This window comes from Cupressus sempervirens, chromosome 4, assembly GCF_028749045.1.
Source record: "Cupressus sempervirens isolate cs-2001-9-10 chromosome 4, ASM2874904v1, whole genome shotgun sequence".
Lineage (NCBI taxonomy): Eukaryota > Viridiplantae > Streptophyta > Pinopsida > Cupressales > Cupressaceae > Cupressus > Cupressus sempervirens.
In genome coordinates this window covers 70987495-71059583 of record NC_143121.1, presented here as the reverse complement: position 1 = coordinate 71059583, position 72089 = coordinate 70987495, and the positions used below count along the sequence as shown (strand labels likewise).

General features: G+C 34.0%; 2 protein-coding genes across 2 annotated transcripts; both read right to left on the bottom strand.

Moving 5' to 3' along the window:
* Positions 1-32718: 32718 nt before the first annotated feature.
* On the bottom strand, positions 32719-33102 carry LOC149559991 (caffeic acid 3-O-methyltransferase-like). The gene has a single exon (XM_089827538.1). It carries the CDS (start codon positions 33100-33102, stop codon positions 32719-32721), a length of 384 nt encoding a protein of 127 aa, XP_089683664.1.
* A 3703-nt stretch (positions 33103-36805) lies between these two features.
* On the bottom strand, positions 36806-39319 carry LOC149559990 ((R,S)-reticuline 7-O-methyltransferase-like). Its single transcript, XM_089823527.1, has 3 exons — positions 38575-39319; positions 37584-37648; positions 36806-37500 (listed from the first exon to the last, which is right to left on the bottom strand). The coding sequence occupies exons 1-3, from the start codon at positions 39296-39298 to the stop codon at positions 37186-37188; spliced, it is 1104 nt and encodes a 367-aa protein (XP_089679653.1). The 5' UTR covers positions 39299-39319; the 3' UTR covers positions 36806-37185.
* Between the last annotated feature and the right edge of the window lie 32770 nt (positions 39320-72089).

Here is a 72089-nt window from a genome sequence, read left to right as displayed (position 1 = left end):
CAAACATCTGAATTACTTACAATTTGTAAATTACAAATCATTCAAATACATATACAAATTACAATTATTTCAATGAATACACAATATATATTAGATAACTTGTCAAATTTCTAACCATTTCCAAATAACAATTCATTCAAACATACAAGTTTCAATGAATTCACTATATATTAAATGAAATGTCAAATTATAATCAAATTTGTCTCTATATAATAACAAAGAATATTTAAAAAGGACTGCACTAACCTTTTCTATAGAAAGAATATTCAAAAAGTCTTCAAATAGTGTATCCAATGATTGAATTTGGTGTTTGCTAGCTTCAAATAGAATGGAAGAATGTTCAAAAAGCCTTCAAATAGTGTTTGCTAACTTCCAACAGCTTGAAACCTATGTTTTCTATTAGAGTAATAGAATACACAACAGACAAAAAGTAGAATATGGATCAGTAGGGACCCAAACTTTTGTTATGACTACTTTTTGGTGTTTTCATATAATGCACATGCACTATAGTGCATATGCCCTATAAAGCACGTATGCACTATGTGAAAAATAATCTCTCCCTATCCCACCATCCCCCATCCCCTACTCTCTCTCTCCCTCTCCCTCTCTCCTCTCACATCCCCTATCTCTTTCTCCTCTCCCATCCCCTACTCTATCTGGCTACTCTCTCTCTTTAGCTTCCTCTCCCACTTCCTCTCCCACCACGTACTCTCTCTCTCTCACTCTCTCTCTCCCATACCCTACTCCCTCTCTTGCTCTCCCTCTCCCATTGCCTACTCTCTCTCTCACTCTCTCCCATCCTATACTCTCTCTCTGTCTCTCGCTCTCCCTCTCCCATCGCCTATTCTCTCTCTAACTCTCTCTCCCATCCTCTATTCTCTCTCTCATTCTCCCACCCCCTACTCTCTCAATCTCTCTCTCCCATCCCCTACTCTCTCTCACACAAACACACACTCCCATCCCCCCTTCTCTCTCTTTCTCTCCCTCTACCACTCCCTCTCCCACCTTCTACTCTCTCTCATTGTCTAGACCTCTCCCATCCCCTAATCTCACTCTCAGGCTACTCTCTCTTACTCTCTCTCTCTCTCTCTCTCTCTCTCTCTCTCTCTCTCTCTCCTCTCCCATCCCCTACTCTCTCTTTCTTTCTCTCCTCTCCCATCCCCTACTCTCTATCTCTCTCTCTCCCTCTCCCACTCCCTCTCCCACTACCTACTCTCTCTCAATCTCTCTCTCCCATCCCCTACTCTCTCTTGCTTTCCCTCTCCCACCACCTACTCTCTCTCACTCTCTCTAACATCCCCTAGTCTCTCTCTCATTCTCCCAACCCATACTCTCTCTCTCTCTCTCACATAGACACACACTCCCATCTCCTCTCCCATCCCCTAATCTCTCTCTCTTAGGATACTCTCTAACTATCTATCTCCCTCTCCCACTCCCTCTCCCACTGCCTACTCTCTCTCACTCTCTCACTCCCATCCCCTACTCTCTCTCTTTCACTCTCCCTCTCCCACTCCCTCTCCCATCGCCTAATCTCTCTCACTCTCTCTCCCATCCTCTACTCTCTCTCACTCTCCCATCACCTACTCTCTCTCACTCCCACCCTCTCCTTCTCTAATCTCTCTCTCTCTCCCATCCCCTACTCTCACTCTCTCTACCACCCCCTATTTTCTCTCCCACACACTCTCTTCCATCCCCTACTCTCTCTCTTAAACACACTCTCATCCCTCTCTCTCTCTCTCTCCCTCTCCAACTTCCTCTCCCACCACCTACTCTCTCTCTCCCACTCTCTCTATCCCATACCCTACTCTCTCTCTCTCACTCTCTCCTATCCACTACTCTCTCTCTTACACACACTCCCATCCTCCTGTCTCCCTCCCTCTCCCACTGCCTACTCTCTCTCTTAGGCTACTTTCTCTCTCCTCTCCCATCCCCTATGCTCTCTCTCATTCTCTCTCTCACTCTCCCTCTCCCACTTCCTCTCCCACCACCTACTCTCTCCCTCATTGTCTAGACCTCTCCCATCCCCTAATCTCTCTCTCTCTCTCTCTCTCTCTCTCTCCTCTCCCATCCCCTACTCTCCCTCTTACTCTCTTTCGTCTCCCATCCTATACTCTCTCTCTCTCTCTCTCTCTCTCTCTCTCTCTCTCTCTATTTTTCCATCCCCTACTCTATCTCTCTCTCTCTCTTGAGCTACTCTCTATCTATCTATCTCCCTCTCCCACCACTTACTCTCTCTCTCTCTCACTCTCTCTCCCATCATGTACTCTCTCTCTCGCTCTCCCTCTCCCACTCCCTCTCCCACCACCTACTCTTTCTCTCTCTCTCACTCTCTTTCCCCCATCCCTTACTCTCTTTCTTGCTCTCCCTCTCCCACTCCCTCTCTCACTACCTACTCTCTCTCTTACTCACTATCCCTCTCCCACACCCTCTCCCACCACCTACTCTCTCTCCCATCCCCTACTCTTTCTCTCACTCTCACTCTCTCTCCCATCCCATACTCTCTCTGCAACCCTCTACCCTCTCTCTCATACTCTCACACTCTCTCCCATCCCCTACTCTCTCTCTTACACACACTGCCATCCCCCCTCTCTCTCTCCCTCTCCCACTCCCTCTCCCACTACCTACTTGCTCTCACACACTCTCTCTCCCATCCCCTACTCTCTCTCCTCTCCCATCCTCTACTCTCTCTCTTTCACACACACACACACACACACACACTCCCATCCCCCTCTCTCTCCTCTCCCATCCCCTACTCTCTCTCTCTCTCATACACACACACTCTTATCCCACCCTCTCTCTCTCTCCCTCTCTATTCTCTCTCTCCCATCCCCTACTCTCACTCTCTCTATCTCCCATCCTCTACTCTCTCTGCCACCCCTACTCTCTCTCACACTTCCTCTCTCCCCCATCCCCTACTCTCTCTATCTCACACACAAATACACAATCCCATCCCCCCTCTCCTCTCTCTCTCATGCTCTCGCTCTCTCACTCGCTCTTCCACCACCTACTCTCTCTCTCCCTCACTCTCTCTCCCCTATCCCCTACTCTCTCTCATTCTCCCACCCCCTACTCTCTCCTATCCCCTACTCTCTCTCCCCACCCCCTACTCTCTCTCCCACACCCTACTCTCTCTCCTATCCCCTCTCTCTCTTACTATCCCTCTACCACTACCTACTCTCTCTCACATCCCCTACTTTCTCTCTCACTCACTCTCTCTCTCCCACCCCCTACTCTCTCTATCTCTATCTTTCTCTTCCCTATCCCCCCTCTCTCTTGCTCTCCCTCTCCCACTGCCTACTCTCTCTCCCTCCCTCATACCCTACTCTCTCTCTCTCCCACCCCCTACTCTCTCTCCCATCCCCTACTCTCACTCTCTCTCTTTGCCACCCCCTACTCTCTCTCTCTCTGCCATCCCCTACTCTCTCTTACACACACATACTACCATATCTCTCTCTCTCTCTCTCCCTCCTATCCCCTACTCTCTCTTTCTTTCTCTGTCCCTCTCTCCCTATCCTACCTTATTTGATCCTCTACTCTCTCTCTCTCTCTCTCTCTCTCTCTCTCTCTCTCTCTCTCTATTTCTCCCTCCCTCCCTCTCTCCCTATCCTACCTCCTACTCTCTTCCTATCTTCTAATCTCTTTCATTCTCTACCCTCTCTACCTCTCTCCTTCCCTCACTATTAAAATTTAGGTCTTAATAGTGCATGCACACTAAAGCATGTATGCAATATTAAGATACAAATTTTAAAAAGCTTTAAATATACCATGCATGCACTATAGTGTGTGTGCGCTATTCAAAGCTTTGCATTCGACCAAGCCTAAGGCTTGGTTTTTCCTTGGGGATCCAACCCAAAGGTTTGGAGTCTCTAAAATGGTCTGAGACATGTTTTGCTGCAAACATATAAAAATGATTGATTTTTCTTGTGTGCTCTCCTTCAAGTTTCCTCATGGTTGAGCATCGATAAAACTAGGTTACATGACATTATAGGCCTCTATGTTAGCTATATAACCATATAATTTATGTTTTATTTGAACTATTTCAAGCCTTTCAATTATAATTTCTTTTGAATGTATGTCCATTTTTTTGTCAAAAACCAACATGTACTAATCAAACTATAGATGTTAGCTCATTCATTAGATTTTGCAATAACTCAAAATTTTAGAAACTAGACTCCATTCTACACTCTTTAAAAAAAGAATTTTTGATTCTAGATTAGTTTTCAATCATTTCTAGGGGGAGAACACAAATATTTCACATTTTTGGGATGTGTCCAATTAAAAAATTCAAAAAATAAAAATATGCATTATAAAATTACCCAAAAAATCTAGGATAAACTACATAGTGTTAGGTAACTTTTGACTAGAGTGATTAAATAATTTCAAAAAAAAAGTTAAAATTTTAGGGGGGGCACACTTTGCACTATGTTATGTTTTTTTTGGATAAATAGTACCACTTTCTATGGGCCCCTTTTTTAGGACCTAAAACTAAACCATTTTGAAAAAATTTAGTAGTTTAGAAACTAGATTCAAAGGACTACTACTTTTTTTTTTTCATATCTTACAATTTTGAGGGTAACTATCTTCAAATTCTTGTTGAAGTTCAGAAATTGTTGATTTCATTAAAAAGAGTGTCCACTTATGCCCCCCTTTTGGCACAACAACTTGGTGCACTTACCCTATGTTCCTAGGGGTCATAGGACCCCTAGGAACATATTTTGTCATGTAATGGCTGGAAAGGGTCATAGGATACTCTGTGAACCCTTTCAACCCATTGGAACACAACATATATGTCTATAAGGGTCCTAGGACCCCTAGGAACATATGTTATCACGTATTAGGTTGAAAGGGGTCATAGGATGCTCCATAACCCCTTTCTACCCATTAAAACACAAGTTATATGTCCCTAGACATCCTTTGATTGTTAGGAAGATATGTTGTTGTATAATGGGTTACAATAGGTCATAGGTTATCCCATGACCCATTTGGACTCATTGGAACACATGTATGTCCCTAGTGAGACCTATAGGAACATATATCATCATATAGTTTATTAACTTAGGTTACAAATGTATAAAATATATAATAATAAAATATACAATATATAATTAGGGTATCCCATGACCCATTTGAACTCATTGGAAGACATGTATGTTCCTAGGGGGAACCCTAGGAACATACATCATCATATAGTTTATTAACTTAGGTTAGTAATATATATAATATATAATAATAATACATATGATATATAATTATATTTTTATATATAATAAGTAATAAATATATATAAAATAATTATATAATAAATAATATTTATTATTTACTACTATATAATAAATTTTAGTAACTATATATAATAATTGGCTCCCCCCCCCCCACAATTATGCTATAACTATATTATATCAAGACTCGATATAACTTAAACATTGGTCCCCACTCCCTCTACATGTGAATTTGGTGCCATAATTTGGGAACATAGATCAGGTACCCATTCTCAAATTGGATTCCCGATTAGGCAAGGTATTAAATTTTTGGTTTGTTACCAATATGGGTGGGAAAAAAGTCAAAGTGCATTTTGAAATGCTTTTAGGCATTTCAAAATTACATGTTTTTCACATCGCCACTTTTTAGTACACCATGATCTTGCACATACCCATAGATCAAAACTTACAAACATAAGAACCCAAAGGCAAGACCTCCAAAAAATGATGACCTACATCATTCTATATATTTTTAAACAAGTTGTACATGGGTTACAGTCTATCATTATCGTTAACATTCCCAAACATAACATTTTTACCTCAAAATGCAAAAACTTCACTGCATTGAAAAAAAAAAAAACCAAATTTAACGTCTAAAGGAAGCCAAAAGAAATCCAAACAACCACTACAGTGTCAAAATTAGAGAATGCTTTCTAAGTTTCACCTCTATCTAGTTGAGCATGTCTCCACTAAGTGCATTAACAGAATAAGGAAATCTTAGCTCCCCAATCATACTCAACAATGATAAAATATGAAAATTTCTTTATCTTGAAAGATTTACTTTGATATTATAATGAAAAATCTAGACCCAAGATCATCCCTTCCATTTCCATCAAATTTTTCGAGTCTATGTTAGCAGATCCAAATCTAATGATTTCTTCTCTATGCTTTGCAATACTACATCCTGACATAGAGATTCCTAGGTTGTTTTTTTGGAGGAAACATAAAAAAGTACAACTTCACCCATCCCCTAAGGGATTGAATTATTGTATTTCCTTCTTATCATTTACTTTAACTTTAGGGTCACTCTACTCAAACTTTTTTTTATAAGGTGAGGTTGATTCTTGTGAATTCTGAAATCACTTAAATTGTATTATTTAATCTCAATAATGAGGTTGACTAGTACTATCCAAGTGCACCTAACCATAAATCTATAGATTTTTCCTCGTTATATAATGCTTAATTATTTCTTCCAACCAAATCTTGATAGAGATCAATTTTTGAGCTAGATCTTATAGCTCCTTTAGAATCACAATAATGTGAAATAGTTCCATGCTTCCATGGACCACCTACCCCAACATTGTAGAAATAGAGATACATAAAGAGTTAAAATTAGATAAAAATCTACCCCAAATATCTCTAGTATGGTAAGAATATAGGGATATCATAACAAGGCACAATAAACATCTATTAAGCTCAAAAAATCCTATTTTACAAAATTTATGTTACCTCAAAACATTACCCCGAATAGCAAGTCAAAGGAACCTTGGCACTAGGCAAAGCTTTTCTTTGCCAAATCTTTCTACAAGGACTGGAAGAGAAATTCCTTTGGAAAACGTAGAGCTAAAACATTCATATTTTGAATCTGACCATACTAAAATGATTCATAGCTAAATGAATGCTTTGAATTTTCAATAAGCATGTTCATCAGAATGGGAAAGTGAAGAAAGGATAATCTCATCATATTTGTAGGTTTAAGTGTTGGTTACACCTAAAACAAAAATTTATGCCTAACAAAAATTTATGCCTTGGAGGAATTTCAGCTGGCTAACTTCATTGATAATGCTAATGATCAGTCCTCGTGTTCAATGATCCAATAATAAAGAGGCAAATGGTCAACAAATATTTGATTTTAGGAGATTTTTTTAACATTCAAAAGCCTTGAAAAACTTGATTGTGGCAAGATTGTCTTTTTAAGCTTCTAGAATCTAGGCAAGATAAGATGTTGTCAAAAACCATAGTGAGTTCCTTTGTGAAACTTCACCCAACCAAAAATTGTGCCCTAGTTAACTTGAAAATATAATTCTATAATTTATGAAAGAGAAGTTAAAACATGGTGGTAGAAGGGATAGTGATAAACAAGAACATGCTCAATTTATTATTTAATAGAGATTGTAGTTATTACCATCTAAAAAATAGAGTGCACCTAATGTCATTCCATAAATTTGAAATCTAAGGATTATTAACAAGAAAAAAGAGTCATATAAGTTGAGCATTTATTTCTGCCATATAGACACTCCTATTCATGGCTAAAAGTTGATATAAATGGTAGTTAGTAGCTCTTTTGTATAGCATTTCTATTGTTGCAATATGTTAGAAAGTTGCAAGGAGGGAAAATTGTTATGATTTTAATTTTTCAAACTTAATTTGAATAGAGAAATTCAGTGATTTTCAACTACAACTACACCAATTATTGCTTCAAAGCAATGAATACAACACCAACAGTTCATATAAAGGACATTGGCAACTTTTCTACATTGCCAAGGTGCAAAGAATTCTTGACTCTGTTATTTCTACATTTTACCCAGGCAGCTCAGGTTGACACTATGATTTAATCTCACTTGAAAATTTTGATAGTAAAGAGGAGATAATTCAAAAGAAGAAATGGGAGGAGCACGAGCATAGCTATGTCAAGAGACATGTCAATTCTAATTCCCCTATAAAAGAATGAGCTAGAGGTTCTATAGTTTTCCCTTCAAACATGTCGTTTTGACTTTGGGAACATAAGACAAGAAAATAATCAATAAAAGTCTTTGACTTATTACATGTTATTTTATTACCAGATGTATGTCCTATAAGTAAGGAATGAAGCAATACCAATTAAAGTTAATTTTTATGCCATATGAAATTATACAAAAAGAATTCTAGGAGTTGTCTAGCAGTCCACACAAATAGCAATAAGGAGTCAATATAAGTAAGAAAAAATCAATTGAAAGTTAGATTTCTACATATTCTCTTTGCTCAACTTTGTCTATAACCAAATGTGATTAGTTTATATTTTTAAAAGATCTTGCATATTAACCTGTTCAATTTTTTGATCTAATAAGGGGTTGAATAAGTTTTATTTTATCTTTTTCCTCACTTAATTCAATTGGGTATCAAGAAAGACATTCATACTTTTGTGTAAAGTGTTCAATATACTCATTTCGATAACAAGAGATCACCTAAAATGTAAAATTTCAATGTTCCACATCCACCCAACCATCAAATTTGGTAAGACAATGGAGGAGGGAGTTTTTTTTCATTTTTTAATTCATGTAAGGTCCAAGTACCTAGGTGGCACATGATTTTGGTTGAAAATAATGAAAAATATTATAGAGTGTACTATGATGCCAAACTATTGGTTTAGATTTATAATATTGATTTGTTTCTTGAATGATTTTAGAAGGTTGTTGCAGGCTAAGCTAAATTTCATTCCTCCAGTTTGAATTCTAGTGAATTTTATCCTTTTGGAACTTTATCAAAATTTTATGATATTTAAAATAAGATTGTTATTCATAGTAATATTATATTATTTTAAAATAATATTGGCTTATTTAGGTTTCTTTTGGTCGATAATAAATTTTTTTATTATTAAAATATCAATTTTACAATATTACATTTGGGCTTCAAATTATAGCCTTACTTTGCATATACAAGTTTCATCTCTAGAAACCCTTTAACTATACAAAAAACATATATCTTTCCCCTAAACCTTGTACCTTAATAAACTAAACCCATATACTATTGGATACAATTGGCTAATTGTGTGTTGTCTTTGATGCTACACAAATGTCATATCAATTGTCAGTTAGTGCTTACCGAGCTCACTTGGTTAGCAAAGATAGTTATCTTTGTCCACCGAGCATTCCTAGAGATTACACTACGAAGACAGTATCTATCGAACTCACTCGGGCATTGAAAGAATTATGGCAAAAAGTAGTGTTAGCCGAGTTCTCATGATTAACAAAGGAAAGTTGGTCAAAGTTAGTATTGATTGAGTTCACTTAGTTGCCAAAGGATTTTACAAGTTCGTAGTGTTAACCAAGCTTTTGATGGTTAACACAAGAAATCATTTCAGAACCAATTTTTACCAAGTTGGGTCAGCCATTGAAGGATTTTTCTGATTTGGGATATAAAGTTTAAATTATTTCAAGTATTGATCCCAGCCAACTATGGTAATGATTATTGGTCATTGTAATTTGTATTGAGACAAATTGACAATCTGAACGATATAAATATAAGGTCAAGTTGAGATTCTAGTGTGTGCACGAGTATTCAAGTGTATTGATTGATTGAAGGAAAGTGTGTGAGCAAACTTGGAGGATGGTTAGATATCCTTGTGGAGAAGCAATGTAATATTCAATTAGGAAGGATCTAGTATGAAGTAGAACAAATATTTGTAATCAACAATTCAATTGCATCTCAATCAAGTCATTTCATTGTTACTTTCTTACCATTGTAGCAATGATCCAAAATCTCTTAACAGAGTTGGTTTAAAAGCCAGTTGTAAATCCTGTAACAAAGTGACAGTTCCGTTGATTTTTTTTAAGACCTCTTACAAGGCCATTGCTTATAGGGTGATTAAATCCTCTAACAAGGTCACACCTAATAGTGTGCTTTGTAACCTTTAACCAAGTTGGCTCCTAATAGGGCCCACTTCAGAAGAGTGAAAAACATTAACTAGTTACATTGGTGGTTTTCCCCATTTTGGGTTTCCACATTAAATCCTAGTGTCTCATGTGTTCATGTTATTTCTTTTATGCTTGCAAGTTAATCATTGTGAATGTTTAAGATTAGTTAAAATTAAATCACACTCTACATTTATTGAGTTACGACATTTTTTGTGTGTTTACCAAATAACAACAGCAATCAGTTTTATTGTTAACATCCAAGGGATTTGAAATATTTTAGTGGTAACTGATTCATCCCTCCTCTCAATTACTTCTTCTATATTTCCAACATATACATCTTGGAAAATAATAATTCTCCATTGACATAAACATCAAAAAAGGACAGAGTGTCCGCCACCTATTCATTTATACTTTTTCCACTTTCCACTTTCCATTCCATTTCTTGGCCTTTGATTCTCTTCAATCTCATTTCATTCACATGCTTCTCTACTCTATTCTCCTTGGTCTACCAAAAGCTACCCTCAAAACTATCCTTTTTTTTCTTGAATTGATCTAAATCATGGCTTTATTCCACTTTCCATCCTCAAAATTTCCTTCAGTGGTCATGTTTATCCTCGTCCATCAAAATTTAGAAACCAAAAACTTAAACCAAAATGGCCAATTTTCTTTCTCCTCCTTTGTCACTCTTCCACCCTGATTGGGAATTTCACCTTGTTTTTCCTCCTTATCCTTCTTCCTCCCACACTTCTCCTCTTCCTTGGGTGAGTAATCAAAAAGCCTCTAACCCTTTGACCGCTCTCCTCCAAGAAGCTTCCAATTTTTGCCACCAACTTAGCACATGCCAGCTTTATTTTGGTTTTATAACCTTCCTTATCCACCCCTGTTGGCCACCACAAAAAACCCACCCTGCTAATTCTCATGCCTTCTTCATAATTTTCATAGCATTTATATAGTCAAATCCTTTCCCTGACCATGTCCATTCTAAAAGGGATTCCATTCCCATGATTAAATCATCCAGGGACAAGTTTTTCATTACCCACTCCACCTCATCCATCAAGCTTGCAATCTCTAGTCCCCATACTATTATTATTGCAGCTATATCCACATTAATCTTCCAATGATGGGAAAAGTTTTGAAACAACTCTCAAACTATCTCCTTAATGGCTTCCATCACTCCTAATGTTGGGCATTTGAGTAGCAATTTGAACCTCTTGTCCTACACTAGTTTGAACAAAGCTTTTTGTTGTCTGCTAGTTCTAAAGGTAAAAGTTGCCTCCATCTGCCTTTCAATTTAGTCACTATCATTTCATTATATTACTATTTAGGTGGTTAGAATAGATATTCTACCATTACTATATATTGCTTTTTGACTACATTCACATTAAAGAAACTGTCCCATCACCCATCTACAAATATCAAGCAAACCCTTTTACCACCTGTTGTCATGTTGAAAACCTTTATTGCCAATTTTCCATATCTCTTCATCAGTTTTCTAATAGTCCTTTATGACATTAGTTATCATTCCATCATTTCTCAAAAGCATTCAGCCAATCTTAAAAAGGCCACCACTTAATCAATGCAAGAAACCTCTTTGTCCAATACTCCCCAATGGCTACAAGTTATAAAAACTAGCTTCCCATCATATATTAAACCTACTGCCCATTTTGAAAGAGCATCCACATCTCTATTTGCTTCTCTAAAAACATGACATTTTTGAAACTCCTCAAAACCATTTAACTCTTCCATAATAGACACTAACAAATTTCCTAGGTGTCATGCGTAAATTGAATTACTACTCACTGCTTGCACAACCACCATCGAATCCCCTTCTAAAATATATTTTTTTCCTCTACATCTTTGTATACATTTTAATGCTAGCAATGTTTCTTGGTACTCTGCTTCATTATTTGTCCCATCCTACAACCTTAATGCTCCATAAGCCACTGTCTCCCCTAAATAGTCCTTAATAATGCATCCTACACCTGATTTCCCCGAGTTTTCTTTCAAAGCCTCATCAAAATTTACTTTTAAAAAACCTTTTTTAGGAGCTACCCACTTCACATCCTCCCTTTTCTTGGTTTTAGAAATTTCTTTTTCTATAGCTCATGCCTTTCCTATTTTAATCCTTGGCCACAATTTTTGAATTGCCCTGTCATAGTTCATGAACACACAAATTGGTAATTTTTTTCTGAAGACTATTGCATTCATCACTTCTTTAATAGGATGATCAATCTATTTTAGAAGATGATCAATTTTCTTTGATCTATCCTGAAATATCCTTCTATTTCTTTCCTTCCAAACCTCCCATATCACAATTGAGGGACTTACTTTCCAAATGCATTCAAAAGAGCTTCTTCTTCCTCCCCTTGGCCATGAAATGAAGAAAGGCTTAAGAGAGGGGCTCCATGGTCCAGCCCAACCCATTTTTCCTTGAAGGAAACTCCAAAAATTTGCTGCTATGTCACAATTTAACAATAAATGATTAGCACTCTCCTCTTCTTTTCCACACATAACACATTTTGTAGGGCCCTGAAAACAAACTATTTGTCTTCTATCCCCTATTAGGATTTTGCCTTGTATTTCTAGCCATGTGAATCTTCCAGCCTTTGGGATAATTTCTTTACTCCAACAAAAATCCCTCGCTTCAAAACATTCTTCCACCTTAGTCGACCTAATATTTCATATCCAAGCTTAACTAAAAATTTACTCGAGGCTGATGTACACCAGGTAATCTTATCATCCTTATTAATTATTCAAACCTCTCTTATCTTAAAGATCTCCCATAGGGATTGTTGTTGTCCTCTAGATAGGACCTCCACTCTCCAATTACCCCTTCAATTTCCTCCATATAATTTCTCACAGTCCTGCCCAACAATTCATATAAAATCTATTTCGTATTTCTATCCCCCATTTCCTCATCTAAAGATTTTTTTCCATTCCATTAATCCTCCCAAAACTTTTCCCTACCACCATTACCTATGACCCATGAAATATGGTCTATAATGACATGTTTGCATGATACAATAAAGGTCCATATTGCATAACCTGTAATCAGATTTTGAATAGTTAAAATCCTTATATTCTCATTAGAATCCAAATATTTATCTTTAAGAATTATTATCCACAATTTCTCTACATCATTTTCCAACTACCACACTAAATTAGCCCCTAAAGTTGTATTCATTGTATTTTAATCTCTTATTCCTACCCCTCCAAACTTCTTGGGCCTACATATTTTTTCAGACTTAAGTAAAGGCCACTTTTTCTCCTTTCCCACTCCACTCTAGGAGAATTTCCTCATATTCCTTTCTTTTGGAATTCTTTAGAATAACTGGGAGGTGAATTAGTTATTCAAGGTCTAGTTGTACAAAATAAAACCTTTCTCACAATTTAGTGAACCCATAAAAAATTCATACCCATACATGCATTCATTGTGTATCTACTAATACTTATGTGTTATTGTTAACTCAACTTGTAGAAATGTAAATCATGAAACACAAAACATTCATAAACACATTTGACACAATGATTTAACATGGAAACCCAATTTGGAAAATACCACCAATAACATGCTACTCTTTTTTCACTCTTTTGAAGTGATGCCCTGTGAAAGGCCAACCCTATCAAAGGTTACAATACCCACTATTAAATGTGACCTGATTAAGGGATTTCAATCACCCTATTACAAGTGAGCCTTGTTAGAGGACTTTAGTCCATTCACTTGGAATGCCACCCTATTAAAGAATTTTCCAATGACTGTTAAGTCAACCTTACTTCAAAGGATTTACCCTTGACTGATACAATTGTTAGAGAGTAATAGTAGAGCTTTGATCTAATACAACTTACAACTTCACTTCTAGATTAGAGATCTCTATTTAATCCTTAGTTTTGCTTGGTTTTCATTCTTTGTAGCTCTAACAACTTGTTCACCCTTTAAGCATTCATCTCCTTAAGCCTTCTTTCTTAGTACACCATTGTAGACACTTCTCTTGGGTCACTTGATGAAGCAAAAACCCCTTTCTCCTTCTCCTCCTTAGGTTCTTGCACAAAACTCTCCAACTCTCTTGCTTCATGAACAGGCATTCCTATATAAAGGAAATTAGGATATTTTCCTACACATTATCCATCATCTAAGTTAGGTTTTTTGATGGATTAGATAGGATACAATGTATCTACCCCATATCTTTTCTTCTCTAGAATCTTCTCTTAGAATCCATTTGAATTTGCCTCCAAAACTGTTTACATAAAATTATGTGCCACCAACTCATCAATTTTATCTTCTTGTTGGTTCACAAGTTTCAATAAAACAAACTTGTTGGCTTTTATTTGGTGAATCTTTGATCTTTGTCATAATGCAACAACTACGCATTATTAATCTTTTGAAGCTTGACACATACTTCGACACTTGGCATCAACTGTAAAATCACTCAGTATCAACTAGATTTTATTGGTACTTGGCATCAATTGAAATTTACTCGACATCTACTATCTTACTTAGCATCCACTAGACTTTTCTTTCACTTGGCTCCAACTGACTTTCTACTTGGCTTGTACTAACTTTTCTCGGCACCTACTATCCACTTGGTCAAGCTTGGCAGATAAGCTTTGTTTAACTTATTCTTCTAAAATTTCTAAGTGTAGCCATCCATTTTGTAACCTTAAGTAGATCATCAATACATCATGTCACCACTATCTTAACTAATCCTTGTACTTCATTACATAATCATAACTTAACCTTTTTTCTAAGTGCTTTTTTTACATCTTGTTGATAAAATCCTCCTCTTTAATCAGCTAAGTGATAGTACTTGAATCAAATAAGCAATTCTCTTACCAGCAAATAATAGGTTTGACATTAGTGAAAAAACAATGATTGAAACACATAACAATCTCCCTTATAACAATCTTTCTAATAAATGATCTTTTCAATCAGATTTCAACACTTTCCACTAGATTAATCACCTTCTTTGAGATTTTTAGACACATCATTGAGAAAATAGGCATTTCTGAAACCACAAATTTTAGCATCAAAATCCTTCCTGTTGAAATCAACAACCTACCTTTCTAGCCTTCCATCTTCCTCAGACATTTTTTTGCCAATCCCTTCCACACTTAATTTTTATTATGCCCTTGGAATAAAGGGATTCCCAAATACTTACTCAGAAGAATTCCCTACCTTATATTCAGAATTCTTCCAATAGCTCTTCTTCCATAAAGTGGGGTGTTAAAGAAGAAAATTTTAGACTTTACCCAATTTATCTTTTGTCCTGATACTTTCCCATAAATTTCCAAAGTGTTTTTCATAATTCTAGCTTCCTACTTCAAAGCTTCACCCGTGAGAAAGGTGTCATCCACAAATTATAAATGTGAGATTGGGTCCACTCCCCTTGCCACCTTTACCCCTTTCCACAGGACTCTAACCCTTCTTTCTTTGATTAGCCTCCCTAATACTTCAACCAAAATTATAAATAGGAAAGGGGATAAAGGGTCACCTTGCCCAATCCCTTTTTCTAACTCAAAAAAACCTTGGGTACTACCATTAACCAACACTGAAAACCTTACAGAGGTTAAACATCCCTTTATCCATCTAATCCATTCCTCCTTAAAACCAATTTTTTCCAAAACTTTGAACAAGAAAACTCTATTTACCTCATCATAAGCTCTTTTAATATCTAGCTTTACCATCATTTTGCTAAGTTTGTTAGTTCTAACTGAGTGAATCATTTCATGAGCTATAATCACCCCTTCAAAAATTGACCTTCTTGGAGTGAATCCACTTTGTTCCTCTGATATTACATCATTCAGTACCTCTTTAAACCTATTGGCAACTACCTTTGAGATGATTTTATACACAATATTACATAAAGAGATTGGTCTAAAATCCTCAACAGAGTTACATTCATCCCTTTTTGGAACTAAGGCAATAAAAGTGTTATTCAAATCTTTTAGAACAAACCCCCCTCTTCTTGATTCCTCCACCATCTCCCACATTTCCTCTTCTATACACTCCCAAATGAGTTTAAAGAAACTTCTTGTAAAACCATCAAGCCTTGGACTCTTGTCTTTTCCCAGACCCCATAATGCTTTTTTCACTTCCTCTTTAGAGACTACAACATTTAACCTTGCATTTTGCTCATCTGTAATGTATTTTTGAATGCACTCCAAAACATCCTCATCTAAAGCCTCCTTGTCATCCTTTGCTCTATCTCTGTCTTTGAAAAAATCTACTATTTCTTTCTTTATCAAAATTGGGTCACAAATCACCTCACCTTCTCCATTCTTGATTGAATTTTTTTTTTATTGTGGGCTATTCTAATTTTAATTGAATTATGGAAGAACTTTGTGTTCCCATCCCCTTCTTTTAGCCATGTTTCTCTTGATTTTTGCCTCTAGAACACTTATTCTCTTAGCAAGGTCTCAGCATACTCTTTTTTTAACCTCTTTTCATCTTTGAAATCATCCTCATTCAACCCTTCCTAGATTATTTTTTCATTCAAGGTTTTAAGTTCTACTTCCAAGTCCTCTTTTCTTTTAAAAATATTTTGGAAAGGTTCTCTATTCCACACCTTCAGTTTTTCTTTTATATATGGAAGCTTCTTAAATATTTTAAAAGCCTTGTTTACCTCCCACTCTGGTGCTTCCCTCACTAATTTTCTACCATCTCCTTAAAACCATCCACCCTCAACCACATAGCTTCAAATTTTAAAGGGAAATGATCAGGAGTGAGTTATTCCTATATTCTTAATCTAATAGGGAAGTGGTCTAGTCCATGAATAGGCAAAATCTTAGGTTCCACAAACCAATCAACTTTTGTCCAATCACCCACTAAAAGGAACCTATCCAATTGTTCAACAATAATTACAAACCCTTTCCACCTATTGTTCTATGTAAAATGCCCATGTTTAAAGGGAATATTGATAAGTCCATTTTCCATAACAAAAGTCAAGAAGTCCTCCTGTGTTGTTGACCTCCAACCACTACCTCCTTTTTTTTTCTTCTAGGTATAAGATAGCTCATTGAAATCTCTATGTACTATAGTGATTTCATCTTGCAAGATTTCCATCAATTGTGTTAGTATTTTCCAGAGTTCTCTTTTCTCTCCACTCTGAATTGGGCAATAAACATTAAGGACATTGAATGCATATCCTAATTGTTTTGATGAGACTTTTAACCAATGCCAATTCCTGCCCATCTACAAGATAATTCCATTCATTATCTCCTTGTTCCATAAAACACACATTCCTCCTAAGGCTCCCTTAATAGTCATCCATTTACTTTCCCATCTAAACAACTTTCTCCTCAACCTCTCCACATCATCCAACTTTATCTTTGTTTCTTGCATGAACTCAATATCCAATTTTTCTTGATCTAGGCCTCTCCTAATCAAGTACATTTTGTCAAGGGCATTGCAGCCCCTAACATGCCACGAGAGGATCTTCATCCCTTCTAGGAGGGGTTCTTTCCCCTTCCTATTTTTAGTTTACTTTGACCTTTGGCACTTCTTGCTATCTAGGTCAATGTATTGATTCTTCTTCTTCCCCTTTTTCCACTCTCCCCAATAGTTACTTTATGTATTTTACTTTCTAATTTCTAAATAGTTCATTTTTATTTAAGGATCATATTTTCCTCCATCCCAAAGAAATCATCATCATCATCTACATCTCTCTCTTCTTCCTCCCCATTTAAACTCTCCTCTGAGCTTGATTCCCCTGATCTTCCTTTTAGGTTTCTTATTGGAGAGATTTCAATATCCTTAAAACACTCTCTAGTCCTTGCTTCATTTCTCCATCCTACCTAGTCTATACTCTTCATTCTCTTGCCATTCCCTTTGTGATTCTTCTGGCCTTTCTGACACCATTACCATATGGCATCCTTCCTCATGGGGTTTTTGAGTTCCCACTACTTCCCTTCTTAACCTTATTTCATTTTCTTCTTCATTTTTGTCTTCCATCCTTTCCTCTCTATCTTCCCTTAGCCTCGGTTCCCTCCTTATTTCGACATTCTCATTCCCCAACTTTCTCTACATGTCTTCACCAGTCTTTTTTTCACTTTGTGGCATTTTTATGGAGCCCTCTTTGCTTTCCATATCTAATACTTTTTCCAGACCCACATCCATAATCTCACTTTCCCCAAGCCCTCAATCCTAACAATTGTTTGCTCTTGTTTTCAGCATCATAACATTCTCTATTTCTACATTATCCTTTTTTCCACATATTTTCACTCTCATATTTCTCAATTTCTTTAATCCTAGCTATCTCTATAACCCTTTGGAGTAGCTTTTCATCTTCTTTTTCCCTATTACATCCTTATTTTTTACAACTTACAGTGTCATGTTCCTCACATAGGCAAAACTCATAAACCTTTTTAACATTTCCTCTAGAGACACTAGTTGTCTCCAAACTACCCCATCAATAAAGATCTCAATTAGTTCTAGGATTGGATGGCCATCATTCCACATTATACATATTCTTGGGAACATTTGCAGAATTTCTTTATCAACCATTTCTATATCCTTAATAAATGTTCCTAGCTTGTTTCCAATCACTTTGTAACATTGTTCTTGCAAGTATTCTTGAGGCAAATTTCTCAACCCTATCCATAGAGTAAGTTCCTTTATTATCTCCTTTGTTGGATCAAAATTTATGGTCCATTTCTTCATATAAAACACATATCTAGCCATAAAATAAGGGCCACTATTCAAGATCCAATCCCATCTTGTGCTATCTCAAGAGTTTTAAAGTCTTTCACTTCACCCAATTTCTCATCACACCATTTTTTAACCTTCTCTATTGTAGGCTTTGAACCTCCCTACTTTAGAAATAATGCATTTTTCTCCAAATAGTCACTCCTCCTACCTTTATCAAACTGCTATCGAGCACAACTTTCTCCATTGTGCATCGAGTCCACTGCTGATCCTCATTCATTTACTTATCCTAGTTTTCCACTCCCTATGGTTTTCTCATTGTTTGTGATATATTTTCAAAAACCACTTTCTCTTCTCTTACCATTTTCATTCTTCCATTCTCTTCCCTTTAGCCACTTTTCCCCATTGCTCTATCCCACTTTTTTCCATTGAGAGTTTTCCTTGAAGTTTATGTTCCCATTTTGCCATCTCCCATTCCTATTCCCCCAACAAAACCTTCCTTCATGTCTTCTAAAAGGCTCCCAACCATTTCCAACCCTCCCAAACCTCTCATTATTTTTGCTATTTGTTGTAAACCCTCTCTGAGGACCTGACCTCCAGCATTCCACCATTTTCTTTTGAGTTAGTTTAATTATTTAACAATGTCAAACTATTTTTGACAATTTTGTGGATATATTACTTATATATGTATGTATGTATATATATATATGTATGTATGTATGTATATATATATACATACATACATATATATATATATATATATATATATGTGTGTGTGTGTGTATGTATGTATGTATATATATATATATGTATGTATATATATATATATATATATTTATGTGTGTGTGTGTGTGTGTGTGTGTGTGTGTGTGTGTGTGTGTGTGTGTTAAACTTAATATCAAAATTTTCCCCAAACTTATACCCTTGCAAAATTTCATTTGAATTTTATGATTGACCAACTGGAATTTGAATTCAAACCTTATAACATAGGTTGCAGGTATGAGGGGTTTGTAAAGACAATCCATTAATGTATCTAAATGGATGGTAAGAAAAATATTCATAAGTTAATCTTAGTTATTTTACTTATCTCAAAAGAGTGGTAATTGGCTATCCTAGTTTGTTAGTATTGAGAATCAAAAGATTGTGGGGGATTAATATAAGGCTGAGAGGTTGTGTTGAGGGGTAGGAGTGGGGAAAAATACGAGTCTTTCATGTCAAGAGAAGTGGGAATCCCAAGGAATAATACTAACTCAAATGAAAAGGTATGCCTGAATTATGAAAATAAAGGAATAACCACAGTCACATTAGATGTTTAAGTTGTCAGAAGGGATTCAAGTTGTTGGTAGGAAATTATGTTGCCTTAAGGGTATGTGAAATATCATAATAATCATTAGTAGGAATCTATGTTGGTTTGAGTTAAGAAGTGTTTATGTCAAAGGGAATAGAGGAAGAGGGGTATGTGATCATCCATAAATAAAACAAAGACAAATAGAGTTAGTGATCAAAGTAAGTGTGAGTTAGTGAGATGTTTTTTAATTGAGGTTGTGCATGGAAGGGACTGTTTGGAAAGTGTGAGAGTTATATTATGGAGTTGGAGGCCGACTTCTTATAGGGCTAACAATTGGGGTCATCGTGAAATTAAAAAATCTTGTCAACTTAAGTTGTGATTAGGATCTTGTGAGTGATCCTATTATTCAAGACATTGGAAGAAGTGCATGTTTTTGCAAAGAAAAAGGAAAATAAAGAGTTTAATTGTGCATAGGAAAATAAATAGTTTAAGTGCATGTGTGGATGGGTCCATGATGCTCTACATCAAAGATGGAAAAGAATAAAGAGTTGAGGTGAGGGACTAAAAAATATTTTTTAGCTCATATGGTATGACTATTAGGGGAAAGATCCCAGAATATATGTCTCTAGGTTTCTAAAATGTCATAAGTATGTTGGTAACTATCAATTGCAATAGCTTTGAGATAAAAATATGCTCTCTCTTATGGAGGGAAGCCTCTTTTAAGGAACTAAGGCTCCCACTATGTCAAATCAACTAATAGATAGTCAAAAACATGAAAATGTTATCATGCAACTTATTAAGGAATCACCATATTATTTAGATCCAAAACCAAATGCATTAAAAAAATTCTTTAAGTTTCTATTAAAATCAAAAGGATGGAAAATTTCAAATGGTCCAAGTGGTAAAAATGACAAAAAAACTCTTCAAAACACTTAATTGTGAGGGTTCATAAACAATTTCTAATAATTTGGATCAAACAATATTTATGATGAATGACTAAGCACAAAATTAGTTTTAAAATGAAGCTAACATATTGCACTTTGACCTCCAATCATTTTTAGAATAAGAACAATCCACTATAAAGTGAAATTAAAAATTGATCACCAAATGAACCTTGAGTGTCACAAGAAGAAATAATAGAAATACAATTCGCAATTCATACTGATAGTATAGGTCCAAAGATAACAAATATTATTGTCTAAACAAGTAGTTTAGACATTAATCTTGTAAAAGAGAAAAAAGTAAATGAGAATCCCCAAAAGTTTCACTCTTCTAAAACAAGAAGGATAGTCACTAACAAAAAAATGAATTCTATATTCTAGAATATATAGATACTTTTGTTTTCATTTTTTTCTTCTATTACAATTGAAATATGGCCAAGATCAAAATACTTGAAAGACTTGAACTTTTTCTCTTTCCATTTCCATTTCCATCTTCTTGTATGATCTAAAAATATTTTCAATTCTTGGCATCTTGATCAGTATTGTGCATAAGCTTGTAATTTACAAATACCAAATTTAGCAAGATAGTCAACAACTTGATTTCCTCTCTTATAACAATGAACAACACACATATACTCAAAAAAATTATTAAGGTTGTTGTTCTAATCAATGAAGTTGACAAACCTCTGATTTGGAAAATTCTTGGTTTTTTTTTGCAAGTTATTTGAAATTGATTTCTTTACACCATCCAACGTGTCATAGTTTAGAGGTTTATTTGGAGTATTATATCAAATAGTCCACATGCATTGTTATTTCAAAGTCATTACAATATGGATTAACAGTCTTCTAATTTATATGTAGTGTTGCGAACTAGTAGTAAGGCATGAGGCATAGTGCTTACTCTTCTAACACTTCAAATATCCCAAACAAGAAACTCCAAATTCATCAATGTGACATCATTATTTGTGATCACTATGCAAAATTGAAGGTTTGAGGGTGATTAGGTACTTTTTTCTTTGTTGCTCCCATTCAATGGATCGGTATGTCCATGTTTTTCCAAACTTGATGCTCCCAAATTCCTTCAAGGTCCAATCACAAGTTGAAGGTGACTATTATCACCTTCATTGTTCATGTGCTTGGATATCACCATGGAAGTATACCAATGGTTTATTTCCTTCAAAATTGGAATTGTGAGATTCATTTCAAAATGAGTTAACTACCTCCTTGGATGTAGCTTCTAGCTGTACCCTAAGTGTATGTATGGGATACCAAATTCAGGTAAGAATGTGTTCCCAATATCCTCAAACCAATATAATTATTCTATGGATTAGATTTTTCATGTGGGATATTCATGTGTTTCTCAAAACTTTAAACTCACCCACCAATTTACTAAAGGAACTTTTACCCTTGGAGTGTGTATGTCAAAAGGTTCATGTGTCTTTGTTGGGATAAGATAACTCAACCTTACCACAATTTATTGCTTTATTTGTGCTTTCTTGGAAATTTGATAAATGAAGCTGAATTCTTCCACAAGAAAAGACATGGAGTAGAAAAACAAAAAGCTTCTATTTTTTGACGATTTATTCTCTTATGCTTTGTTTTATGAAAGGATTGTGCATAAGGAAGTTTCTAAAATAATTTGAAGATGCGTTGAATGTAGATGCTTTAGAAACTATTTCCTCTTGTATGAAAACTCTATAAATACAAAGCATTGTCATGGAGAATTGAGTGTGTGTGTGTGTGTGTGTGTGTGTGTGTGTGTGTTTGAGAGAGAGAGAGAGAGAGAGAGAGAGAGAGAGAGAGAGAGAGAGAGAGAGAGAGAGAGAGATGAGAAGTTATTTGCACATGGTTATGCTACCAGATTTTCTCTAGAATGGAGCAAGATGTAAATCTTCATGTGAAGGCTAAAAATGTATTATAACTTGTTGTTGAATAATACATACATTAGCTTAATGGTATGGAGGGTGGGGTTTTTTACCTAGAAAGGTTTTCCCCACATATATCTACGTTCTCTATATTGTTTCATTCTTCTAGCTTCATGATTGTAGAATAATAATCTATATGTTGTAATGTTGCTGAAATTTATTTAGATCGGTAAATTGCAACTACTTTCCTTTAATGTTTTAATTATGGGAAATCAACTATGTGTGTTTTCGCTTTTATGGCATGGTAGTGTGCACTCGTATTTTCTTATTAGAAACTATTTGAGGAACTATTGGATACAAGATGTGCATACTAATCTTAGATGACTTTCTCGGGTGCTCTCATTTCCCTTCAGCTAGTATCAGAGCTCAGTTTTGTGAATTGCATATTGCTTGCATGTGAGAATGCATAGAGTTTTTGGTTCTAGGTATTTCTTCTGTGAAGATTTCTTAGCTTGTAGACCTTGAAGAAGTTTGTTTTGAAGAAATTGATTGATAATTAATCCTTTGATGAGTGGATGTCTTGCAGTTGATTTATTTTTTAGGAGACAATAGACATTTCTTGAAGGATAGTGAAGATAGAGAAAATAGAGTTGGTCATGTTGAAATGACATTGATTTGGAGCTCTTGGTTGATAGTAGAATAATTACTGATGCATTGGTATTGTAAGATGTCTCTTTTGTTACCTAGAATGCATAGAGGTTATGGACTTGATCATTGGATGATCTGGAAGCTTCTAGATAGCCTATCTCTCTCAGATGCAGGTACTAGTAGTGGTTGTGGAATTGGTTTACAAGTGGGCCTAGAGTTCCAGTACTATGTTTTCTTCTTGGATGCTTATACATGCATGGCTTGGATTCCTATTTTTTAGATCTTAGGGGTTTATAGATTTTCCTAAAAAAATCTATGGGGATGTTCATCTATGATAATCCATTATTCTAGGTTCAATTGTTTGGTATTTTTTTTTAGACTTTGAGTCTTCCAAATGAAAAGTGGGTATGGATGTGCATGGGTGTTCTTAAACACAATGTTTTTGTAGGTTTTTCATGCTAAAATAAAAACTTGTGGTTTTTTGAATGGATCTACTGAAGAGCTATTTTCTTGACTATTGTTCCTTTAGAGTGCTACCAAATGAGATAGTTATAGTTCAACATGCATGCATTCTTTGTGCATAGTGAGAGGTGGTGTTTCTCTTTCCCTACATGGAGATGTTGGTACGTGATTAGTCACTCAACATTTTTGTGGTGATGCTTTGTTGGATTCTTGGACTATGGTGTTCAATGTGTGTCATGCCCAAAATAACGAGGCAAAAACACATGGAATTTTTTTTTAGTTAATTAATCCACTATGTTAATATATGTTTGACTAATGACACACAAGACACATTAGGTTTTCTCATGTTCCACATTTTATTTTGTGTCTCGGTTCAATGTCCTAGTTGATCCAAGTTATATCATTTCAAAACATTTGCCTACATACCTTAATACTTGTCACCATTAATTAAATGAACCTTTAAACTAATTATAATTATTAAATATTGACTATCAAAATATTTACAACATTTATTCCATAGGTTAATTCAACGTTATAATGTTCATTGACTTAGTCTTAACCCAATAGACTATTGTTCTTAGTTACATATAAAACTTCATCAAAACTATAAATTATAGGAATTAGATTTACAAAGTTATAAAATATATATTAAAATATTAAAAATAAAGTTCAATCATTTAAAAATAAATCTACCCCCCTTTTAAAATTATAGTATTCCTATATTCTTATTTCAAAGTTAAATGACAACATATCTAATTGTGAATCTAACATTCTACTTTCTAAACTAAACAAATAAACTTAATTTAAGAACATCCTCACAGTAACTTTTAAGCAATTATAAAGTAACTTTGAATTAAATCCACTAACCAAAACTAATTTAACTAATTCAATAATTACATATTAAATAGAACTCCTATTTTAACTTTATTACTTCTTACTTTATGAAAAAGAAAAAGAAAATACTATTCTTAACACTCTAATAAACTAATCTTATAATTAAATCTCTTAAAACATCACATCCCGACATCACTTTATTACCACTAAAATATTTACTAACCTAAACTAACTGCCTCTTAATCTCTTTTTTAAAAGATACATAACAAAAATATATTTAAACAATGCTCAAAGTAACTTACAATAATAAAATAATGGATTAAGTCTAAAACTAATTAATTAAATCAGCTAACTCAAAACTAATATTAAACTTATTTAAATCATTTCTTAACTACTAACTACTAACTAAGAACTAATCCTAACTAAACCCTTCTAACCAAGCCTTACTTACCTAACTCTCTTCTTAACCCACCCCACTTACCATGGATGGTCCCCAACCCATAGCACAATGTCCCAGGCCTGCAATTTGCAGCCCATGGTGCAGATTTTGTCTCCACTTTGGAGGTATGTGAGACATGGTTGGGCAGTTTTTTAAAGTTTCCTTTAAAATTTAAAGTTTCTATGTATTGAAGGAAGGAGTTTAATGTTTCTTGTCAATGCATAAAGAAAACCTTTATTACCTCCCCCTCCAAGTCAATGTGGATGAGCAATGGGTCTCATCACACATGGTAAAAGTAAAAGATGGAACTTGGTGATGTTGGCATAAGGGAAGTGGTTAGCTTAGGAAAGTTTAAGGAGAGTAGTTATTGTTTAAAGTTTTATGCATGAGACCTAGGATAAGATAGGGTAGTATATATTTCTTTGATATATTATTTTTGTTTATTTAATTTCAAATATAAATAAAATAAAATAAAGGATTTTCAAAGGAATATGATCTGTCCAAAAAGATTTAAAACCTTTCTCATACAAACGACAGTGAGCTTTTTGCTCCAAGGATGTAAAATTTTCACAAGTCCCATATTTTTTTCTCTAAGGGTGAGATTTTGAATGCAAGTTACATTTTCATGGCAAGGGAAATATATATATATATATATATATATATATAGTTTAAGTCCCTTATTTTATAAGTATTGAATTATTAAATCTATTTAGTTAACCAAAGGGAACATTTTTTTTCTTTTTCTAAGTTGCTTATAACATTGGGTTCAATTTTTTGTTGAGTATTCGAATAGGAATATTATGCTTCCTAATAATTATGAAAATGCAAGATAATCTATCCTTCAAGTAATCGAATTTCCTTAACATAGTTTGGTATCAAATTACATAACTTAACATATTTCATCATTTTGTCCAATTAACATTAATTAAATGAATACAAATTCAAAGTATGAAAATGCCACAGTAAAGGTAAAACATTGTTACATCCATTTTCCAATAAACATATGCATATAAATTTAATCACACATAATATCATATGAACGAAAAATACTTTTTTTTTTCCTTCATTCATTTGATTCAATGACTCCCTTGAGAAAGAACTAGGGAAGAAAATTCGAGATCATAGTCATTTCCACAATAAGATTAGCAACATATTTTTACACAAGATTACTATCTCAAGGAGAATCTCCTAACATATTTCAATTCTACTATCAATTTTGAATTTCCTTCTTGGCTCCATAACAAGGAAACCATTATGAAGTCTACAACACATCAAGATGATCATGGAGAGAATGAAAACTGATTGGAAGACAATAAATCTTAACATGAAGACAATTTCAAACACTCACTCCCATCTAGGTTTACACAACAGGTTCATCATTGAACCAGACTAAGGAGAAGGTGGATTTTTCTAATAGGATACGTCAACTACAACACCATAATAGGTGCCCTTTCGGAGCTATAATCTCAAGAACTTTCGTTCTTCCATTTCATAAATTCCAAAACTCAAAACATAGTTTGTGCTAACAAGTAGGGGCCCATAACATCCTACTCTCTCCCTCTCCTTATCCAGAGGAGAGACTCTACATCAATTAACACTTAATTCTTATAGAATGATACATTCATTCAATTCATGATACAAATAAAATACAAACAACAAGGTCTACATCTTTTATTAGACTCAACCTTGGTTTTTACAAATGGTACATAGGGTCCAATTCTGATTCTCTATTAGATTTCCTAGCTAAAATATCCTGCACACTCATTTCACACATTAGTAGCTTGAGAAAATCACATACATATATTCAAAACTTATCTGGATAGTCACATAAATCAAAACATAAATCTTTCATATAATGAACTATTTAGTTCATTACATTTAATCATCAGTAATTACATAATCAATATAACATAACTTATTCATTAATTCAAATTAAAATACTAGCTAATCATCATTAGGCATGAATATACCTAACATCATAATTATCACCAATTGAGGAATACTAAACTATCTGAATGCATATAACCTAATCATCAAGGTACCATAATCAATGTCACAATCATCGAGCGAAAACACCTCGTATCATTGTTAGTGAAATTTTAATGTTTAAACAGTCAAAGATAATGTAGTAGTTCTCGAACCACTAAGTATTTAAAACATGAATGAATCAACTGATCTCAATTTCTATGAAGATATTTAAACCATAAGACATTACTTCATATCAATTTCAATTCTCCTATAATAGATTTAATAGGGAAATTCATATTAAATAAGTACATACGAGGAGGGACCTTACAATGTGGACATGATTGGCAAATCAGATTTATGCTTGATTTGGTCTTTGAGTCATGCTATTTACATGATTATTCTCTTTAATCTCATTTGTACATGTAACTGATCTGATAGTGGGTTTGCATGTTGCAATGATTGGATCTACAAGTTATGTAGTCAGGTGGGTAGGCCACCCATTTAATTACAATGGGATAACTTGGATGTGGACTATCTATATTCACTAGATTTGATTCAGTGTTGGTGTAGACTTGTTAGCTAGCCTTGTTTGTAGTCACTTGTGCATTTGTGCGGTTGCTTTGAGATGAGAGAATGGATGATAAGTGAGCACTTGGATAGTCAACTATGGGGTCTCATAGCATGGTGAATTTTCGTAGTCTAAAAATCTGGGTTTCACTCAATGTGATGTGTGGGCCTAGATAATTTTTAGATTTGGAGGATGGTGTGTCATATTACTAGATAGCTCGATATCATGTTTCAGTGGGAGCTTTAGCAGTGGTTGTATTTTTCAATCATATAGAGATGGATGATCTTCTTTAGTGTTGTAGATGTTGGAGGATTCCTTAGATCCTGTTGCTATAGAAGGGTCTTTCACATTTTTTGGTTTAGTAGTTGGAGATGGTATTTTCATGTGATTGGAGATGTTGACATATTTAGGATTCAAGGGGTCCTTGGTAGAGATGCTTTTTATGCTTTTGTTTGATATGTTATCATGGTGTATTTTATGTCATGGTCTTCTCTTTATTACCAGTTTAGAGTTGTGACATGATATAGTTATTTGATATCATCACATGGAGCATGTTATCTCTTTGGAGGAGATGGTTTAGATCATGTTGTCAGGTTTATGTTCCTGATTCCATGGTTGGAGCTTTGACATTGATCTTGGTTTAGTTTCTTGGTATTGAGTACTTTGATCATTCACTCGATACTTCATGATAGTGTTATGTTGTAGTGGAGTTTTGCACGGAGTGATTGATTATAGGTACTTGTGGATACTTGGAGACTTAGGTGAGGCTAGAGTTATCTTGAGATGAGAGACATGTTGTTGATGTGTATACTCTTGATGAGATTTCAATAGAAAGTATGAGGAGCCTACACCTTTGTTGGACATGAGTTCAATAGAGACCTATGAGGAGATTGTTCTTGGATAAGTCACAGGGTGACTTGCATATCTTGGAGGAGCATTCTTATTCCCCACTCTTGGTCTACTCGGTAGTTTATCACTTGAGAGGTATTTCCCAATGTTCCTTTCAGGTGCTTTATCTTTTCTTTCATATTCACGGATCTTGAGTTGTAGTTAGATGGTTATGGAGGATTCATTATGAGAGATGGATAACATGATTATCTCCTTGAAGTGTATTTTCATTTATGATGACAATAGAAGATGGTAGTGGGCTGATTTCCTAAAATTGGAATGGAGTTGTTTCATCTACTTTGAGAGGCTTGCATCCATGTAGATTCATGATATCATGTTATGTTTGATCTCTTAAGGTTGAATAGTTTTGGAATTTTTTTGTGGCTTTTCTCTTGGGGTTGTGAAGGAGATCATACTTAGCATAGTTGAATTTTAGAAGTGTTTGTAGAAGGACATGCTACATGCTTATGATTTGTAGTTTCTTTCTTTGGTCTTGGTTATCTTCTTGGATGTTTTGGTTCACATAACATTATTTTTGAGATATATTGGAGCTATGGTGGTCACTCTTTTGTGTTCAGTTGTTATCACTTGTACTTCATTGTTTTTTTTATTACAAGGTGGTTCATTTATCTCTTTTCTTTATTGGATGTGAAGAACATGAGAGAGTTGTGGACACTGGATGAGAGAGATGTTTCCTGCAGTATTTTTGCTATAGGATTTTCATGTCTTTATGGATGGTCCTTGGTACTACATGGTTGCACTTTCTTTTCATTGTTGTCAATAGACTCATTTTGCTTTTGATTTTTCATATTCAACATTACCCATGCAATGGGAGTTCTTGTATGTGTTTGGTCTTCATCGATTGGTTTGCACATAAAGCTTAAGGTTGTAGGTTATGGGTTGGTTATGTTGCTAGCATGAGTTTTCTGGTGTTGGATACCTTTGAGGTATGGGTGATTGGATGTGTTATCATTTACTGTGGATTTTATTTTCAATCTCATGGGTTTATCAGTTGGATTGGACAAATTAGTTTGGTTGTTATTCTGGTTGATGTTTTATCTTGTTGTTCTAGAGGATGACTTCATAGTTTTGTTGGGCTAAGAAGTTGATGTTTTTGATGATTTTGTGTAGCTCATGAGCATAGTGGAGTGGTGTGTGTGTGTTTAGCCTTTGTTATCACATGGAGCTTATGCTTGTGTTATTTGGACAAGTGTCTAGTTGGAGCATGAGAGCATATGTTATGATTAATGTTGTTTCATGGATGGTTGTGATGATATAGTTTCATTAGTTTGAATCTTGTAAGGTCTTTGTCAAGTGGAGGATTGTTGGGATAAGGTGACTCAGCATTACCACAATTTATTTCTTTATTTTTACTTGCTTGGAAAGTTGCTAAATGAAGATGGATTCTTCCACAAGAAAAGACTTGGAGTAGAAAAACAAAAAGCTTCTATTTTTTGGCGATTTATTCTCTTATGCTTTTTTTTCTGCAAGGGTTGTGCATAAGGAAGTTTCTAAAACAATTTTTAGATGTGTTGAAAGTAGACACTTTAGAAAATGTTTCCTCTTGTATGAAAACTCTATAAGTACAAAGCATTTTTGTAGAGAGAGAGAGAGAGAAAGAGATGAGAAGTTATTTGCACAAGGTTATGCTACCAGATTTTCTCTAGAATGGAGCAAGATGTAAATCTCCATGTGAAGGCTAAAAATGTATTATAACTTGTTGTTGAATAATACATCAGCTTGATGGTATGGAGGGTGGGGTTTTTTACCTGGAAAGGTTTTTCCCATGTATATATATGTTCTCTATTTTGCCTCATTCTTCTAGTTTCATGATTGTAGAATAATAATCTTTATGTCGTAATGCTACTGAAACTTATTTAGATCGGTAAATTGCAATCACTTTCTTTTAAAATTTTAATGGTGGGAAACCAACTACGTCTATTTCCGCTTTTATGGCATAGTAGTATGCACTTGTATTTGCTTAATTATTAGAATCTATTCAAGGAACTATTGGATATATGATGTGCATAGTGATCTCAGACAACTTTTTGGGATGCTCTCATTTCATTTCAACCTTATCATTCCTCTAATCGTACTGACATTTCAAGCATGGTCAATCCGCATGGAACTCACAGGGAGACATTTGGGCATGAAACTTTTTATCTTTTGGATATTTTAGATTTTTTTTACCATCAACTCCAAATAAGCATATTGAAGAATGAATTAACATTTATGAAAAAAATCGTGAGTCAAGAGAAATTAACTTTTAAGATTAGACACATCAATCCATATTTAAGAACAGAACACAAATTCAAGATATGAAAAATGCTCTACCTATCCAAATAGGGATTTTGAACAAATGTTAGAGAATAAAATAAGGTGCTACATGCATGCATTTTAATGTCTATTAATCTCAAAAATTGAAATTTATTTGATAGATCATATGATTTCAACATGTTGGTACAAAAATAGTCACACCATTGAGTTTAGAAATAATATTACAGTTAATTTTACTTTTCCAATTTGAATTTACAACAAGTAGATTAAGCCAAGCATTTAATGCAAAATAGAGTAGGTGTTTTGAGAAAATTTCCCTACTGCCATTTCATCCTTAACAATTAACTAGTACACCCATGTAGTAATTAAATCTTTAAAAAGATTGCGTTTCCTTGATAGACAGAGTTCAATACAACTAGTAATAACTATTTCTGAAAAGGCATTAAAACTTCTAGATCATGATCATTTAAGAGAATCCTCTATATCACAATCAACTACAAGGTTTGAGAAATCCAAAAGTATATTTGGAAATTAATTATTTCTTAGCCATAGAGAAAGAAACTATGCTACTTCTAAAGGTTTGTCTTGAATTTCACATGGATTCTGATAGAAGATACTTGTTGGTAATGTGTTATCTTATGTCATATGTGTTGTAAATGATGAATATTGGATTATATGAGATTCAATTAGATCATAAGTGTTTGAACCATATGTGACTAATTGATTTTCATATTGTGCCCAAAACAAAACCAAGAATTGTCCAATTGCGAAACATAATCTATTATGGTCATAAATAGTCATTCACAACTCTTTAAATATTGATAACCAATCCAATTGAACTATTAGATTATAGAAAGGGTAATTATAGATCTTTTCTCCAATTTATAGTAATATCTAATAGTGCAATCAAAAGTTATGATTGTTTTTCCAAATATGGTCACCCCTAATTAGGGTTTTGGGCAGTTACAAATAGTTTTCACCAAAACTTTGATAACGTTCTCAACAATGCATGAAATAATATCAAATCAAAAGAAATTAAAACATTGTTCAATTTAATACACTTCTATAATATAAATACACTTATTTCCAAGCTTTACATGGTCATACAAGACCTAGAAATAAGAGGAAAAACTTTCAAGACAACAAAATAGTAGATTGAAACAATGAAAATATTATACCAAAATGCTAAAAATTTGTTTGAATTCCTTTTTAGATCTCTCCTTTCCACTACTACTAAATATGACCATTTCCATATCAAATGTCAATCCCACTCCTCTGAGATATATTTCTTCGTTAGCCTCATCACACCTTTTCAACACTCTTATACAATCATCATCATCCCAATCATGCAAAACCCACAACAATAAGATTTCCAATTCAAATTAATTTTTTAGCTACATATTATAAATTTGACACAAATATTACATACTATTATACACCTTCATAAAAGTGGCATGGATTGGTGGTATATGCTCAAGCATGTTGCCACTCATATGCTCTACTCCTACAATGTTAAAAACCAAACAATATTTCATTGTTAAAATATTATAAAATATCATAATAATAATGAGCTAATAGAATTAGTATTAATTTTCATGACATTAAGTAGTTCTTGAAAATAAATATTTATATACAAATTAATAGCTTTCAAAATTAAAATAACTAAATTTATTATTATTTAAATAAATAAAATACATAATTGTAAAAAATGAAAGTTTTAAATAATAGTATTGTTCTTGAGACCAAGGTTCAAGTCCACTAAGTATTATTATTGAATCTTTAAATAGATATGAGGTTCCCTATGACGGGACCAATTTCTCAATGGAAAATCAAAATTATTTAAAAAGCATTCAAAACATGTTTTAAAAATAAAGTATAGAAAAGAAGAAAAAACTAAATATTAACTATTATGAATAAATAAATTACTAGCATTTTCTTTAAGTAAACTAAAGGGACCAGGCTAGTAGATGTGTGTTGAGAGGTCCCTCTTAATAATAAGATGTTCGCTATTAAAAATATTTTCATCCATCAGACCAATGAAGTAAAATGAATCTTACCCACAATAGGAAGTGAAAAAGAGATAACATGGGGAAGATCAAAATTGATTCCTCTAGTGTGTTTGTAATGCTCCACAATAATGGACAAGGTAGAGCCCACATCTCTACCAACATCAACCAAATAAGCTATCTTCTGAAAACTCTCCACATAAATCTCCACAACATTACCAATGATAGCACGAGTGTCAGAAGACATGGCCTCATTAAACATCTTGTTTGCATCAAGATTATTTACACTGCAATCCCAATTACTCATACCAAAAGCCTTCCCAAAGGCGCAACTTCCTTTTAACACAAACTCCTCCAGATGTATCCACCCTCGGATATTCAACAAAACAACAGCTTTGAGAGCCATGGGCTTAGACAAGTTGAGTATGCATTGAGTTTTAGGTGAGATAAGAAAGTGTCAGGCTTATAGGAGATAAGAAAGCGTCAGGCTTATGGGTGTTGGATTTATTATATTAATTAGGTTAGTTTCTAAGTTTAGATTAAATAAATAAATTAGTTTAATTTTAGTTGTTGGGAAATTATTTTTGTAAGTAGTTTTTTAAGAGAAAATAATTTGAAATTTATTGTACAAATTATTTTCTTATTAGGAATAAAATAGGGATTAGTTGCAAATTGCATGCATCACGCAATTTTTAATTACTTATTTTTCTATGGTATTGTTTTCTAAACAATAGATAAATTAACTACAATTCCCAAATTTGAAGGGCTTGAGTTTCGCACAAGTAAAACTAATATACAATTTCTTTTGATTGAAAAAGATCTATGGGGCATTGTTAATAAAACTACTTAGAAACTCCAAGATGCAAATGAAATAGAAAAGTGGGTGGTTAAAGATCATAGGGCCTCTGCATTGATTGGACTTGGTCTATCAGATGCATATTTGTATCATATTGATCTATCAATGACTTCAAAAGAAATATGGGATGGGATTACCATATTGTTTGGTTAGCAAACTTCTAGTACAAAAATGTCCATAAAAAAGTTGTTTAGGTTGAAGATGAATGAAGGTGATAATATTGTTCAACATATAAGTACTTTTAATTTACTTCTTAATCAACTTGTAGGCATGAACTCTAAAGTTGATGATGATGATGCCAAAGCAATCCTACTTAGTAGCATGCCTTCAAGCTTTGATCATATTGTTTTCACTTTGAACAAAATGGATCCAAGCCTAGAAACTATAATTTATTCTTTAATTGATGGAGGGAGTAGAGCTCAGAAGAGCCATCATATTAATGAAGAATGTGGTTTATTTGCTAGAAAGAAATCTAGTGCTCCTACAAGAAGAGAATTTAAATACTTTTATTTTCAACAAAATGGACATGTACAGATGAATTATATTCAGTGGGTCAAAGATCTCATTTATGGTAGTTGAAGAAAAATACACATTTTGTTGCAATTGAAGGTGAGACATACTTTTTTGATTTTGCAATACATACAAATAATGATGATTGTGATAGTCACCTAGAATTGATACAAGATTTGTGCGTTAAAGAATAAAAAAGATATTATAGTAGGTTGGAGGCAATGGAGGTAGGAGGACATCTTTAATCTCAAGCTCACTTACAAATGATTATTACATGAGAAGTACCTATTTGTGTCTCTAGAGAGAAGAGGGGGATTGGTAACATGATTGTCTTTCCAATGAGAGAGTAGGAAAGACATCTCATGTGTGGTCATATTAGTGACTATTGTTCCTATTTCACTAAAGGAGACATTAGACACACTCCAAGGAGATGTGAAATCTTGGAGGAACTATATCTCATTGTGCAATGGAGGTGGGAACAATCATATTATGAGGACAACTTCAAGATTTGTAGTTCGAAGTTGTAGACATGAAATATACTTTAATAAGTGTAGATTGATGAAAGCATGGGAAATCTACTTGAGTAAGAAAGAAGATTGCTGAAAGGATTTCATCAAAGTCTTCAGTAAAGAATATTGGTGAAGAAGCTTCATCAAAGTTTCCAAAGTGTTGGGTTAAAACCTTTACAACTTTTACTTCTATTAGATTAATGTAATAAGGGATGAATGTTGGATTTATTATATTAATTAGGTTAGTTTCTAAGTGTTGGTGTAAATAAGTATTTACTTATTACACTTTACTTAAGTTAACTTAGGTTAATGCATTATTTTATTTTTTTCCATCATTTTATTATTACTTAGGTGAGACATACTTAGGAGTTTGCATACTCTTATGAGTTGTCATGTTGACAATATTGGAGTAAGCAACTCTAATTTAGCACATGGTGTCTACAACACTGGAGCTTGCATAATTAACTGATTTTTCATGTAGATAACATAGTTATTTGCACTCTTATTTTAGCACATGGTGTCTACAACATAATTTTGCATGCTACACCTTTGTTGGCTTATCCTCTCATTATCACACTTACTCTTGTGCTTAATGTAGGATAACCCATATCTGGTGGACATGTGACTAGATGTATGACTTATCATGTTGTTGATTCCTATACATTCTAGAAGCATTCTAGAGGCCTTTATATATAGGCACTCCTAGTGTACTTTCACATTGAATGAATATCATATCCTCATTTTGATCATACTCTTTTGGTCCACTATTGTGCTTGTGCTTGAGTTCCTTGGTCTTGGGTGATTTTTCCCTAAGGCAAATTCTTATAATAAGTTTAGATTAAATAAATAAATTAGTTGAATATTTAGTTATTCGGAAGGTATTCCTGTAAGTAGTTTTTTAAGGGAAAATATGGCTATATAAAGCTATTTAGATATCAATGTGATTTGAATTTAGTTTCTATCCGAATGTATTCAATGAAAATATCAATCTATATAATATCAATCTTTTTATATTTTAGCACTTTCAATGGGCTTCTTGGCTAGAAATATGGGCAGGTTGGGGAATGGAAATTGTAGAATCCATCGAAAGGGTATCTATAATTATAATTTAAAGGTGCATGCTTTTAGAAATTATATTACATTACATTGTTCTAATATTAGAAATATCTCTCTATGCATATAACTTATATGTTTGGGGAATAGAATCTGACTCCACAATATGGTAGTGAATGAAGAGTAATGTTGCTTAATGACTTCATTTCCACCTTGCATAACTATTTCTTATGAGATGATTTTTGGGTTGACCATGGATCTCTTGGAATGTGTTTAAATTAAAAAGAAGAGTTTCTTTTGCATTATAAAGTAGATTTATTTTACATATATAGTTTCATTACTCTGCTTAGTTTATCTTGTTTAGACTTCCTTGGTGTTATGTGGGGCATCTTTCATGTCAAAAAGATTTTGGGGAAGCTTAAAATGCTATGGATTATCAATTTATAAATGTTTATGTAAGTTTATCTCTTGACTATTTTATTACATATATTAATAGAAATTATACCATATAACTTAAAATAAAAATATTTTATTGACACCCAAGACACGATCTTGGCCTCATCCGGTATGGTGTTAAAGCCTTACACTCATCAAGACTTGATCCTCGGTGGGCTCTTTATGAGCCATTCAACTTCACCAATAGACGAAGGGCCCATTTACCAACAAGAACAATAATGAATTGTCACTAAGACTCAATTATAAGCCACCTTTACATCACAACATCAGGAAAGCTTTCATCTATAAGGCTGCATAATTGGCTTCAATTTACAACATTGACAAACTCAATGTTTCTTATTCATTTTGTTAATTCAAAAATAGGAGAATTTCAAATTTCAAGAGTCTCATTTAGGTTAGGTTTCACATTTGAATGAATTTTAACCAAAAGAATAAGTTAATGATTCATATTAGCATAAATCGCAAACAAAAGTGTATATGAAATCATTTATTTCCTTTATTTCATTAATAATGTTTAGTGGCTTGTTAAAAAATTTACAAAGGAAAATTTCAAATAAATATAAATTTTTTCAAATATAAAACAAATTTATGCTTAAAAGGTGTTTAATTTTCATTATCTATAAATTACCATCAACTAATTTGACACAAGAAAAAAATCTTATAAAATAAAAAAATATTGTCTTGTTAGATTTGGTTTAATAGAAATCATGTTATTTTAGTAAACATTGAAACCACCAAGGAAGAATATATTAACATTTAAGACTATAAATATAGCCACTATACAACAAATAACTAATGGGCTAGTAACATTCTCCAATTCTCACATCACAATTAAGAAAGAGAAAGAGCTACAAAAGATCAACTTACTGGAAGTGGTTTGAAACTAAATCCATCTAACAAGGTCTAGGAACTACTCTTTGTCCCTCCCCTAAGATTAATGAAGTACATATCCTTCTTTGAGTGATGATTGTGCTTTATTGATATAATAATTATAATAGAGTATTTGAAACATGTACGGATCATCTTATAAATCACATATAGATCTACAATAGAAAATTATTTTAATATGACTAACTTTTTATAAGTACTATTAAGTTCTATTGACCTAGAATTTGGAGATCTCAATAATGGAATGAATGGATGGTAATTTGAAGATGGTGTAGCTTTGAAAACCCGCTTTGTTAAAAATTTGTTTGAATTCCATTTCAGATCGCTCCTTTCCACCATTGCTAAATACCATCATTCCCAGATCAAATGTCAATCCCACTCCTCTTAGATATGTTTCTTCATTACTTTCATCTTTTTTCCCTTCAACAATAAGGACATCCACAATTATAACTTTTCCATTTTTGGGTATGGCCTCATAGCACCTTTTCAACACTTTTACACAATCGTCATCATCCCAATCATGTAAAACCCACTGCAATAACATTTCCAATTTAAATTAAATTGTTAGATAGAAATAATAAAAATTTGACACAAATACTACATAAGATTATATACCTTCATAAAAATGGCATCAGTTGGTGGAATATGCTCGAACATGTTGCCACTCATATGCTCTACTCCTACAATGTTAAGTAACAACCCATATTTCAGCCTTAAAATATTATGATGTATAAACTATAATAATAATAATAAACAACTAATAGTAGTATTAATTTTCATATTGTTAGGTAATTCTTGAATAGAAAAGGTAATTTACTATGAGATTCTAAATTTCACAAATTTCATAGAAAAATAGTTATAACCATTTTATTATTAACAAGATAAAATAATTTCTATTTTTCATATAAAAACTAGTATAAAAAGAACTTATATATATTTTATATATTATTATTATTTATATGTATAAATTGATATTAAATGTAAAATAAAACCTATTTTTTTTTCATTATAAAATTAGAAAATTATTATTATATACAATCATATTAAACAAAGTAAATGATTTAAAAAAATATAAAAATAAATTGTTTGTATTTTAAATTATAATATTAAAGAATAAATCATATATTTTAATATATAAACTAATAGCTTTTAAAATAAAAAATAAGTAATATTTTCATCGTATGAGGTGTAGATCCCTCACACAAGAGGCTCACAATTTATTGTTGTTGTCAAAAAAGCAAATCTTAAGTGATAGTATTATTGTTAAAACCAAGTTTCAAATCCACTAAAGTAATATTGCTGAGTCTTTGAATGAGAATGAAATTATCTATAACCTAACCAATTTCTAAATGAAAGCTACAAAATTATTCACATAAAAATTCAAAATATGTTTTAAAAATGAATTATAGAAACTTAAAAAAGAACTTAAATATAAACTATTATGAATTAATAAATTACTTCGATTTTTGTGAACCAATTTTTTCTTTTAATAAAGCTAAAAGACGGACCCTATTAGATGCGTGCCAAGATATTCTTCTCAACACTGAAACGTCCACTATTAGAAAGTTGTTCATCCATCAGATCAATGAACTAAAGTGAATCTTACCAGCAATAGGAAGTGCGGAAGAGATAACATGGGGCAGATCAAAATTGATTCCTCTAATATGTTTGTAATGCTCCACAATGATGGACAAGGCAGAGCCCACACCTCCCCCAACGTCAACCAAAGAAGTTATCTTCTTAAATCCCTCTTCATAAATCTCCACAACATTAGTCGTGACAGCACGAGTGTCACAAGACATGGCCTCATTAAACGTCCTGTTTGCATCAGGATCATTTACACCGTATTCCCAGAAACTCATACCAAAAGCCTTTCCAAAGGCGCAGCCTCCTTTTAACACAGACTCCTCCAGATGCATCCACCCTTGGAAGGCAATATGGCTCGTCGACCCCAACAACAATGGGACATAATTACGGCGTCCATTACTATTCTCCTTAACAAGCAATTTAGAAAGGCCAGTGAGACCATATCTGGTTTGCCTAAAGTCCTCATGGTGTGGGATCTCAGTAAAGACATGGTGGGCTGCTAGAAATCTAAGGAGGCGAAAGAGATATTCTAAGCAAGGTGGGCTTTCATTGGAGACTGAAATGTGGACAGCAATGTCTTCTAGAGTTAGAGAGCCATCATGGGAAGAAATTATGTCAGGAATATTCAACAATACAGCAGCTCTGAGAGCCATGGGCTTAGATAGGCCAAGTATAATGTCATAGAGTTTTAGCTGAGATAAGAAACTACTTTCAGGTTCTTGCCTAGAAATTTTAGAATCCATGGCAAAGGATATATCTGAGATCGTTTGATAATGGTGTGGAGTAAAGGGGGGATAAGAGCACCTATTTATAACACCAGCAAGTAGTCTCACTTCTCAATGTGAAAAAAGAAGAAGAGAATCTCAAATTTGTGCCTCACATGGTGTAGACTTTGATTGTGATAGATAGGGATGCAGATGTTTGTGAGGTAATTACGGAGGTAGCATTCGTGGTTTGAAAATTTAAACGCATTATAACATACATCCAAATTTCACCAATAACCTAACACTATTTATTATGCACAACTGGCAACACTATTATTAACAATACCAATGACAATAAATAATACTGTCAAAAATGACTGCTCCGAACTTCCTTCAAAGAATGATAACATCACATTTCCGGCATATTATAATTGACTTAAAAGCACAATATTTGGTGATTCGATTGTACATTTTTGAATTTAGACTCAGCGGATATATATCTCAATCACAACCTATCACAGTTCTCAAGGATTGAACGTAATTAAACCAATAGAATGTTGGTAGTTGGTGATCTAAGGAGATTTCAATATTGTTCTAAAAGGTTCCTTCGTTGGCCACATCAGATATTAGGTTTTCACTTGAGTATATTAGAATTAAAATTAGCGAAAGCAACATTCATAATGCTGTTCACAAGGATTGTTTTACACGAAAGGATAGTTAGAAGATAGTTTTGCCAACTTTGAATTGAGTAATTTTCTTTCACAACTCGGTTTAGTTTTGATGTTAAAGAGTGCCAAATATAATATGTTGCTATATTTGAATAGAGGTAGGTTGTCTTCACATGTGTATGTTTTTATAGTTTATTTTTATTTACATGTGTATGCTAAAGTTTTAGAGATAAATGTGTCACAGACAATATGCAATAATAATAATAGGGTTATCTTACAAATGTTTGATCATGTTTTCATAGTGATGATAAAGTAGTATTGAATTTTTTTGTTCAACAAATGTATGTTTGTTGTCATATACATCAAACATGTTATTTGTTATACTTAAGGTAAGGAGGATGTGTGATAATGGAAAAACATTACGATCATTTTTATTAAGTTTCTTGATTATTAAATGTAAAGGATTTCCAATGTAAATTTTACATTATTTTTTGGATTCAATTGTATATGTATTTTTAGCATCAATGTTTTGGATCACATTCAATGATCTATCAGGAGGATGAAAGATAGCAAGAGATGTGTAAAAAGTGAGTTGCAACACTGGGCAAACTCACTTCTCTTTATCTGTTGAGTTTGTCCAGTGTTGCAACTCACTTTTATACATCTCTTGCTATCTTTCATCCTCATGATGGATCATAGAGTGTGATCCAAAACACATTGATGCTAAAAATACATACACAATCAAATCCAAAAAACTATATAATATTTATATAATGGATTGTGGAAATTTGATATCACTATAGTTCAATAAGAATAGAATTTGTATTTATTTTGGTTGTACAATTAGTCTTGAAAGATGGATGCAATGTCTAGAGTTAAAAAAAAAAAAAAAAAAGGATATTCTAGAGAATAATAATATCAGAAATATACTTACATGATATCATAGTCATGCAAAAATTCTTGGAGTGGCTTGTGTGAGTTATATTCAGTGTTTGTAGATTATTTATATGGTTTTAGAGTTAGTTTTATTGACTTCTTATGTAAATAGATAAGTATGATTGTTCCACTGAATAATCTGACAGACTATTTTTTGGCTTTTTTTCCTTTTCATCCAACCACATTGACAAATTTTTGCTTAGCATTGAAGAACGATGTATGCAAATGAAAAAAATTATATATCTCATTTATGTCATCTTATTTTCTCTAAAGGTGAATTTGTAATGGTACACAAGAGACACAAAATAAGATATCATAAAGAGAAACAACATGGTACATGAGAGACACAATATGGGATGACATATTTATAACACAAAAAATGAATATCACAAGAAAAATGAAGCATAACATAAAGGATACATGATAAGATACACAACATGGGATAGCATAAAGGATACATACAAGATACACAACATGGGATAACATAAAGAATACATACAAGACACCAAAGGTAAACCATAAGAATAACTAAAGGGAATTTTAAGATACATGTAGGAGAGTTTCATCACATAGTTCACATAAACTTGAGTTATCCTAAGAGTCTCTCTAGACTACATCCCCTGGGTGGAAATCATGTGGAGCCAATAATCTTTCATGAGACAAGGAAATAAATTTTCCAAATGAACTCTAATAAACATAGATAGGCCTTCTCCAATCCATTCTTATTCTATAGGGACATTTTCCTCTTTATCCCTCTAGGGACTTCACTACTTGAATAAGTGGCTATATTGCACTAGATTGACCCTCTATGTTCTTTAGGACAAGGTTAGGAACAAATAACTCCATAAAAGTAGAGAATATGGCTCTCAGTCACATAGAGTCCTATAAACCCAACCCCACAAATATGAATTGAATGCTTCATGAGAAAGAAGAAGGATGTATAATCCATGAGTTGACTAGACTTTTGTTAAAAGTCACTCACTATCTTTAAGATGAATGGGCCAATGCTTTTCCATTTGATCTAGCAGAAAAGAATGAAGAAAGAAGCCCTAAAACTTATTGCATACACAAGAAGGATGCTCTAAATTACTAACCTTATGAAAGAAAATAAAGATATTGGTGAATTATGGAGTACATGTTTTGATAAATTTTTGGAAATAAAATTTTATTAGCTATTGGGGTAATGCTTGTTTCTCCAAAGTCAAAGAGATGTTATTATTCTTTTAGACTTCATTTCAATTGAACTAATAATTTAGTTGAATATAAAGCCTTGATTCAAGGTCTTCAACTTGCAAAAATAAGTAATATAAAATATTTGCAAGTCTTTGGAGACAATGAGTTGGTTGTTAATCAAATTAGAAATTAGTATGTTACAAAAAAATAACCTTCTCAAATTATACAAGCATTGAGTTTGGGATCTCATTAAGGCCTTCCAAGATATCAACATGCATAGTATTCCAAGAAATTAAAGAAAGCATGATGATAAAATTGCAATGATTGACACTAGTTATGAAATCTTAGAGCATATTGTAAATTCAAAGGAATGATGAATTAGATTGGTTGTAAAGGCTATTGTCCTAGATAACTATGCCAATGGGAATGTCTTTGACTTTGACTTGCAAATTGTTAAATTCTTAAAAAATAAAGTAGATTTCTCTATGAAAGTTGCATTATGCAGCTCAACTCTAACATGTTGTACAAAGGATTAGCTAATATCAAAACCTAGGTACTAAAAAAAATGGTTATATTCCTATCACCATAGTTGATGGAAAGACTCTTAACCTGGGGAAGGTATACTTTCAAATTGAAAAAGAAATTCTATTTTAAGTTATATCAATAATTTAATGATGTCATTTCATGGAAATATAAAGATGGGTTTTGATCCAAGTTTATCTCAACATACTATAAAATTACAATGTTTTTGAAAAACCAATCAAACAAAAATAAAGATCAATAAATCTTAATATATAGCCTTCAATGATAAAATAATCAAATCCAAGCTCATAGAGGCTAATATAATCTTTTCGAGAGATCACTCCTCTTAGATAGCTAATCTTATTATTGTAAGGAAAATGAGCAGAGAAATCATATTATATGTAGACAGACCTTAATAGTTATTTTATCTAGGGTCACCACCATCTTCCTTCTATGGAGAATATATTTACAAACTTAGTGGGTTAGAAAGTTATCATTTCATAAATGGTTTTTTAGGTTATAACCAAGTCTTATTCTAAGAATCATACCAATATAAGATAACATTTACCACTAAATTGGGTACTTAATCTTATTGAAAAATATCATTCAAACTAACTAATGTAGGTTCTACCTTTTGAAAGGTAACAGAGATGGCCTTTAAAGGTATATTAGCAAGTTTTATGTTAATATATCTTGATGATATAAATATGCATTCAAATCATGTAGAAGATCACCTTGATCATTTGAGGCAAGTCTTTGTCAAGTGAATTCGGATATAATGTGTCCTTGAATCAAAGAAAGTGTGTGTTTGTCACTAATCAAGGAATCATACTAGGATATATTTAATGAGAGGATGGTTTGTCTATAGATACAAAGTGAGGGAGAATTTTTTTATCATCCACTACCTACACACCAAAAAAGGATTGCATAACTCCATTTGTAGAATCAATTTTGTAACAAGCCTATTTCTTAATATTTCTATAATGGTTAAAGCTCTCACAACTATTCCATGTATAATTTAGGCGGACCAAGGAATGAAATAAAACTTTTAAAAAGATCAATATATATTTCATCTTCCCTAGTCTTGTCAATCCTAAGTTGTACAAAGACTTCATCTTCTATACTCTTGAAGGAGAATCAAGTATTTCACCTATTTGTAAATAGTTGAATAACAAAGGTACAAAGTAGCCCACTATTTTCTTCAGTGAAGGACTCAAACGAGAATGAATGAAGATATAGTTATTTAGAAAGAAAAATTATTTATTTTAAAAATAAATCTCAATACGTGCATACTTCTATTATTTAATGACAATACTTAACTCAAAAGGTACAAAGTTATTCAACAATATTACAGTTGAATAATGAAGGTACAAAGTAGCTCATTGCTTTCTTCGAGAAGGACTCAAAAGAGAACGAATGAAGATAAATTTATTTAGAAAGAAAATTTATTTATTTGAAAAATAAATCTCAATATGTTCATACATCTATTATTTAATAACAATATTTAACTCTTTGTTCCATGTGCAAGTGTAAAAGACTTTATTTTGAATTTAAATATATTAGTAAGAAGAGAGCTAGATGGATCACCAAGGTCATGGAATGTGAAATTGAAACTATGATTACTAAAATTGTAAGGGGAAAGGGTGTATATGAACAAATGGCCTCATCCTTTGAGATGCTTAAGGAGGAAGCCTTGCTATTGCAATATTAAAAACCTATTCAGAATAGAAATTAGAATAATTGGCTAAATGATATGACTACATCTTTATAGAAGGAATATATCCACAAGGTTTGGACAAATATAAAAGGATATAATTCAAATTATAGTCCATTTATTATGAATTAGTAGGTTTTATACTATTTAGAAGGATTGTCATGATGTTCTACTATGATATATAAATTCAGATCATATTAGTAGGTTACTTAAAGAGTTTCATGATGGCTCTCCAAGTTATCATTTTTCAGAAAGGGTGACAACCTGTTAGCATGAATACTAATGGAATTTATATGGGGGAGCATCATAGCACTACTGGAGACATGATTTAGTGCATAAGTGTTGCATTCACCATAAAAAAATTCATTGATGTCATGATGAAGGGTACCCTCCTTAATACCTTAAACACATAACAAATACAAAGAAATAATAGAAATTTGTGAGAATAAAATATGGGCTTCTTATTATCACAGCAAATACGAAATTAAAAAATTCAAAATTACAATATGCTAACCCACATGGGAGCCATCATTATAGTAATCTACAAGCCAAAGCTATGAACTATCACCAAAAGATGTCCTAGTTAAGGTGTGGGCATTTCTTAAATAGGTAATTTTATGCCGCCCAGGAAGGTTCTAGACACTCAAAATTTAAACAAATGAAATAAAATATTTTTGGCTGATGCAAAATTTCTCTTACACACTAGATGCTTCTACATCAGACACTCAAGGTAATTTCAGAAGTGACTCCATCACATCTTAGGTGTTCAAAGGAAAACCAATATAGTTAACCTCCTCCCTTACTAGCCATGATGAATCTCCTACTGGAATCCCTTTCTATTTGACCATTTATTCTCTACAAGTTCTATTCCTTTTAATTTTTCCAACACAACTATCTAGCATCTCTTCAATCCCTTTCATAGCCAAACTAGCTACTAGAATACTCCACTGCACATGCTTCTGCAACTTCATCTCCATCACCTCCTTCATAATACTCTATCAAATATAAAATGTTAAGTACTAGTGAAATATTCAATTCAACAAGAAACTCTACTTCATAGGGATTCCCAGAATCATGCCTTTTCACTATCTTGCATGGTCTAAACTTCTTCATTTTTAGCTTATTATATGTACCCACTGGAAAATGATGATTTCTCAAATGAACCAAGACTTCATCTCTAATCTAAAATTCCTTATACTTCCTTTTCACATCTACCTTAACCTTGTACTATATATTCATCTCAATAATGTGTTTCCTCACCTCCTCATGGATGTTCTTCAAATGTTCAACAAATTCTTCTGTTTATCTAATTTCCTCAATTCATAAGCATTTTTGGGACTACTCCCATATACAATTTGGAATAGTGATTTATCAATAAGTTCCATTGACATAATTATTATATTAAATTTTTGCCTATGGTAAAATCAGATTCCATCCTTTTGGCTTGTCTCTAACCAAACATCTTAGCAAATTTCTCAAACTCTGGTTCACAACTTCTATTTGTCCATTAGCCTATGGATGACGTGATGAATCAAACTTCAAATTTGTCTATAATTTCTTCCACAATGTATTCTTTTTTAGAAATAGATAATACCAAGAAGGGGTGGCATGGGGGTGAATTAGTATTCTACAAACTTTTTCCCACAATTGAATATTGTTAATTACTTTATAACTTGCATGTGAAAGTAAACCAACAATGATGAATAGTAAATATAATCATACACATAGAGAACTCATAACACCATTATTTTTAACTAAGGAAACCATAGCCAAGGGAAAACCCCAATGGGGATGATACCCATAAGATGATTCACTAAACAAAAGGATCATGTTAAGGATATTGACCCTGTTAGGAGTCTATAGAGTACATATAGTGTCATGAGTCCTTGTTAGAGGACTAGGCCTTCTTAGAAGCCTCAACCTTGTTAGGAGTTACTTCAACCCTATTAGGAGTTGGTAGATGAAAAAAAATGTATACAAGAAGAGCTCACTACTCTAACATGCATGTATACAATAAAGTTCTTCACAAGAATAGATATACATATAATACTTTCTCACTATTGTAATTCACACTTTCTTTGATCATTCATCAGATTTTGCATCAAATAAGGCTTATATATATTTCAATTTGTCCATACAATAGTTCACATGTCATACATCTATTACATATTGCATATGTCACATCTTATCTACACAAGATAAGATCTTTACTTATACTTCGCAAAATAGCAATTCTCTAATCAGTTTTCCTTCATGTGTTCACACACTTGGTATAATACAAAATAACTTATGGAGTAATGTCCACAAATTTGTCTCATCATGACTTAGTAATTATTTTTTTAACAAAATATTTACTGAAGTCATACAACTCAATTCTCTACTATGCTCTATTCTACTCTGTCAAATACCAATACTGGTATTTTAATTATAACTTGTGCCATACTATTTGTACATATCTATGCACTTTATCATGTCATCATGACATTGTCATAAATCTTTCCTCAACTTTGCATAAGCTAATTTGAAGTGTGTCATCTATACACATCTCATCTGTCTCTATGCTATTGTAAACTATCTAATACTTGACAAATTTCTAACTCTAAATGCATAAATGAAATGTTGAATACATGTTGCCATAAATGACAACTCTCAAGACATCTATCTGAACATATTGCCAACAATATCCCCCTTTGGCATTGATGGAAACATTTGATAAATTTGGCTAAGTCCCAAAATGATGTCATACATAACAAAACAAATAAAAGTAACTACACAAAATTGCCTTCAAAACATAATAATTTTATTCATATTTTGACGGATCATTAGATACCTTATGACTCCTTTACCTTTATACATAGTTACACTCCCCCTTACATATACATAAACAATTCCTTACATATATTACTTCTTCCCAAACATACTATTCTCCTTATGTATTACTCCCCTTTTGACATCAATGGAAAGGGTGTCAAAAACTATATACAAAAAGTTGTGGCTTGTTGTTGATCAACTTGATATCCCAGAGAAACAATCTACATACACAAGTTTCAATCTTTCCACTTCCTTCTCCCAGTTCTCTTTGACTGTATTAGAAATACTGATTAGTGTGCATAATGCATAGGATGCCACTTCAACTACATTCAATTCAGTATAGGCAAATTTATCAAAGGATGTCTTAACTGCAAGCCACTCCTCCAATTGCCTCTATAAATTGACAACTTTGGGTGATAAGTATTCTCTAAGGATAGAGAATCTCCTTAATTTCTTTTCCATGTCAAACTCAATGCTTCTGATAGCATTGTGGAATAGGTAACTGTATGACATTGGGCACTATCCATACAACTTCTTACCTTCATTTGTGATATTCCTCAATTATTTGATGCACACATTTAAAGTTTTCATATCACTTTTGACATTTGTACATATTATATCAAACAGTGATGCATCATGCTTGGCCTATGCTTATGTTGAAGCTACCTCAACTAAGTTTTTGAATTCCTCATCAAAGGTCTTTGCCAAATCCTTTTCTTTTGATTGCAAGTCTAGATTAGATACAATAGTAGTAACTATCTTCTATATTTTGTTCAAAACTTCAATTAGAATCTTCTCTAGAGACTTTATAGATTTTTTTCCTTTGGAGCAAATTTCTCAAAGAACTCATTAGAACCTTCTATTCATCATCATCATCTAATGGTACTGCTACTATTGTTTTTTCTGCTACTGGAGTTACAACTAGAATGGGTGTAACTGCAATATTCTTCTCTTCCTCAACCTTCTTCTTTTCTTCTTCCAATTTATCAGCTAGTTCAACTGATTTCTTCCTTTGCTCATCATCTTCTTTCTTCTTCCTTTCATCTTCTTCTTTCTTCTTCGTCAAGATTTCTTTATTTTCTTTTCTTCTTCTTCTTCCTTTTTCTTTACCTCTTCTATCCTCTTTTCTTACTCTAACTTCTCTATTTCTTTCTTCTTTTCTTCTTCTTCATCATCTTCAAAGCTTGAATAAGCTATGATATTGACAAAAATGGATTAGCCAAAAGATGCAAAAGGATTCTCCTTTGCATCCATAGTTATGTGTGTACTATCCACTTGCATGGATTCAATACCCATAACAATATGTGGTGGTGAGAATGCATGTTGTGTCTATTCTACTTCTTCCTCATCACCGGAAGGTGTACTACCTTGTACATACACTGGGCTCTCAGGTTTGGACTACACACTCACCTCTACTGTTGAGGCACTAAGGTCACGTATTTCACAATGGCCTCTTCTATTTCCTTCCTCACATCTTCATAATTGCCTCCCATCAGAAGAATTGGCCTTCTTTTGTTCCTTAGCAAAGGTTTAATACCCTTCAAAATTATTTCTGAGTCCTCCTTGGAGTTAGTTTCACACAAATTTTTTATCATTGTTATTCTCAAATTGGTGTTTTCTTCTAACACTTTTGTCTTTCTATTCAACAACCTATTAAATAGGTCTTCTAGAATCTTATTTTGCATACTATCAAATCTTTTATTCCATAGTATTATGTTCCTTAATATGGCATTTTCTAACTGCCTTCTATCATGTTATTGTACAAACTATAATACTTATTTAATTGCACAATATTCTCATCATTAGTGATTTTCATGTTAAAGCTTTCTACCTTAGGCTTCCATCATTTCTTTCCTTTGGCTATCCTCCCTTCTTGTGCAACTTGCTCCATTGGTCTATCTTTAGTTTCATCCTCAGATTCTTCAAAATCATTGATTTGCATTATTTTCCTTCTCTTTCTTGGTCCATTGGCGATCTTCTTGACCCTTTTCCTGGTGGATGGTGTTGGCTCTTTCTTGAATTTTACTAGTCTTTCTGACTTATTTTGTGCAATAGGTGCTTCCACCTCTGGCTACCTCTTAGGCTGATCACTTTGTGTCCTTCCTAGTTGCACTTGCACAAATAGTGCATATGGTGCAATAGGGACTTGTGCACATGGTTGTGAAATGGTTACACCTTCTAAATGTCGTGCAACAACAATTGGGGTTGTTGCTATCACTTCATATTTCCCATTGCCCTCATCTCTAGTGTGATTCCTTTTACCTCATTGAATTATTCATGGGTCATACCTAATTCCTTAAGGATGGAATCAATTACCTTTTTTAGTTTCTTCTTTCTCTGCTTGTTGTGTAGTTCAAAATGAACTATTCTCATTTTCTCCGCATAGGTTCCCCATCTAGGACACTGAGTGTCCTTCTCATATTAAGGTATGATCTGTACATGTCCTTCTATAAGCTCTATGCTCATCTCATATCCCATGGGTTCTATGAACTTTACCCTTGGTTCCACAACTTCCATACATGTGTTATTAGTCTCCACCATGAAGCATATATCATCCTCTAATTTCTCTACCATGCAGGGAGGTATTATGTACCTCTATTTCATATCAATCTGGAAGTTCTTCGTCATTCTACCAATGTCATTGTCTCTACTTTCCAGCCTTGACCTATAGTATTGAGTTACAAATTTGATTGTGCACTCATTTCTCTCCCAATTAGTCATACATGGGAACTTCCTTTTTGCATAGAAAAAAAAAAGAGTCAGTAGGGACTTAAATCTAAAGACTACACTCTTGGTCTTCTTTAATTTAGCAATATTATCTAACAACTATAATTTGATTATTTCACATAGATTCGCTTTTCTTCCTTGAACTAACATTACATATGAAACATGCAAGAAACTAATTGGTACTGAGTTAACCCTTAATCCATGGTTAAAATTGTACCCTAATGTCTTACTCAAAAAGTTTACTCCTCTGTCCTAAATCATATCTACTTTCATGTTCCTTCCATAAATTATTATGAACAAGTTGGTCTCAATAGTTTTCTTCATATTCTTGTCATTAATAGGGCTACATTCCTCATTACTTAAATCTATGAACTGATGAATTAGGTCATCGTCAATTTTTACCTGTGCATCACCTAACCAAAACATACCATCATGGATTCAACTTAGAATGATTTAGGTCCAATCATGGTTGTCAAACTCCATATAGAACATATACTTCACAATATTGAAACCATCTAGGTGCACATACTCAGATTTTAAAGTTAGATCATTGTTACACATGACTCCTAATTCCTTTTGTATATCATCATCACCTATACTCTCTATCTTGCAATGGAATTAGTTTATAATATCTTTTACATGAAACATATTCTCTGGAACTTGCAAAAATGTGCCTAACGGGTCATCGATAAGCAAAATAAATGGGTGTTTCTTGAATACATATCTCGGCTTTTCACTCACATCATAAACGGTCTCACTAGCCATTTTAACTGTAACTATATGTACTAAAAAACTTAATTCAAGCTTTGTAAAATACCTTAAAATCACATTTATGGCCTCTACAACTTCATGCTTCAAGAACTTATTTTTGCACTTCAAATTGTTGTCAAATTGCTCTTCAATTTGCTCAAGAAACTTCACACGAACAAATGGTACTTACAATATTTTTCTCCATCCTTTAATAATTTCAAATTGTACTATGCTTTAAATGTGTATCTACCACAAATTCAAAAACTATCTTTGTTTACTAGCAACTTTTTAAATTTCTTTCTCAAATCTTCCTGAGATCATATCTTTTCTTGTGCACTCGACCATAGCTTACTTTTGATGTCTTTTACCTCCTCTTAACTGCACAAGTTATAATCCTTTCTCTATCATCAGTTCTTACCAACTAATGCTCTGCCTCTATTACAACTATGTAATTTAGATAGGATGAGTTGCAAATTATTGTTGACTTCCATTTCTCATCAAGTGCATCAAAATATGATTCCTCCAAAACTATATATGAACTTTCTAGATCCTTAGCTTTTACAAATTCTTCTTTTAATTCATCAACATATTCCTTGACTACTTCCTTCTGACTGTTATTACTTCCATTTCTATTTCTTCTATCATTTATGTTGTCGTTCCTTCCATTATAAGGATTTCCATTGAAACTCCCTTTGTCCACTCTGCAATATCTCATTGTGTGTCCAAAGTTATTACATAATTGATATAGAGGTGCAATCTTTCTCTGATTGGTTCCATTGTGACTATCTAGTGCTCTTCAATTTCTTGCAATGTATCCAAGTTTGTTACACTTGTAGCACACAAATAGTTTCTCTTCTTCATCAAATCTTCCTCCATCATTTTATATGCTTTGTGATCTACCTCTTTCATTACTTGGAGGGTTAGTATTCCTATTTACATTCTACTATTTTCATTGTTACCATCAAACTTAGATTTCTTACAATCTACTTCTTTCTATCCATAACCATGAAACTTATAAAAATAGAAATTAATAATAGGTTTAAAATTCTTATTTGTGCAATCTCTTTTCATATGACCAACTTTGTTGCATATGAAACATCTACCTCTAAACTCATGTCATACTTCCTTGGGTGGTTCATCTTGCTTAGGTTTATCAAATTTCTCTGATTTCTTAGGTTCATCATGTTTTGCTAACAAATCAAATAATTCAATCTCTTCAGATACTTTAGTAGTTGTATTTGGATCAAATTCTTTAGAGGATTCAACAACTGAATCTACTTTTCTTCTAATTTCAACTTTCTTGTTTGATTTCTCACCAATAAGATATCCATTAATCTTCTCACTACTAGAATAAAGTCTCTCTAACTATTTCTTAGCTTATGCCAATTCTCCTTTCACAATGATATTGTACTTTTCTAATTTTGCATGCTCAATCTTAGTGCAATCTAATTCAGATGTTACTTGACTCATCTGGGATCTAAGGTTTGTATTATCATATTTAAGATCAGGTTCACTCTTACTACCATCTTTCTTAAGATTCAATTTAAGTTCAACAATTCTCAATTCATCTTTCAAGATCTCATTATCTTTCTTGAGATTTCCTACTTCATCATTGTCATTAGTCTCTAAAACTGATTACTTGCCAGATTTCAGATCATCAATTTTGTCTTTTAATTTGCCAAAGTAAACTTTTGCATCTTCATACCCATCTTTTACGTTATCTCTTTCTTTTGTAAGAAAGTCAATCTATTCAAGAGCTTCTTCAACATTTCTCTTTAGTTGTTGCATATCCATAGGAATCTTACTCAAGTTGTTAATCTTCTTCAAAGTAACTATGCTTTGATACCAATTTTTAGAAATAGATAATATTGCAAGGGTGGGTGGGGGTGAATCAGTGTTCATTAACTTTGCCCACAACTGAATATTGTTAATTACTTTATAACTTGCATATGAAAGTAAACCAACAATAATGAGCAATAAATATAACCATACACATAGAGAACTCATAACACCATTATATGTTAACTAAAGAAAACCCTAGTGGGGATGATACCCACAATACAATTCACTAAACAAAAGGATCATGCTAAGGATATTGACCTTGTTAGGAGTTTATGAATTACATATCATCTCTTGAGTCCTTGTTAGAATCCTCAACCCTGTTAGGAATTGGTAGATCAAATACAGTGTATGCAAGAAGAGCTCATTGCCCTAACATACATTTATACAATAAAGTGCTTCACAAGAATTGATATACATACAATACTTTCTCACTGCTATAATTCACACTTTCTCTGATCATACATCATATCTTGCATCACATAAGGCTTATATTTCTTTCAAGTTGTATGTACAATAGTTCTCATGGCATACATCTATTACATATTGCATATGTTGCATCTTATCTATGCAAGATAAGATCTTTACTTATACTTCACAAATTAGCAATTCTTTTCTTAGTTGGCCTTCATGTATTCACATGCTTGGTATAATACATAATAGCTTATGGAGTAATTTTCAAAAAGTTATCTCATCGTGGCTTAGTAATTATTTTGCTAACAAAACAATTCCTTAAGTCATACAACTAAAATATCTGCTATGTTGTATTCTGCTCTGTCAAATACATGTACTGGTATTTTAATTATAACTCATGTCATATTGTCCATACACATCTTTCACTTTACCACATCATCATGACATTGTCATAAATCTTTCCTTAACTACCCATAAGCTAACTCAAAGTGTATCTTTTGTGCATATCTCATCTATCTCCGTGCTATTGCAAACTATCTAACTCTTAGACAAACTTCTAACTCTAAATGCATAAATGAAATGTTGAATACATGTTTCCATAAATGAAAATTATCAAGAAATCTATCTAACCATATTTCCAACACTCTTGAAATATCCAAAAAACTTGGTAGTTCAATTTGAAACTATACTCTTTGGCAGATCATGTAGTCTAACCACTTCTCTAAAAAATAATTCTGCCACATGAACAACATCACTAGTCTTCTTGCAATGAAAGAAATGTGTCATCTTTCAAAACTTGCCAACCACTAAAAAAATAGAATCTTGCCCTTACTGAGTCCTTGGTAATCCAAGAGCAAAATCAATGTTGACATCCTCCCAAAAATCCTTTGGTAAAGGTAATGGTTAATACAACCATGTATGGACTTCTTCACTCCTTTTGCCATCTAACATACTTTGCAACTTTGAACAAACTTCTTGATATCTTGCTACAACTTTGGCCAATAATAGTTCTTGACAACTAAATAAATGTTTAAATATCTTTACCAAAGTTTCCAACCAACCCTCCAATATGTTTCACCTTGATGAGATTCTCTCTCATTGAACTTATCTTTCAGGTTATCTCTTTCTTTTGTAAGAAAGTCAATCTATTCAAGAGATTCTTCAAGGTTTCTCTATAATTGTTCCATATCCATAGGGATCTTACTCAAGTTGTTAATCTTCTTCAGAGTAACTATGCTCTGATACCAATTGTTAGAAATAGATAATATTGAGAGGAGAGGGGGGGGGGGGCTCTTAAATTAGCATTCATAAACTTTTCCCACAATTGAATTTTGTTTTTTTTTTTATAACTTGCATATGAAAGTAAACCAACAATAATGAGCAATAAATATAACCATACACATAGAGAACTCATAACACCATTATTTGTTAGCTAAAGAAAACCCTAGTGGAGATGATACCCACAATATAATTCACTAAACAAAAGGATCATGCTAAGGATATTGACCTTGTTAGGAGTCTATGTTAGGAATAAGGTGTCTCAACCTTGTATAATTCCTATTCTTATTATTTGTTTTGTAAAATGTATTTCTTGCAAATAATGTTGATGTGTCGACATCTTGAATTGTGTGTAAGGAGATCATGGCTAAAATGGCTATGATAGATTCCTATGATACGTAAGAGCTATGTTAGGAAGATTAAATGACAGGTGAAGACATGTGGCAACTAATAAATTGGAGTACTGTACACTCTACCCCAATAGTGGGGTTTAGGGCAGCGCCCCCCAAAAAAATTTAGGGTTCCTATTTTCTCGAAGAATGGTAAAACTCTAATACAGTTTATCTTTGGGAGTAGCCCTAAAGTGAAGTGCATGTTATAAGCATTTTTAGGGTTACGAAGAGAAATGATGTATGAGAGTGTATTGTTGGTACTGTGAGTTTCTATTGGAGTCTTCTGTTGTCGCTGTTGAGCTTGCACTACAAGTGTATTGTAACCTTTTGTTGAAGATAATACATTGTGCAGGTTCTAGAGGGGTGGGGTTGTTTTACCGAAAGGTTTTTCCCCACCAAAAAATCTTTGTGTTATGTGTTTCTTTCTCTATCTATTTTTATGTATGCATTGTTGGCTACAATATTGTTGTTGTTTACAAATCTGTAAGTGAAAAGTTTTAAAAGGATTTGCACCATACTTTCCTTAAGAGATTAGTGTAGGAAGTTGTTTCCACACCTAAGTTTCCTTACAAGTGGTATCAGAGCTTGATCAACTTTTGATCCTAGTTGTTGGGTAGGGTTTTTTGAGCTAATCTCAAGTTGAGTGGGAGTCTTGTGCAGAGCATCCTGAATCTTATTTGCAGATTGAGATGGTGAGTTCATCATATGGAAGAATGGAGGTAGAGAAATTTAATGGCACTAATTTTGAGTTGTGGAAACTCAATATGGAAGACATGTTGGAAGATCGTGACCTATGGGAAGCAACTACAAGTGCTACAAGACTAGCAACTGTAGCTCAAGTAGATTGGGATATCAAAGATCGTAAAGCTAAGGGTCTCATAAGACTCTGTTTAACCGATGCAGTTCTTCTGAATGTTCTAGATGAGAAAACCACATATAGTTTGTGCTAGGGACTTGGGGCTATGTATCAGGCCAAATCTTTGGTGAACAAGTTGTTCCTAAGGAAGAAGTTGTATTCTCTGCTAATGGAGGAAGGTGGATCCTTAACGGATCATTTAAATGCATTTAATCTGTTGGCTGCATAGTTGGCATCAGCTGGTGTCAAGTTAGAGGAGGAGGATCGTTGCTACACACTTTTGTGTTCTTTATCGGATTCATGGGACCATCTTGTGATGGATCTTGAAAGCACATTAGTCACCTTCAAAATGGATGATGTGGTGTCTTTGTTGCTATTAGAGGAGATGTGGAGAAAGGCTTTTGTTTTGAAAAAAGAAGCCCTTGTTGTTCGTGGGAGATCCACAGAAAGAGGGAAGAAAAATGACAATAAGTCTAACAATAAGGGTAGATCCAAATCCTGTGGGAAGTCAAAGACTTCCAATAAGTCCAAGGCAAAATGTTGGAACTGCGATAAGATTGAGCACTTTTGTAAAGATTGTAAAGAGCCTAAGAAGAAGAAGAAAGCCTTAGATTCTGGTTCTGAAAAATCTCAGGAAGATGGCGATGCATTCATCATAACTTTGGCAGCCCATGCATCTAATGATGTGTGGTTGGTTGACTCAGGTGCATCTTTTCACATGACCTCTCATCGAAACTAGTTCTCAAGATATGAAGAGTTCGATGGTGGAAAGGTGTACTTGGTGATGATTCTCACCTAAAGATAGTTGGATGCAGAAGGGCCACTATCAAATTTCCTGATGGACAAGTAAAGGGAATCAATGGAGTTATGCACATTCTAGGTTTGGCACAAAACCTATTATCTGTAAGTATGCTAAACGATGTAGGTGTGCAAGTTGCTTTTTTGAAAGAAGGATGCAAGATGATGAGAGGATTGATAGTGCTTGCAAGGGGTACTAGGAGAGGTACCTTATTTCAGCTAGATGCATGTATTCCTCTATGTAATAGTTCCTCATCCTCACCATCTAAATGAGCAGTGAAGAATACTGTGGTAATTCGTTCTGATGGCAATGCAAACACTTTGGAAGGTAAGCTTCCTACAGAAAAGACAATGTTATGGCATTTGAGATTTGGTCACATTGGTGAAAAGGGTCTCAGAACCCTAAAAAATAAAAATCTTGTTGAGGGGTTAAATGATTGCAATCTCGAGTTCAACTTCTATAAACACTGTGTCTATGATAAACAAAATCATGTTCAGTTTTACACTAGTTCTCACAAATCTTTTGATTTTTTGGATCTTATTCATTCTGATGAATTTAGTCCTATAAAAGTTCCTTCAATCTCTGAGTTTGTTATTTTTATATCTTTCATAGATGATTACAGTAGAAGGACATGGATTTATTTCCTTAAAAGTAAGACACAAGTCTTTAGTCGATTCAAGGAATTTAAAGCCCTTATAGAGAATCAAACTAGTAAGAAGATTAAGTGTGTGAGAACTGACAATGGTGGTGAGTTTTGCTCAGCAGAGTTTGAATAGTTCTATAAAGAACAAGGTATCGAGAGGCATAAGACAACTCCTTATACCTCACAGCAAAATGGAGTTGTAGAGAGAATGAATAGGACACTGATGGAGAAGGCTAGGAGTATGCTTAGTGGAGCTAGTTTAGAACAAAGGTTTTGGGCTAAAGCTATGGCCACTTCTTGCTATCTGGTTAACAAATGTCCTACATCAGCCCTTGTTGGTAAGAAACCCATGGAGGTGTGGTCTGGTAAGAAGCCTTCAATTAGGCATCTTCATATTTTTGGTTGTGAAGCTTATGCACATGTTCCAAAGGAGAAAAGATCTAAGTTGGAAAACAAAGCTATTAAATGTATTTTCATCGAGTACAGTGCTGGTGTGAAAGGATACAAGCTTTGGTATCCTATGACTAGTAAGGTGTTGTATAGTAGAAATGTTATTTTTAGAGAGCTAACATCTTCTCCTTTTGTGCTACAACTAGATGAAAAATAAAAGGAAAAAGATGTTGTTCAGTTGCCTCCTACCCCTGAGAAGACTGAACAGAGAGACCATGTTGGGTCTAATGATGAGGAGAGCTCTAGCAGCTCTGATAGTTCAAAAGAAGAGGAAGAACAACCTCAACCTCAACCCTTGAGGAGATCCACGAGAGAAAGAAAGGTTTTGTTATTCAATGTTAGATTCCAGTTGTGCTTTTTCTTTGATTACTACCACTGATGAGCCTAGATCTATGAAAGAGGCTTTGGGCATGGAAGATGCAGGTTCTTGGATTGAGGCTATGGATAATGAGATGGCCTCATTAGAGAAAAACAAAACATGGGACCTTGTACCTTTGCCTAAAGGGAGAAAATCTGTTGGTTGTAAATGGGTGTTCAAGAAGAAATTTTGTGCAGATGGCAGTGTTGAAAGGTACAAAGCTAGATTGGTTGCAAAGGGGTATTCATAGGTAGAGGGAATAGATTATGGTGAAATATTCTCTCCTATTGCAAAGTTGACATCCATTAGATTTTTGTTATCTCTTGCTGCATCATATGATTTAGAGATAGAACAGATGGATGTGAAGATAGCTTTCCTTAATGGTGATTTGGAGGAAGAGATTTATATGTCATAGCCTAAGCACTACATTGTTAAAGGTAAAGAATCCTTAGTTTGCAGATTAAAGAAATCTTTATATGGTTTGAAGCAATCTCCTAGGATGTGGTACCTTAAGTTTGATGCCTTTATTTTGTCAATTGGATTTGTAAGATCAAAATCAGATCATTGTGTTTATTTCAGAATTGAAAATGATTTCCTTCTTATTGTTGCATTATATGTTGATGATATGTTGCTATTTGGGAAGGGTAAGGGTATGATTTCTAATTTTAAATCTTAGTTTTCAGCATAGTTTGAGATGAAAGATCTTGGGGCAGCTAGGTACATCTTGGGTATGGAAATCAGTAGAGACAGGTCTAACAGAAAACTTTGGTTGAGTCAGAGTAAGTATGTGAAGTTTGTGTTGGACAAGTTCAGCATGGCAGATTGTAGACCACTATGTGTTCCTATTCCTGTGGGAACAAAGTTATTTGTAGATGATTGTCCAAAATCTCCTAGTGAGGTGGAGGACATGAGTAGAGTACCTTATGCTAGTGCAGTTGACAGTCTTATGTATGCTATGGTCTGTACTAGACCAGACATTGCCCAAGCAGTGGGAGTCCTGAATCAATTTATGGCTAATCCTAGATGGATACATTGGGATACAGTTAAGCGAGTATTTAGATATTTGAGGGGTACATCAGATTACTCCATATGTTATCATGGTAACTCTTTTGGATCTTCACATTCAGTTTGTATTCATGGGTTTGTGGATTCAGATTGGGTTGGTGATATTGACCATAGGAGATCCACCAGTGCTTATGTGTTCACTATGTTTGGTGGTGCCATCAGTTGGATGAGCAAGCGACAACTTGTGGTTTCTTTGTCCACTACAGAAGTTGAGTACATGGCTGCTACTCATGCTTTTAAGGAAGCCATTTGGCTTAAGAGATTGTGTTCTGATGTTGGTGTTGATGTAGAACAGATTACTATTTGGTGTGATAGTCAAAGTGCTATTTGCCTTGCAAAGAATCCAACTTTCCATGCCAGAACGAAGCACATTGATGTGCAGTATCACTTTGTGAGAGATATGGTGGAAGATGGAAAGGTAAATTTGGAAAAGGTAGATACTGTGAAGAATGTTGCAGATGCATTAACGAAACCAATGTGCACTGAGAAGTTCAGATGGTGTTCAGAGTCTATGGGCCTTTTGGCCTATAGCGGTTAGTTCCTATTATGTTCCTATTGCTCTTACAAGGTGTTTGACAAGTGGGAGAATGTTAGGAATAAGGTGTCTCAACCTTGTATAATTACTATTCTTATTATTTGTTTTGTAAAATGTATTTCTTGCAAATAATGTTGATGTGTCAACATCTTGAATTGTGTGTAAGGAGATCATGGCTAAAACAGCTATGATGGATTCCTATGACATGTAAGAGCTATGTTAAGAAGATTAAATGATAGGTGAAGACATGTGGTAGTTGATAAATTGGAGTACTGTACACTCTACCCTAATACGATTTATCTTTGGGAGTAGCCCTAAAGTGAAGCACATGTTATAAGTGTTTTTAGGGTTACAAAGAGAAGTGATGCATGAGAGTGTATTGTTGGTACTATGAGTTGCTATTGGAGTCTTCTGTTGTCGTTGTTGAGCTTGCACTGCAAGTGTATTGTAACCTTTTGTTGAAGATAATACATTGTGCAAGTTCTGGAGGGGTGGGGTTGTTTTACCGAAAGGTTTTTCCCCACCGAAAAATCTTTGTGTTATGTGTTTCTTTCTCTATCTATTTTTATGTATGCATTGTTGGCCACATTATTGTTGTTGTTTACAAATCTGTAAGTGAAAATTTTTAAAAGGATTTGCACCATACTTTCCTTAAGAGATTAGTGTAGGAAGTTGTTTCCACACCTGAGTTTCCTTATAGTCTATGAATTACATATAGTGTCTTGAGTCCTTGTTAGAATCCTCAACCCTATTAGGAGTCAGTAGATCAAATGCAGTGTATGCAAGTAGAGCCCACTGCCCTAACATTCATTTATACAATAAAGTGCTTCACAAGAATTGATATACATACAATACTTTCTCACTGTTATAATTCACACTTGCTCTAATCATACATCATATCTTGCATCACATAAGGCTTATATTTCTTTCAAGTTGTCTATACAATAGTTCTCATGTCATACATCTATTATATATTGCATATGTTGCATCTTATCTATGCAAGATAAGATCTTTACTTATACTTCACAAATTAGCAATTCTTTACTTAGTTGGCCTTCATGTATTCACACACTTGCTATAATACATAATATCTTATGGATTAATTTTCAAAAAGTTATCTCATCATGGCTTAGTAATTATTTTTCTAACAAAATAATTCCTTAAGTCGTATAACTAAAATCTCTACTATGTTGTATTATGCTCTGTCAAATACATGTACTGGTATTTTAATTTTAACTCATGTCATATTGTCCATCCACATCTGTGCACTTTACCACATCATCATGATATTGTCATAAATCTTTTCTTAACTACCCATAAGCTAACTCAAAGTATGTCTTCCATACACATCTTGTGTGTCTTTGTGTTATTGCAAACTATCTAACACTTAAACAAATTTCTAATTCTAAATGCATAAATGAAATGTTGAATACATGTTTCCATAAATGAAAACTCTCAAGAAATCTATCTAACCATATTTTCAACACACTTGAAATATCCAAAAAACTTGGTAGCTCGATTTGAAACTATACTCTTTGGTAGACCATGTAGTCTAACCACTTCTCTAAAAAACAATTCTGCCACATGAACAACATCACTACTCTTCTTGTAGTGAAAGAAATGTGTCATCTTTAAAAACTTGCCAATCATCAAAAAAATAGAATCTTGCCCTTACTAAGAAGAAAATCCATGTTAACATCCTCCCAAAAATCCTTTGGTAAAGGTAATGGTTAATAAAACCATGTATTCTTCTTCACTCCTTTTGCCATCTGACATACTTTGCAACTCTGAACAAACTTCTTGACATCCTGCTACAACTTTGGCCAATAATAGTTCTCAACAATTAAAGCAATGTTTAAATATCTTTACCAAAGTGTCTAGCTAACCCTCTAGTATTTTTCTCCTTGATGAGATTCTCTCTCATTGAACTTCTTGGAATGAAAAACTGATTTCCTTTGAACAACATACCTTCTTTGATTATGAAATCCAACCACCTTGTCCTATCAAGTGTAACATGTTTTTTGCAAGCCACCCACACTCCATAAAAATTAGGATCCTCTGGATATAAATTACTAAGTTCCTTGAACCCAACCACTTCAATCTACATTTCTGTCAGACTTCTTGAACTCTGATAGCATCTTAAACTCTATTAGACTTCCCACTCCTATGCTTCAAGATAAGTGTATAACTTTGCAAAAATTCAACCCACTTTAAATGCCTTTTCTTCAATTTTCCTTGACTATTCAAATATTCCAAAGCTTGATGATCATTATACAAAACATACTCCTTATGAAGAAGATGTTGGTATCTCAAACTATTGTTGTCTATTAGTGTGAAATACATAGTCATTTACAAGGCAGAGTCAGAAGGTCATCACTGCAACCAGGCTACTCTATATAGGCTGAGTCATGTACACAAGTATGTGTCTATAGATCTATATAGGATTTGAGTAAGTGTATGGTCACCAAGTATCAAGCTGAGATCAACACCTACTGAGCATTTTCAAGCATATAAGTGTTGAGTTAAATAGTATGTACCAAGTACAATCTAGATCGAGCATCAACAATGTTGAATATCAAAAAATAGTAGGTATTGAACAATGCAAAGTATACATGCAAGTTAGAAATTATACATATTTCAAGGTAAATCATTTTCAAGCCAACATGGAAGGAACATTTAATAAATGTAGAGGTTGTTATAGAGATTCAATGGGTGCATTATCCTTGGTACCACTCATCTTTATTATGATCCATGATGTTAGGAGTTATTATATGTGTAAGATCAGAGAATTTGGAGATTCTAAGATAAGAGAAGCCTTTGAGAAGTTGTGTAATGAAGGAATCTTGAAGGATTAATTTAAAGTTATTGAAAGGAAAAGGGTTAACTATTGCCCTAGAAGTTCAAAATAATTTCAAGATTGAATGGATTAAAATTGTTTTAAGTAGAATCCATGATATGAAGTGATGGTTACAAAATGGACCCACGAAAATCATGAAGAAAATGATTCACAACGTTATAGTATATCCAACTCTAGTTAAGAAAAAAACCATGTGATGCTTGAGTCAAGAGGAAGTTGAGGAAAACACAAGTGCCAGGTGGAATTGATGAGGTCTATCAATTGCAAACATTTCTATTCCACTAATTAAATTTTTTGTGAGGGTTTTAGCTTAGACATGTCATGTATGACAGTGGATCAAGCATGGAAGATAGTGATGAAAGATCATTAATATGATATTTACAAGCTTCAAGGACTACAATTAGGAAAGAATATATTATCTATTAGAAAAGAAAAGAACTCAATGTGTAAGTTTGGATCCCTCATTATATGTATTTTCTTTTACATCCAAAGATATTTTCGTAGTATTGGTGATATTGTTTGGGAACAGAAAAAACTAGTGACCCAAGATAGATAAGTGAATACATTACTCAATTAGGAGAAAATTTTGAGAAAGTCATGGATGCTTATTTTGAGGAATTTAATCAATGTTGATACCTCATTTAGAGGTCATGGAAGGGGAGATGCAATTAACCCAGGATCTTATCAAAGAAGATCATAATATTTCAGTGGCTAATAGCTAAATTGACTTAGCTACAAGATTATAGTTGTAGAATCACATTTTGGAGTTAGAAAGAACCACATGGGATCGTGCACTATTCATGATCACCCAAGTTCATCAAACATTCATTGATAAATATAGCTTGCCTCCACCCATTCAACCCCAACAACTATGATAGGCATGTTAAAAAATAAGGGGGAAATAGATTTGTTGAAGGGGAAATGGATTTGTTGTCATAAAGAAGAGAGTATGTGAATGTGGATACAATATTCATTTGTTTGTTTATTCATTATTCATTTTAGCATAAGTCATAAGACTTAGGGGGAGTACTCAATATCAGATTGTACTTGTGATGATGTAATCATGACAAAGTGTTTTTCCCACTAATGTCAAAGGGGGAGATTGTTGGTATCTCTAGCTATTGTTATCTATTAGTGTCAAAAACTTAGTCATTTACAATGCAAAGTTACATGACCATCAATATGACTAAGCTACTCTATATAGGTCGTGTCATGTACACAAGTATGTATGTACTAAGCTCTATAAGAGCCGAATAAGTGTATGGTCACCGATTTTCTATGCAAGTCGAGCTCAACACTACCAAGTAATTCCAAGCATATAAGTGTCAAGTTACATAGTATGTGTCAAGTACAATATAGATTGAGCATCAAAAATGTTGAGTATCACAAAATAGTAAGTGTTGAGCAAAGAAGAGTATACATGAAAGTTAGAAATGATACAAATTTTGAGGTAAATCATTCTCAAGCTGACATGGAAGGAACATTTAATATATGTAGAGGTTTTTACAAATTTTTATGCATTTATGACATGGATCATAGATCCCTATGTTTTGTGATCAATAATTTAAATGAAGAGGCTCATCATGGAAGAATCTAGAAAACTATTTACAAAATTCATCAAATAGAGAAGATCTTAACCTAGATTAGAAATAGGATGAGAGCATAAGAGAGTGTATGTGAACAAGGAGAAATATGTGAATGGTGAAGTGAAAGATCAAGATCAAAGCAGAACTCAATGGAACTGTTATGTTATCTTTTGAATAAAGAAAGTGACATATTTAGAGTAGTGAAGGAGAAGAAAAGTTTTATCAAATCAGAAGAGAGGATTAGTTTACAAGGAGAAGACTTGAAATTATCTTACAAAGCATACTGAGAGTCAAGTACTAAATCAATTCTAACCAACTTGAATCAAGTTAAATCTCTTAACAAAGTGGTCTTAACAGATCTTTGTAAATCTCCTAATTGAGTTCTTACTTTATTATAAGTGTTAAATCCTTCAACAATGTGAGACCTAGCAGTCTCAAACGCTTTTAACTGGGTAGACCCCTCACATGGTAGATAATTATATTACGATCAAACATTATAACGCTAATAGGTTAACTTTATTACCACAACAATGAATATTTGTGGGTGTCACCCCCACTTGAGTTTAACCTTCACCTTGGAGGGTTTCTAGGTAACAAATATCGTGTTATGTGTTTATTTCATGCATGTGATAGATCACATTTACATGTTATAACAAGTTTATTATTACAATTTTTTTCATGCACAAGATAAATTGGTGAATGTGTGAATGAATTGTTGAAAAGTAAATGTACTTAAGATTCTGATTCACTCCCCCCTCTTAGAATATGTTTATCCTATTTATACTTCCATCAATCAATAGAAGATAGTGTCTCCACTTCTTCAATACCTGAACTATAGCATAAAATTCTTGATCATAAATAGAATATATATTTTTTGGCATCATTTTATTTCTCACTAAAGTAAGAAATAGGCCTACCTTCTTGGCTCAATATATCTCTTGTTGTAATACCACTAGCATCACAATGTACTCGAAACACCTTGTTAAAATGTCAAAGTTATAAAAATAATTTTCTCTATAACTTTCTATTTCAATAGATTAAAATTATTATCTTCTCCTACAGTCCAGTTAAATTCTTCCCTATCCCATCTCATTATTTCAGTCAAAGGTCCACAAATACTACTAATAACTCTTATGAACTTTCTGTAAAAGATAGTCAATCCATGAAAAGATATCACCTCTATAGCACTCTTTGGAGTAGGCCATTCAAGGATAAACTTGACTTTCTTTGGGTCCATTTTCAGACCTTCTACTAAAACATCCTAGGTACACAGACTCCTTCACAAAACTACACTTCTTTAGGTTTATCAATAACTATTCTTCCCTCAACTTGTCAAACACCTTTTAAATATGCATTAATTTCTCCAATGTTTTACTAAAGATCGATATATCATCTTGGTAATCAATGACAAACTTATCTAGAAACTCCTTCAATACCTCATTCATGAGCCTCATGAAATTTCTCAGTGAATTGGTGTTAGCCACATTTATAGTCGCCAATTCACTTTCGGTTTTAATTTTTCTCTCAAGCGCGTCCACTTTCCTTGTCGCATGAGAAACTTAACGCCCTTGAAGTGCCCAACCAAAGCCTTAAAACCTGCACGGTTAGCCCTTTTCCCCCATTCTAAACCACTTTGAACCACTTTGAACCTTAGTTCAAAGTAGTTCAAAGTAGTTCAAAGCGGTTCGATGAGATTTTTTTTACTAATGCTTTCTTTGCACAAGTAATGTATCTCACTCAGTGGTTTGTTCTTCTGAAGCACTTTGAACCACTTTGAACCCCGGTTCAAAGTAGTTCAAAGTAGTTCAAGACCTACGTAATAATCACTTTCAAGCGTGAAAAGACAGCGCACCACCTTTCACTCGTGATCCTGTTAGATGAGTGTGGCCTAAAGGACAGTCCTATTTCCAAGGAAGATAATCATTGTAAATCATGCCAAAGATCTTCAAGTCGTCAAAAAGACTCAATTTGATTAATGTTGAAGCATTCAAAAAAGGAAAGAATTTAATGTGGAGCTCATACAAAGGGTTTTCAAGCATGCGAAAGCTGGCGGAGGTAATGTCGAAGTAGTGGGTAATTATTATCCCGTACCCTTGCACGAAGTTACTGCTTTCCTTTAAAACTCGTGTAATTACCTCCAAAGTCTATTATCATGCAAGAAGCTAGTATAGATGGGGAGCTGTTAAGGAAATAGGAGAGATTTTTTGGGTTTTCGACGAAGAACAGGTGAGAATTTGACAATCCTATTTGCTTTGCAACTATATTCATTTCCAGATTTGTCTGTTTAGTCTCTGCATTTTTTTAGATTATCATGAGGATGGTCTTGCATTTCCTGGGTAACACTTCTGGTTTGGAATGCAAGAGACCGGTTATATGTGACACTGATCTATGAGGGGTAAAGATAGAAAGCCTATAGACCAAGTTTTTAGAATATTCTAATGAAAATAATGGGTGCATGGAAGCGTTAACCAGTGGGCTAATAGAGGCCGCAGTGTTCCCCCTATCATTTGTAAGCCCTGAACTTTTGCAGTTGTGTATAGATCAGTATGATGTGAGGAGCAAAAGTATTCTTAGTGAAGATGGCACCCCTGTTCTTTCCATTTCAAGAGAAATTGTTGCCTCAATCCTGTGTCTAATGACTAATACTTTTGTTGTGTTTTCACCTACCCAAGCCATGGCTGAATACTGGGCGAATCCTAGTACATTTTGAAATACCTTAGCCAGGAAATGGACTGAAGTCAATTATGGGGGTGGGTCTAGGCTGTAGAAAGTCATTAAAAAAAGATCACATGCAACCTCACATTCGTGACTTGGTTGTAATGTTGCATCATGTGAAGGGTTCAGCAGATGTTTCTCTCTTTGAGGAATGGATGTTTAGATATGTAGAAATTGTTTTGAAGGGTGAGCAATGGATGGACTGGGCAAAAATCATTGCTACCTCTCTAAGGACGCAATTGAGGTGTGCCAAAGAGTTCCGTGAAGATTTCTACATGGCCTCCTATCTGACCTATTGTATTGCATGTACTTGTGACCTCACCCCTTTGCCTCATGGTACTTGGAATGAAGAAATGTGTGTGTTTTAGTATTGCCCTCTATTACAAAGAGATAATGTCTTGGAAGATTTCTGCAAGGTTCATGATGTGCTTCTGGATAATGTCCATATGTCTTTGAAAAAGACAAAAATGCCAAGGCTCTCCACAGAAGCTCAAAAGTTAGTACTACAATATGGGAGCTTCTATATACAGTTTTGCACGTTCACATACTTAAGAGTTGGAGGTTCTGAAGAAGAACCTGTGAAGTTACCTAGGTACGCCCTGGATTGTTTCATTTTAGCTGAATTGTGCAGACAGCTCTCTTCTGTTGTGAAAGACAATATGCCGAAATAGAACTGGAGGTTACTTTTTCCCATTAAATTGAGTTCATTTGTCTGCAGCACCATGGATAATGCTTCCATCATTGGGGGCGATTTACTAGGGTTCAATCTTGGCTTCTATCATAGAAGGAGGGATTTTGATAGTAAAGGCTATGCAACTAAGACTCTTGGCCTAGAAATGCATCCTCCGACTGTTTCATATTTAGAAGATATTTGGGAAGATTGCGAAAATGAAGAAGAAGTTCTGCAGAAAGATCATACCAGGCTGACCCTTCAACAAATTAAAGCTTTCAAATTGAAGTTCAATATAGAAGGGATAATGGATGATGGCCTAAATCTGATTGAACCTAGCTAGAAAAAGTCAGATGAAGCAAGGTTCTTGGTAGCAGACTGGTTCAAAGAAGAGGAAGATGACATTAATAGAAGAATTAGATTTATCCTTACCTATATGGATGATTGGTTGCAGCAGAGAGCTCGCAGGAGTATCAGAGAGCCTCCTGTTGAAGTAACTTCTTCTCTCAAATTTTTTCAGTCTGACATTTCCTCTCCCCCTGTTGCAGGTGACACAGTCATTCAAACAAAGAAGGAAAAATCTCATCTACAACCACAAACAATGGCCCCCAGGACAAGATCTCGCTCCAAATTTGAAACTCTAGAACGGGTTAAGGATCGAAAGATCGAAATGGCATCTCAAGGCCCAGACTCGGGTGAAAGATTGGAGCTATCTGATAGTGGAGATGGAGATGTCCAATTTATAGAAGCCCCTAAGATAGACCAGCTCAGATTCCTAAGTCAGGTCATGGATACGCAATTGAGGTCAGCAAGCCCTGCCATCCCCTCCTGGCTCTCGAATTCAATCAACAAAAAAAGAAGCCTACAACTTGTGATTATGCTAGTTAAAGACATTTTCACAAGATATGCGGCGAAAGGTTCAAAGGCCAAGAAAATGAAAACAGACGCCCAGTTGGTAAAGGACCCCCAAATTGGGAAGATAATTGCGGAGGTGGCCACTTATACACAGAAGCAAGATTCTGGGGAAATTGATGAGGAAGGACTGAAAGTCACTTCCATTGACTTGGGGACTATAAACAGGAGCACTGGCAACAACTTTTTCAAGTTTTTTGCTGATCATATGCTCACACAATTAGAAAAGGATAGCAGAGAAAAGAAGGAACTGAAAGCTATGGTGACTTCCATGGCCGCGTACATCAATTCCTTGGTAAATCTTGGTGTCACGCCAATCATCCAGTTGCCGCAGCCCTTTGACCCCAACTCTATAGAAAGCCAGCTGCTGACAAGATAGGTGCAAAGGGGGAAGCTCTTGATGGAGGCCATGGGAGTCTGGGTAAACAACATAATTCAGGAAGGTAACAAATTTATTTTAGAATTTACAAAGGTCTACACAGAAGGAGAAGCACTATCAGGGGAAATTCAAACGTTAGTACCTGTGTGGGAAACAGAGTTATCATGATGCCAAGCCCTGGTTTCCCAAGTGACAGAGATAGAAAGCTTTGGCGTCCTTAAGTTCCTGAGTGAAAACCCTATGAAAATCATAGACCCGTGCATGCTATTCGTCCTAAAGAATAACATGAACTGGAAGGAAACGGTCTACAGGGAAGCAATTAAAGAAATCTAGAGCATTGAAAGCGAGATTACTAACATGCACTAGGAACTTATTAAGGACATGAAGATAGTAAGCCCAATGGGCATCCTGCAGTTTGATGAGAGAAACATGGACATAGAAGTGCTAACAAAGAGCTTCACTGAAGTGGCAGAGCAGATCAGGGATAGCGAACACCCCAAGGCCAAAGATTTCTCCACGCTGGCGAGTACTGAGGCCATGTTGTGTTTTAACCAAAACCTGATGCCACGATAGAGCTTGAAGATGAAAGAATACAGGTGGCAGAAAGATGCGTGCCAGGCTCGGCTTTTAAGCCTGAAAAACCCCCACCCTGCCGCAACTCAAGAATTGGTGGCCACGTTTCGTAGCTGGAAATTAGTGCGGCAAACGGTCGGAGAAGAAGAGGAGGAAACAAGTGAAGGTGCGAGATTTTTAAGGAATAGCTAGGCGTCTTTCTTTTTAGTTTTTATAACTATTTCTTGTTTCTAACCAAAAGAGCTGGGCTTTAATGGAGGCTCTTTTCAGGATTTCAAACTATAAATGTTGGGGAATTAAACCTTTTTAAGTTTCAAGCAATAGTATTTTTAGCAATAGATAGTTAAGGATAGATAAGTTTGTTTTAGTAGCAGACAGTGTTTTAAAACAGCAAGCTGAGATAATATATGCATCTTTGAGCTTTCAGAAGACTTTGAGCTTGAAAGTTATGGTATTCATTTATTAAAGATTTGGGGTTTACGCTTTGAGACTTTGTGCTCAAGGCATTATGTTATCATTACTTTGTGAGTGAAAACTGTGAATCTCGAATTCTTAGCTAGTGTTCTCTTTATGTAAGTTGATTGAGAGTTAGTTCAGTTTCAATATCATTTTTGCTTGAAATGTTGCATGTAATGAAGCGAAATCATTCTTTGAAATGGACTCTATTTACATGTTAGTTTTCAATTTCATTATTGTTTTGTGATTTATGTTGTTAATCACCTCGTTGCTGAAGAGTAACCGAGAGACCCTTAAGCATTTTCTGGTAAAAGTGCGAAAATAATTTCAATTCATTGTAAATCTGAAAAGGGAGTTGTACCTTGAGAAAATTCAGAGAAGAAGTTAAAGAGTAGGGTAGAAACTTCTTCAACTATTGTAAATAGTTGTTTTCCCCCAAGAAATGGGCATAGAGTAAAATCAGTTAATTGTAAAGGTGGGACAATCTGTTCACCAACAATTGGTTAGCCCAAAAGGAATGACTAGCCACTCGTACAATCCTTCCTTTGTCTTGAAGATAATCTTCCACTTGTCTCCTTCTCTAATGTGAATCTACTGGTACCCACTCTTTAGATCTATCTTTGTGAAATGCATAGCTCTACTCAAATAGTCCATCATATCATCAATCCTTGGCTATGAAAATCTATACTTAATTGTGATCTTGTGTATAGCTCATGAGTCTGTGCACATCCTCTATTCTCCTTTCTTATTTGGTGCTAATACTATTGGTATAACACATGGACTCAGACTCTCTCGAATTAACGCTTTTTGCAATAACTCATGAACTTGTATGTTCAAGTCTTCATTTTCTGCTAGTGTCATTATGTAAGCTACCTGTTTTGGTAAATTGGCTCCTAGAATAAAATCTATCTAGTGACTAATCTTTCTCACTAGGGGTAATCCATTAGGTACATTATTTGACACAATATCAAGAAACTCTCCCAAAAAATCTATAACTTCTACAAGTACCTCCTCTACTTCCTCTTTACCATCTTTTGGGATTACAAAAAAACACATATTCTCATTTTGCACACCTTGGAGAAACTCATTTCCATCAACAAATTATATTCTGGAAGCACTATATACCTTTTCTTCTTTCTTTGTGGATGACTTCAACTTATGTTTCACTCCATTCTTCAAAGAGTGTAGGTATTTGCACACCCATCATGTACAACATACCTATCAAATTGCCATTATCTACCTATAAATATATGATATATGTCCATAGGTATGATATCACATAAAAAATTATACTAGTAGCTTCCAATCTTGAACTTCACTGAGCATTGCTCACTGAATGACCTTGTGGTCATCTTGCACCCAAGAAATATCATATGGACATGGGTGCTTCTGCCTCTTCATCTTTGATTTTGTGACCATATTTTCTGACACCATACTGTCAATACTTCCACTATCAATAATTACATCACAACACTTATATTTACATTTTTACCTTGTGCAAAATAAGTTCCTTCTTTGATCAAGTTCATTCTCGCCACTCAAAAGGACTCTTCTATTAACTAGGACTTCTCCTCTTTCAACATCTTTAGAATTTGATGATCTGGCATCTTCATCAACATGCATGACTCTAGCTTGGCCTTTGGTTCTCTAATCTATCCTTCCTTAGTGTTGGGAACACTCAAATGCTCTATGCCCTTCTTCTTTGTAGTTAAAAATTTCCCACGAAAACTTCATCTTCCAGATACTTTTTCTCTACCTCTTCCTCTCTGATATCTATTATTTTGATCATGGAAATGATTGGAATTATTTTCCCTTTGGTTATGGCTACTATTTCTTGCCTTAGTCTTGTTCTTTTGATCATCATTTTGGCCTCCACAAGATCTTCCACCATGACCTCTTCTACTATTCTTGTTATCAAATGTTTTTGTCAACTTCTCCTTAACTCTTAAAGAAAATTGATACACCTCCTTAATACTAGTCATTCAAACTAGACTCAGCTTTTCCTAAATTTTTTTCCTTAACCCATTGAAATAATGAGAAACTTTCTCCTTATCATCTTCGACATGGCTAGTTCTAATGAGAACTTGATAGAACTCTTCAGTATCTCTTTAATTTTCTTTAATAGATCAAGCTCATAATATATGGGAATTAACTGTCACTTTATTTTAGCTATCATTCGATCCCATCTAGTGATTTTTTCCTTCCTTCTATTTTTCTCCAATTGAATCTCCCACCACTAGATATTTGTATGTCCCTTTAGTTTTGCCTCCACAATCTTGACCCTATTAGGATCCTTAATATCTTCATAATCAATGTATTCATCCAATTCATTGATCCAATCAATCATCTCCTCTAGGTTAAGTTTTCCTTCAAATGTGGGAACCTCACACTTAGGTCTTTTTCCAATCTTAGATATGTTCATAAAAAACCTCTCTTTTCCTTAGGGTTCATAACTACCTCTACTTCATCATTTTCTTCTTCTTCATCCTCATCCTTACTTTCATTTCTTATGGAAAGATTTATTCCTAATTGCATTTTTTCTTTCAATTCTTGAATCTACCTCTAGAGGGCTCTAAAAACTCAGATGTAACACCTATGACTCTTCCACCACACTCTTTGTCGAGGCATCATTTTTATTATGCTAAGATGCTAGTGCAAACTACCTCTATCTACACGCTCAACCCAAACTATAGTCCTAGTGTGAACTACTTCATAGTTGGTGATCTGCCCACACACTAAGAAACTTTAGCTC

Bases quoted from the DNA above. Each gene is read 5' to 3' on its own strand.
- LOC149559990 (XM_089823527.1), bottom strand. From the start codon at position 39,298: ATGGATTCTAAAATTTCTAGGCAAGAACCTGAAAGTAGTTTCTTATCT. The intron at 37,649-38,574 runs GTAAGATTCACT...TTAACATTGTAG, and splicing joins TTCCGCACTTCCTATTGCTG to GAGTAGAGCATATGAGTGGC. The intron at 37,501-37,583 runs GTATATAATCTT...ATGTTATTGCAG, and splicing joins CTGATGCCATTTTTATGAAG to TGGGTTTTACATGATTGGGA.
- LOC149559991 (XM_089827538.1), bottom strand. From the start codon at position 33,102: ATGGCTCTCAAAGCTGTTGTTTTGTTGAATATCCGAGGGTGGATACAT.